The following is a 72,089-nucleotide window of genomic DNA, read 5'->3' on the forward strand; positions in this document are numbered from 1 at the left end:
GCAGAGCAGTTCTGTAGGCCACTTAAGCGCACAAGGCAGCATGGGCATTCCCAGGCTATATTGAGCCCCTTCTAATACATGAATTAACATCAACATTTTTATGAAGACGATATAATGATAATCACCACAAGGTCAGACTTCAAGCCAAATTTTACTGTAAAATCAATCTGAGTTGACATACAGATGACGTGATAGAGCCTATCAGAAGGTCCCGTATCAAAGTATGGCTGTGGAGGGAAACAGTTCTTTTTAAATACAATATTCTTTGCAAGGTTTTGCTGACAATATTGAGATGCAATTCAAATTGTAATTAAGAATTTCAAAAGTACCTGTAATTGAATTACACATTTTTCTCCAGTAACTGTAATATATTACTGTTAAATTTATTTTGTAATTAAATTACGTAACCCAATTACATGTAATGCGTTACTCCACAACACTGATCATAGCATTGATATACAAACTGGAAGCGAATTCCTTATGTATCTGAAGTTAGCTAGGTGGAATTTCAGTGTGTTTCTTAGTTTTTCACATGGTGTTTAAAGCTACAGTAAGAGTTAAGTCAATGGTAACACCCAAAAACTTGAATTGAGCAACATTGTTAATAGATAACCCATTTACTAAGACATTGGGGGTATTCTTTCAGTGTGATCCTGTTGGTAAAAAAACATGGTTACAGTTTTTTCTAAGTTTAGGGTCAGGCAAGAGTTATGTAGCCAAAGAGCAACAGTTTGCATTGCCTATGTTAGTGTCTTAGCAAACTCTGAGCTCTTTCCATGAGTGTAGATGACAGTGTCGTTAGTATACATTATTAAGCTGACATCATCACATATGGAGGTGTAACCAAAGGGGGTGTTTTTCTGAATGAAAATACATCAACCTGCTCAGGCCCACCACCACTGTGTCATCTGCACATTTAATGATGGAGGTGTGAATGCTGCTAGCTCTGCAGTCATAGGTGTAGATGATATACAGTAGAGGACTCAAAACACTGCCCTGGGGTTGTTTGATGAAAGTGTCAGATGTCAGACCATCACCCACCCTGACCACCTGTGATCGAAAATGGAAATGGAATTGCAAATGGTGTTGTTTTAATGCAAGAGCCTTCATCTTTGTGACCTGAGAGTGAGGGACTTCCACTTCCATATTCAATGATGTCCAGGCAAATTTCAGTATTTATTGATTGATTTTATTCATTTAAATCATGTTGGAACAACTTCCAACATATTCTAAAGATATATTCATCTATACAGTTCTTTTAAAACTCCATCATTACATTTGTACTGTAAGTATAAGTTTAAGCATACACCTGGGGTTGGCCCTAGTAGCCTAATACTCTCTTAGTTCTCTTACATTCCATGTTCCATCATTCTTAATGTTACAACTTAAGATATTATTTTAATCTAAAAACTGATTAGTTATTTGTAATTGACATTAGTCTACTCAATTTTCCCATGTTCACCAGTTTGTTTGGCTCATGTGTCTCAATAACAATAACTCGTAAATGTGTTAATCTGCAAATCATGTTAACATTAAATAACAATGTAATGCTGCTTTGGTGGTCTGTTGGGTCAAAGATGTGACTTTTTCTCCCATTGTTTCAGCTTCAGGATCTCACCAAAAAGTCTTGCAGCCTCTTGGGCACAGCCGCGATGAATCGTAAGCCCATAGCCTCCATGGCCATAGTTGTGGATAACCTGTGATAACGGCATTTGGTGGGCCATTTTAACTAATAACTCATAAATGTATAGACAAAATTGTCATGATAAACATTATTGTGCCAACATAAACCATAACCATGGCCTTGATCATCACGTAATAATGGCTATGTTAGCCCAGTAAGTTTGTCACTAAACCACAAATTTGAAATATACCCACGGTCCCAAAGCAGCAAAGCACTTTATAAAACTGCTTTATTCTTAAAACATACACTACTCCAGTGTTATGGCATACATTCAGGCTAATTTTCCAAAAAGTTGTTGTGTTCCTATAACATGCATTAGATTAAACTCTAGGCAAGTTAGGCATACAATTAAATTAAGTAAACCCAGTCATACACAGTAAAATTGAAATGCAGTCAGGTATTGCGCTACCCCGGCAAATTAGATTTGCTGCCGCTAGGGGCGTCTAGATTTCTAGGCTAGGATTGTGCAGGAAGTCGCTCTTGTTTGTGTTTATTACATTTATTAGCAGATGATTTTGTGCAAAAAAACAGTACATTAACCAAGAATCCAACACTTTGTTTGTTTCCAGTTTCCGGAGCCTGGGCTGCCTACAGAAACCAGTTTTTTTACAGTGTACTCGCGGAACTGGCAGCTAGTGAGATGATTACTGAATGTGACAAAAACATTTTATGCACTTTAAGTGGCGTGAATTCCCTGACGGCACCTTTAATATGGTTTCTAAATTCAACAAGAACACTTCAAACTTTACGATGGTGTAATACTTCCATATGATTGTTGATAAGGATGCTATGGAAGCCTCACCTCAAGTGTGCCTGGACCAGACTGAATGGACTCCCTTTCGAGTCGAACGCTGCTGCGCACAGGTCTTAGTCCTGTCCAGTCCTCTACAATTCGTGCATGCTGTAAAGATAGAAAGATTCATCTACACGGCCACACTTCAAAGGATTGAAAATATTTGTCTATATTGTCTCTGTTGCTTGTTGCTGTCGCTTCAGTTAGTTCCACTTTTCCGTTTAGCGTATTCTCCCATTTTTGCTTCTGTCACACCCACAGTGTGCAAGTATGAAATCAAGGCAATCTTGTGAAAGAGGCATTTATGTCAAATAGAACCAGACTGATCCATATGAGGGGCCGTTTAGGACATTGTTCAGAATTACCTCTCGCACACTTTACTGAAACGCTCTCTCACAAACAACTGAAAAGTTTTGCTCTCATACACACATATGAAACCTCTCACACACTATACCAAGGGTCTTCAACCTTTTTCAGCCCAAGGACCCCTTGGCTGTGAGAGAGACTGAGCACGGACCCCCACATCTGGCACACCTCAAATCATGCCTATCATTTGAACCGTCAGTCATTAGTGCCTACATGCATGCATGTACGCGCACGCACACACACGAACGCACACATTCTAAACATAAGTTATTATTAACAGGGTAACTGCTTTATACAACTCGTTTCTGATAATTCTTTACATAGTGTTGCATAAACTCGCCCTATAATAGAATGAATGTCACAAGGGTCAACTAAGGTGGGTATGTAAGGGATAATCAACGACGCACCGTGCGTTTCCAGGAAAATAATGCACGTTCGAAGTGTTAATACGTAAGGTCCCGACGCCGCAGGCATTATTGCAGTGCATTATTTTCCTATAAACGCACGGCGCGGAGTTGATTATCCCGTTTATACCACTGCTACTATCATTTTCGTTTATATTGCCGCTGTCTTAGATACAACGTTGCTGTGTTTACCGTTACATTCACATTGGCGAATTAATATTCAAGTGTGAGAAGCTCCGCTTTAACCCTCTCTGGTGGTATAAATTCAGCTAAATTAAGTCAACGCTTCATTTGCTCAACCTGATACAGACAGAGAGCCTCTTCATCTTGTGTAAATATAACTTGTCTTACACAAGGCAACACAAACACACAAGATTATCGTTATCGTTTCATTTTGATGGTATGACATCGCGGAGAACGTTGGATTAATGAATTCACGCAGAACGCCTTGACGTGCAAAGACCGCAGACTCTCATTTAAAAAAAAAAAACAAAGCAAAACATCACACAGAACAAATAGGCTACCCCGCAAAGTTCAGGGTCCATCAGTCCCGACATTAAGCAAACGAATCAAACAGTCGAAACGTAATTTATCTCCCAGAATGAAAAGAACGAGTTTGTTAATGGTCAGATGCCGCTGAAAACGAAGCTATTTAACTAAAACGCACGGGGGGGAAAGTATTCCATTGGGTAACACAATGTTACAGGGATCACATTATCACATGCATGATTCATGGGTAGCCTACAATGTGTTATTTAAAAACAAATATGAAGCGATTTTCATTGAACATTATGTTAACTTTGACAAATGTTATTTTTTGGAAGAGAAAAAAATGCTTCAGACGAAATATTTTCGCGGACCCCCTGCAGTACCTCCGCGGACCCCCGGTTGAAGACCCATGCACTATACTGAAACCTCTCACACACCATACTGAAACCTCTCACGCACAAGTGAAACGCTCTCATATACACAACTGAAACGCTTTCATACACACATGTGAAACCTCTCACACATTATACTGAAAACCTCTCATACACACTAGTGAACTGCTTACATATGTGTATGTGTGAGCGTTTAAGTTGATTGTATGAGAGCATTTCAGTAGAGTGTGTGAGAACATTTCATATGTGTGTGTGAGAGGATTTCATATGTGTGTGGTACGGATCTGCAATACGGGTCCCATATTGCATATGACTTAAATGGATAATCTGGAGTGAAATGCACTTTAGATCAATTTTTCGGAGTCCGTACCTTTCCGGAAATGTTAATAAAGTGTTGTTAAAGCGTTGTCAGCTGCAGCTGCGACATTTCCGGAAAGGTACTGACTCGATTAACCTGTTGAGGAGTGAATTATTTTCCAAGTTCCTTCTAGAATTCAATGCAAACGATCTATAGTTTCAGTGTTCTGTATACTGTCTGTGGGGAAAATCTCGGAGGGTAATTGTCTCATCATAATGCGGACCTCTCAGTTCACCGAACATTCTAATCACATATTTGTGACCGTACCCCTCAACAGGTTAAATTTATTCTGGACTCTCTATCCGACCACATAAAAGACGTGGGGATACTTCGGTTTGGCTTTAGGGACCCTCTACTCACTACCACGGAAGTGTAGTGTTGTTTGGAACAGTAGAAGAGGTATAAAAATAGCGTTTTGTAGCGGCGAAAGACATGCCCGCGTCACTTCCAGGCTAACGAGTTTTGGCTAAAAACGGTGAGCTCGAACTTTCTCAAAATACATCCGAATGACATGATTTTGGTGTCAACTCAACGTATGTACTCCCAATAGTCCGAAAAATTGATCTAAAGTGCATTTCACTCCGGATTATCCCTTTAAGGATACTGCTTATCACAATTTTGTGACTTTATAAACGCCATGGTTTAGATATAAAATATAACCTAGACATTCTCTGATAACTTTAATTATATTTTGTGTAGGCTACTTTGTTGAGGTTTGCTTCCTAGCATGCATTGCAAATATTAGTTTTGAAATTCGAAACAATGTGGTTGGGACATTTTAGCTTATAGGCTAACCTACTCCACTGTTTTGAACAATAAAATGACCAGATATGACCATTGACTATTAGGGGAAAAAGACACCGTAGTCGTGAAAGTATTAGACCTAAACGGGTATAAATATCCAGCTAACTTTAGCATTAATCATTCTTCTGGGTGTGATCATTGATCTACAAATCGTCAATCACCGGTAAGATAAATAAATACGTGCTCATATGTATGTAATTGTACTGCTGTACGTGCTCATATGTAATTGTACTACTGTAGGCTAATTACTACTTAGCAATGATGACAGGTGTTTCACTCCTATAACCTAGTAACCAAACGTCACACGATTCGTGATAGAGTAGGGTAAATGTCGTGGAAATTCGATTTTTCCTCTTTTAACGTAACGGTGACAAAAGACGATCTTTAAAATGCTCTGAATCATCGCCGGGACGTTATCTTGTTTGCTGGGAGCAGATCTGGCAGACATCAGTCAGTAACGAGAGTATCATACGGAACTGGGCCAGTCTTAGCCCTTATTGGCACCAGATCAGTAAAACGGATACAAAACAATTTTTGACCAATGTGCGTTTGGATGCCGGATCAGGTCCATTATTCAGAATCAGCTCCGTGCCGGATGTCGTGGTAGGTGTATTTTGCTATCTGGGACGGACCTGGACAAGTGCAAGTCCATATCTGCCGCAGATCCGTCAAGCGGATCCAAAGCAATTTTGGACCGATGTGCGTTTGGAAGCCGGATCAGGTCCATTAGGCAGATCCGTGCCGAATGTTGTGGTAGATGTGGCCCAGTTCCGTCCCAGTGTAGTTTTGCTATCTGGGAACTGAACGTATGTACTCCCAATCATCTGTAAATTGATCTAAAGTGCATTTTACTCCAGATAATTCCTTTCAGATGTTTCATCATGAAAACAAGCAAATTTGGCTGTTAGGAGGGGTTATGGGCTAGGTTGATGCGGACCCTTGAGATCAGTAAACCAAACATTTCGTCCTCTTCGGTTATTTAGCGAAAACTAAATTTTTCAGCTTGCAAGGGGCCCAGCGCCAGCGCCAAGTCTAGTGGGGCTACACACCCACTAAGTTTCATGTGCCCCACCGTTACACTGTGTTTTCCGTAAAATACCTTTGGCAACTCCTACATGACCGCCTAGCCCTAGTGCCCTCTTGGTAGTCATAATGAATATACAGCAATAGACATTACATTTTTTAAGAAATTGGTTTCACATTAAAATGTACTCACATTAAGACTGGGCTCCAGCTGGCAAGCCTCCTCCCATATCTTCTTGTGATCAATGGAGTTATTTGCCTCACTCCAATTCCCCAACTGGAAGATTCCTCCCACAGTCACCAAACGACTCCTATAATCCATTTTACAGAGAGTTAGGTTCTGAATTTAAAATTTAAATCTGTTAATATTACTATGAATTGATGGAAAATGAATGCCTCCAGTATTCTTCAACTTCAGTTCCATTTTTAGATGTTTTTAGGTCCAAAAACAAGGGGCAAAACAATCAGAATAGGTTCACCTTGATGTTCATCAAATTTCAAAGTAAATGGCCTTTTCTATAATGGACTAAGCTCAAACATGTCATCATAAGTGTTGGTCAACATGGACAGATCCCTATGGTGATACTAATTGTCCTCCTCATTGAAACGTCCAACCTAGGCACATTCTAAAAAATATCCATTGCAAAACAAAAAGAGTCTGACCTCAAATTCCTGTAATTTTATCCTCCCTTGAATTTAAGAATAATGATACTTAGGGCTGTCAATCGATTACATTTTTTTAATCTAATGAATTACATACTCTGTGATTAATAATCTAAATTAATCACATATAAAATGTAATTGCAAAATCGCAATGTCAACACTATTTCTTTGCAGTAATGTGGTACTTAAGAGTTGACGAACTCCAGTGATATGCAAATTCTGTGCTGCAGACATTGCAGAGGACTTGTTTTAATCAACACATTCTTTTTAACACCGTCAGGCCGTTTTTTAAAAGTAAATGTTCCAATCAATGATCCAGGCAGCACATTCTCGTCTCCCCATTTTACGATCTAATGGTTACTGACTAGAATGGCTCTGGGTCAAAGGTCATCGATTAATCTGCGTTAATTTTTTTTAATCAGTTATTTTATCTCAAATTAATGAATCTAAATTAATCAGTTATTTTGACAGCCCTAATGATATTATTCTATTAAATGAATCCTGCCGTTTTCAAAACATTAAAATGAAATTGAAAGTAGGCTGTAGATCAGTGAAAATAATATTTTGCTACAAACTATTTGATCTCTTGCCTTACTACAATACACCAATAAATGGTAGGATGTTTTGACAAAGCAACTAAACAGAACACCTTTACTGTGCGTTCAGACCAAAACCGTCAAAAGCGTCAAAGTCGCTGGTGAAGCTCATAGCCCGACGCTCAACCCAGTTCGGCGCATTCGGTGCCGAAAGCGTCAAAGCCATGACGTGAAACATTTGAACAAACCACAAGCAGCAATCCTGCGAGTTTGACATTCTGATTAGTTGACGCCGAACCGTGTCATAGCTCATTACCATAAAGTTAACTGAGGTTCAACTTTTTTTTGACGCCCGTGAAGCTCATGAAGCCACGCTCACGCCCAGAACGCTTTTGACGCCGGTAACGCCGACTCTCCATAGAAAATGAATGATTTCCGGCGCTCTTGACGCTTTTGACGGTCTTGGTCTGAACGCACAGTTAGTGTCCTACCTTTGTCTTGCAATGAGCCAAATTCTATGGCAATGTAGGTACAGTTACACAAGTAGTTTTTGTTTCTAAATTAGTGTTCCACATGACCATAGCCCAATTACCTGCCCTAAAATACTGCTACGCATCTAAACACTTAACCTTCACCTCTTGTATTATGGAGATGGAAATAAAATAATTTGATGTCATTATAGACATAACACCGCAGGCTGGGGATGTCACACATCATATGGAACAGAGTAGAATAAAAGTCGATAAAAACCTTGTTGAGTTCCTATTGAAATCTGGTTCATGACAAAAAATCACTGAAAGGAATGTAGTCGCATCGCAGTCTTGTAAATAGTGGTCGTGCAAGATTCCCAGTCTTGGCAAAATCAAAGTCACTGACCATAAAATACATGAGTTGTCTTTAGATGTAACAGGTTCTAATATTGTCGTCTTTCAAACGTCTTTTCCAAATCTTCTTACCAAAGCACAAGTCATTGTCGATGTTGGTGCACTAGTTCTTTACTGAACCAATTTTTGTCCCTTGTAAATGTAATTACCTAAAACATCTAAGATTAAGTTAAAGAATACCATAGTTTTTCTTTAAGAACACTGAGAAATATATTAGTGTTACCCTGGTATTATGTAGGGTGTGTTATAAGTGCCTTTTGTGAAGTTGTGTGTGAGAATCCAATGTTTAAGCCAAGGAGCATCCACCTGCATGGTGACAATAGTACATGGTTATCAAAATGACAGTAGTTATTTCACATTGCAGAGGAATTTAGAAATACGTTTTCAGCTCTAACCTTAAGGATCTGACCTCGCCCTGGCTGGAGCTGTGGATCAGGCTGCAGCTCTCCAGATCGCATTCCGGTACAATTAATAATGACTTGAAAACCACTGTCAGCCAACTGGAAAAATGTGGAGAAAGGTTCAGAGTATTATTTACCTGAACATATATTCAGCTGTTTTAAACATTGATCAGTATAATGCAGTTTGAAGTGGCACAATAACACAAGATTATATTTCATCTTGGATGAGATATGACCTTCAACTCAATCTTTCCAAAACTGAGCTCCAGCTAATCCCAATTTTCATCCCAATTTTCAACCCCAGCTAAAACGGCACATAACTTGGGTGTCATAATGTTGACCAGAGTTAAATTCTCTGATCATGACAAAGTCTTGTTGGTTCTGTATAATATTAATGTTTTAAAGAGAAACTATGCAGGATTGGCGATTTCATCTCCGGTTTCGGTTTCGTTTTTCATTTTCACTCGTTTTATGCTTGCATATTTCTCTGCAGAGCTTCCCGACAGGTTTAGTACATAATATATTATACATACAGTGAGGAGAAAATGTATTTGATACCATGCTAAAGTTGCCTAAAAAGAGGAATATAAAATCATCATTTGACAATTGATCTTAATGTCTTAATTAAAAAAAAATTATAAAAATAACACCGCTAAGTACACCAATTTTCTTTGTGATTGAAGAATGTATCGTAAATAAATAAATGTTCTTCCTAAATGCTAAGGGGAAGGAAGTATTTGACCCCCAATGTAACCCTATGGGAATTTAACCCATAGGGTTACAGTTTTTCTCAAATGCTAAAACACATTTCACAAACGTTTCCTCCATGTTCCCCAATGTCTAAACACAATACCCTTTTCTAAAGCTATATATGCACAACCACACCTTCTCACTTAAAAACTCAAACTTTCACACCAAAAGAGCAGCTCGAAGCTTTCAAAAACACTATACACATCATTACACACTTCAGCAAAACAATTGAAAACACAATGCTCAATTTGTGAGAAGGTTCTTTCTTTCATAACCGCCAATGCAACCGCCAATCTTCTTAGATCTCTGCAGAGGATTAGGCATTTGAAGAGTTCTTTTCCAAAATGCTATATCCACCATTTTACTAATGAATTTTCATCAATATATTTTTTTAAATTTTGTTTTTCAAGTAACCTCAGTGAAACTGTATTGGGTTATGTTTAGTTACTGTAATTTATCTTTACGCAATAAAAATATGTTATTGATATTACCTGAAACACACAATTACTGTAAGTAACATGTTTTGTTACAGCACAGTAATGTTTTCAAAAATGGATTTATAGTGTTTTGGAAAAGAGCTCTTCATTTAGAGTTGTGAGTTGAAGGCACAGAAAATTCCGCAAGTACACTACTGTAACACAACTCAGTGCAAAAAACAGAATCTATTCAGAAACAGTACTCTTGAAAACATGATCAGGGTGTGAAGTTCTTTTATTTTCTTCATTCACACCACACACACACACACACACACACACACACACACACACACACACACACACCACAGTCACTGTGCGCATTAGCAACAAGTGTCTTCAATTTTGAGTCGTTGTGTGTAATAAATGACACCAGGTGTGTTTATTGTGTTTAGTTATTGCTGACTGTGGCAAGCATTTTGCATCACATGAGCTTTCATTTGAGAATATGTTTTGCAACATGTGTTTTAGCAAGGAAAAATGTGCTTAGATTTATGAGAACGGAGGATCGTGTTTTGTGAATTGTGTCTTCATGTGAAATGTGTTTATGGTATTGAAAAATTGTGGCTAGATTTAGTAAATGTGTTTAGACAACTGGTCATTTGGTTTAGACTTGGATTGGCTTTTGTGTTTTAGCATTTGAGAAAAACTGTAACATAGGGGCAGGCAGTTTTTTATTTTTTAAGGCCAGCTATGTCATGGATCCAGGATATTATGCATCCTGATAAAGTAGTCCCACATCATCACATACCCTTCACCATAGCTAGAGATTGGCATGGTGCTTTTCCAGTGGGCCTATTAGCCTGTTTGATGCTCATTGAGCTCAATGCAAATCAAACAGGCTAATAGGATCTCTAGATATGGTGAAGGGTATGTGATGATGTGGGGCTATTTTAATTCCAACGGCCAAGGGAACTTTATCGGGATGCATAATATCCTGGATCCATGAAATAGCTGGCCTTTAAAAATATAAAAATATGCCTGCCCCTATGTTAACCCTATGTGTTAAATTCCCATAGGGTTACATAGGGGGTCAAATACTTCCTTCCCCTAGCATTTAAGGAAAACTCACAAAGAAAATTGGTGTCCTTGGCGGTTTGATTTTTACTCATTTTTTTTAATTAAGGCATTAAGATCAATTGTCAAATGATGATTTTATATACCTGTTTTAACATGATATCAAATACATGTGCTCCACACTATAGGCTATATATAAATATATAAATTGCAAGTGTGGTTCTTCTTGTTCCTTACGCGTCTCAGACTTCCAGATGTAAACAAGGAGCGATCGCCTCCTGAACAAACTGCAAGGTTGCAATAGCGGATAGGGACACTGGGGGCGGCAGGAAATATTACTGTTTTCGATCAAACTGGTCAGTCAAGCAAAACAACGATTTCTAAGCGATTTTATGACTATGAAAAAGGTGCATAGGGTCTCTTTAAATGGCATACGCCTCAATAGAGATGCAAGCAAAACAGGAGTATAGGTGTTACTGGACTTTAGTGCGGTCTTTAACATTGTTGATATTACCACTATAATTTGTGCTTGTTTACATGCACAGGACAGTGCTGTTGTGATTTCTTATTCTTCTTATTCTTATTTGTATGTCAGGGGAGTTCACTGGCACACACTTGCGTGCAGCGGTGTTTAGTGTGCCACAGTGGCTGCTCTAAATCTACAAAAAAAATGTTGTTATAAATTTACTACAATTCTGTAAAGATTGTAGATATTTTGACCCGGAGTTACAACCATATCAGACCCCTCTCCTCTTTCATTAAAGGTAAAATAATAATTTTAAAAAATCTTGTGATGTAAACTCAATGCATATTGGTAACATAAACAAACCTCCTGAAATGAATTTATCTTCCTGTGGTAAAACTTCACGCCTCTCTGCTTTAGCCTAAAAATAAAAAGTATGTTAGTATCATAACAACCCAAAGTTTCATTATGTCAAATAAGGAGGCCTCAAATGAAATCACAAATTGCACAGTGATGCAGTGATTAAGGAAAATTAAGAGATTTCTAAAAGATGGACTCACCAGTCCATAAGCCATGGTAAGTAGGTCTTTCCCTCAACCATAAGTGCAGTGTTGAACCATCCATAACTGTAAAAAATTCAGCATTATCATTATGACATTATGGGATTAAAATGAAATGACTGTGACGGGGCGAGTCGCCACCGTCATGGCAGCGAGACGCTGCCTACTATCAGACATTTAAAATGTGCTTACTTTTGTATGTGTTTGTTGAAGGTGTGTGATGACTGGTTTAAGTTGATGTACTTTATTAGGCCTATGCCAAGTTCAGAATAATGCTCTAATGTTTATGTCTAGATGTGTAGACTCATTGTTGGCTGTTTGAGCTTTGTATTAGTCTTTGGGCATTGGAACACCCCTGTGCTGTTTTACATTGGTATGATCCAATTAACAGGGGTGCAATCAGGCCCTATTTAAAACCCATGCCTGTAGTTGCTGGGAGAGGAGAGAGTTGAATGTGATGAGACATAAGTCTTAGTAAGCTCTGCTCGGTTTCTGACTAGTTGTGTAGTCTATTATATTTTAACTGTTTTTGCTATCGTCTTGACTTAGTCTTATGTCTTAGTTTTCTTTGACTAGCAAGTCATTTGTTTTCCCATTTTTCTCCTTTGTTTCGTTAAACATTCTAAATGGATATACAGATGGTACGGGTTGAGAATGCTCCTTTCTTTCCCGCACATCAGGACTCCCGAAGCATCGGGAAAACTGCAACCGCAAGGGGGCAACATAGACCGCCCTAATAATATGAAGGTTCGGCTCATGGAAAAACCCGAGGACACCGCGCTGGTGACAAGCGGAGAAAAGAGACATGACGCTCGGCATGTTAGATTGCAGTTGCAGAGTTTTCGAATGTTTACAGCCTACCTCACAGCTCTCTCACTCGACGTAGCCTATAACTCAGTCAGTCCAGCAGAGATGCCAGAGCAACGTTTTGGTCAATGGAGGGGGAGAGAAATGCTCCGCATATCCGTCTCATTTAATCATTAAAATGAAAGTGATGACTGGCGGAATTAATCAAAGGAAGGAAATAGCCTTCAATTCAACCTGAAATACTCGAAAGGCAACCTTAGATTAATTCATGAATTCATTACGGTTAGCCTACAAGACCGCATTTCCGTGTATAGGCTATTTTAAAACGGAGGCATGTTCATTTTAACCGGCGACGCTGCACCCAGCACTTGTTATCACAGATTTTGTCCCCACCACTTTTGACGACTGAAAATAAAATGTATTTAACAGAAATCTCTTTAATAGCCTACATGCCTATGCTTGTCACTTTACTTATAACCGTAGGCTACATGCATGGAGAAGATCGCGCATTTTGTAACATTGTAACAATGGATGGTCAGATATGCGATAGGGCAGTGAGGGTGATTCATTGTAACCATCGACTAGGAGGCCTAGCTCCGCAATATAAGTTTCTAGCAACGTATGTATCGTATGCATGTTCATGTTGATTCAGAGATAGGCATAGACTACCATAGGCTGCTGGGCGTCAAGCTATATGACAGCATTTTATCATGTGGTGAATTAATAACTAACGTCAGTTTAACATGTCAGAACTTTTGATCGGCGTTTCAAGTCCATGGCGCGAATAAAGCATAATGATGTTAAAAATCGAGCTGTGGCGCAACTGGTTGGTGCATGTGCAAGGTACGCCAGCGATCGGGGTTCGGAACCCACTCGAAGAATCTCTTCGGAAGTTTTCGTTTTATTAAAAAATGAAAGATTTTCTGTTTTGCAATTTTTTTTATGTTTGCGATGTCTGCTGAAAAGAAAAGTTAATAGCCTATGTGAATTCGTGGTTCAGCGCACACTCACGCACATTTTTACATTGACGAATCGGGCTCAGGTGTCTGTCGAGAGAGAAGAGGGAGAGGCAGTCGTCCTCAGTGCCACATATAGGTAGGCTATAATGTAGTGAACTGGTTAGACGAGTGTGGGGGAGGGGGCATGATCGCACAAGACAATTGCTCTTCATGAAATGGATCTCACATACGGCTGTCGATTTTTAAATGTAGCCTAGGCCTACTACACCACTTGCGAAATCGGACGTGGCACATAGCCTAATTATTAGGCTACTGGATTTAATATAGCAAATCCATGGACTTTGTTCATCCTATATATACAATAAGTAGCCTATAAAATCCGACAATCCAAAACGATAACGAGATCTCCCAGAAACGAAAAACAAGTTTGTTGAGTAGCCTAGTCCTTCCAACAATCTCAGCTTTTGCGTTTGATAGACAAAAGGCATCCTGTCCTGCTGTATTCCAATGAGAAAAAAAAACATCCAAGGTATAGGGTCACGGTAATGCAGAATGCATGAATCTCTCTCTCTCTCTTTCTCTCTCTCTCTTTCTCTCTCTCTCTATATATATAGACCTGGCTTTTTACCAAATGGCGAACCTCGAAAATTATTTAGGATATAGAGCCGTGTCCATTACGCACTACAGTTATTTTTTAGGCTATTGTTTTATTTGAGTGTTTTTGTCTACCATGGCAAACATAGTTGAAACGTTCGCTCTAAACTTATGTATTGTTTTAAGAGAATATGCCAATGATAATGGCACTTTGTAAAAACAACAAATTCTTAGGATTTGTCCTCTCACCTGCAGCAGGCCCATTCAAAAGCCCATCCACCTCATTTGCATTTCAAAGAGCCAATCACTAAAGTGACACATTTAGTCTGGAAAAAGTAGCAGGCTAGCCTACTTTATGAGTTTTTTTGACCCCTCTAATAAATTGCCTATAGGCCTACTACGATATGGAGGAAGGGCTGCCTAACTGTTCCCCCTAGTGTTTTTTCATAAGATAAAATGTTTACGCTATTTAAGTTTAGGATTTGGTAGACAAGACAACCTCGGAAAAGTTCTTCAGATAATTTTTTTTTTATTGAATTAAAGGAAAGAAAATGTATCACCGGGGTTTCGGGGCTTGCGAAGGCATTCGTTGATCTTATCGATGCAGTCCTTGCGGCCACTTCTCCCCATCGTAGGAAACTTTCTGTTTAGTGTTGACAACACAAAGGCCTTCACGTTGTGTGGCAGTGCTTGCTTGCCCTTCGATCCATCCCAGTTGGTGGTTTTGCACCTGTCCCTGAGTTATAGTCTATATCATGGGTCTTCAACCGGGAGTCAAGGCGTTCTGCGTGAATTCATTAATCCAACGTTCTCCGCGATGTCATACCATCAAAATGAAACGATAACGATAATCTTGTGTGTTTGTGTTTCCTTGTGTAAGACAAGTTATATTTACACAAGATGCAGAGGCTCTCTGTCTGTATCAGGTTGAGCAAATGAAGCTTTGCCTGAATTTAGCTGAATTTATACCACCAGAGAGGGTTAAAGCGGAGCTTCTCACACTTGAATATTAATTCGCCAATGTGAATGTAACGGTAAACACAGCAACGTTGTATCTAAGACAGCGGCAATATAAACGAAAATGATAGTAGCAGTGGTATAAACGGGATAATCAACTCCGCGCCGTGCGTTTATAGGAAAATAATGCACTGCAATAATGCCTGCGGCGTCGGGACCTTATTAACACTTAAAACGTGCATTATTTTCCTAGAAACGCACGGTGCGTCGTTGATTATCCCTTACATATCCACCTTAGTTGACCCTTGTGACATTCATTCTATTATAGGGCGAGTTTATGCAACACTATGTAAAGAATTATCAGAAACGAGTTGTATAAAGCAGTTACCCCCCTGTTAATAATAACTTATGTTTAGAATGTGTGCGTTCGTGTGTGTGCGTGCGCGTACGTGCATGCATGTAGGCACTAATGACTGACGGTTCAAATGATAGGCATGATTTGAGGTGTGCCAGGTGTGGGGGTCCGTGCTCAGTCTCTCTCACAGCCAAGGGGTCCTTGGGCTGAAAAAGGTTGAAGACCCCTGGTCTATATGAGTAAGCGCTTATGCTCTAACCGCATAATAAAAGAAGCACCTGCATTCCACAGCAGTGCTTATGGCAAGGCTATTAACACCTGTCACTGAGCTATGGACAAGCAGTTATGCTCGAAAATTATCATAATAACAGACACACCTAATTGTATGGCTCTATGTTTAAACACATAAAATTAGCAAGCATTTCCTCCCGATAGCAGCAACGTTTGCTTTCTTTTTCTGTCGGTCCGCGGTTGCTTGGTCAATTGCGCAGCAAATTATCAGATCACCGGACCTAATTTCACTCCATGTCTCGCGGACCAGCAGCAGTCTCCACGTTTCGCGGCCCATAGTTTGAGAAACGCTGCATTAAAGTGTCATTTGGTTGTAGGCTATATGTTTAGCGATTTCTTTGTGTGTTTTTCATTGTAGTGTGTGTGCATTGAGTAGTTCCTTAAAATACGGAACAAAGAGCGTCCCGTAGCCTATCTGTTCAATACGGAAGAAGACTAACTATTACCTATATATTTCTTATAACGAAACGCGAAGAAAAAACACGAGGACTGACCGTCTCGTTTCTCCGCGTTTCCCCCAATACCATGGCGACAAAGAGAAATAAATATGATTTGACATTTAAGCTGATTGCTGACAAATTTGCCACACAATTCGGGAGAAGCAGCGGACAGGAGCGCCACCACAAGCAAGCACTTCTAGCCCAAATTAACATGGCAACGTTGCCTATGACTAAAGTGTCTAAGTAGGCTAGTCCTACTAATATTACATTTGATTGGTAACATGTTTGTAGCGCGCCAGTTTACCCATCCCCTACATCAAAACAGCTTAATCAATCAAAGAATCAGCTGTGTCGGCGTTAGGCTGTAGGCGATTTTCTATAACCATTTTCATTCATTTCAACAATGGTTCATTGAAACGTCGTTTGAATAATTTCGCCAGTCATCACCTTCATTGTAATGATTAAATGAGATTAAGGAGTCGACTATTGACGGATATGCGGTCTTCATCATTTTGAAATGCGGGATGAAACTTTCTGCCACCTGGTGGTTGTTTGGGTACATTGCCTTAGCCTCGAAAAAAATCGGCTTGACGGCCTGCGGGATCTCTTCGGGAGTCCCGCGGGAGAAGGTGCATTCTCAACCCGTACCCACTGTAGCCTTCTTCTGGCCTTATTTGGGAAATGTAATAAAATCCCATCTTCAACCTTAATTTTTGAGTGCTGTTCCATCTACCTCACAACCGCCCGACACATCTACCTTTAACATTTGGTGGCAGCGGTGGGATGACCAGGGTCTGTGAGAGGCACTCAATTTTATGGTTGATTACAATGGAGGCTCGGTTGGGAGATGTGACGATCCCTACAGATGGTGCGAAGAACTTGCAGATGGACTGTCTTTTTGAAAGGTTGGTGTCTGACTCTGGAGCCAGCGGTGACCATTGGCCACCTTCTCCGCTTTTCTACAGTGGAGAGGGCTCCCCTTAACATCCTCCGAAAGTGCTGGGAGGAGGACGCTCCTCGCCAGCCTTCCAACATGATCACCTATGTCTGGAGGATATGGGAGGAAGTGGGCCACTTGTGCTCCATGGTGCTTGGAAACCTTGCCCTGGTACAGACTCAATCGAGGACATGGTCCAACCGGACTGCACGCAGCCAGGTCTTCATGTCCGGACGTAAGGTGCTGGTGCTGCATCCGATCATAGTCCTGCAAACTGTCTTTCGTGTCACAAAATGGACGCTCTCTCTTAAGGAGGGGGGTGTGTGACGGGGCGAGTTGCCACCGTCACGGCAGCGAGACGCTGCCTACTATCAGACATTTAAAATGTGCTTACTTTTGTATGTGTTTGTTGAAGGTGTGTGATGACTGGTTTAAGTTGATGTACTTTATTAGGCCTATGCCAAGTTCAGAATAATGCTCTAATGTTTATGTCTAGATGTGTAGACTCATTGTTGGCTGTTTGAGCTTTGTATTAGTCTTTGGGCATTGGAACACCCCTGTGCTGTTTTACATTGGTATGATCCAATTAACAGGGGTGCAATCAGGCCCTATTTAAAACCCATGCCTGTAGTTGCTGGGAGAGGAGAGAGTTGAATGTGATGAGACGTAAGTCTTAGTAAGCTCTGCTCGGTTTCTGACTAGTTGTGTAGTCTATTATATTGTAATTGTTTTTGCTATCGTCTTGACTTAGTCTTATGTCTTAGTTTTCTTTGACTGGCAAGTCATTTGTTTTCCCATTTTTCTTCTTTGTTTCGTTAAACATTCTAAATGGATATAGCCTTCTTCTGGCCTTATTTGGGAAATGTAATAAAATCCCATCTTCAACCTTAATTTTTGAGTGCTGTTCCATCTACCTCACAACCGCCCGACACATCTACCTTAAACAATGACACATTGTGGATATGCATTTGGAGAGGATTTTCAAAGACTATATCAACAACTCTATTTTGCATCATTACATAGAACTGGTCCTCCTGATTCAAATATGTATATTCCATTGATTATGCAACATACTCAAGAAATATGTCTCTTTTGTATGAGGTCATCCAGCACCAAAAGTGGAATGTTTAGAATGGGGACGAAAGGGTTAAGTGGTGGACAATATGTCAGTCATTTAACGTCAACATTTAACGTTGCTTAACAGTTTGGTTTTTAAGTGATGTAATAATGGGATAATAAATAGTTTTCCGGGTCCAACGGCTTTCAAACTCACATGTTATTCTCCAAAGACAGTAAAATAAATTATTATTTTCCGCTATTCTGACTAGCCTTTAACCCTTTGTGGACGGCCCATTGAAATATGGTTCGATTTCGAACCATGACGTGTTCGCCGTGTTTGAATCACGCATTTAACCTCACCGATGAAAAAAACTATGTAGATACGTTGTCAACAGCTAGCCAATCACTGTCAAGTAGTTTAGTTCGTTTTGATAGCCTATTGGCTTAGTTTTATGTCATTTTACATCTTGTGATTGCCCCGCCTCCGATACTTCCGCGTTCCGCTCATTCGCGGCTGTTCAATGAATAAACATGTCGGACAATACATATCGACAAGTCCGTTTTTCAGCTGCTGAGGTGGCAGAAATGTGTTGTCAACACATAAATGATGACAATAGCAGTGAAGACAGTGAAATAAGTGGCTTATCTAGTGGAAAAGAGGACAAGTTGGACCGTGAACTGGATGAAGACTTTCGTGACTCTGACTCCGACGACGACTAGCTGCTACGGCGACGACAACAACGTGAGTAAACAATAAAGTTATTGAAACTCAATATTGTATTTTACTACTACTTGCACTACTTACAGCTTCATAAAACATTATATTTTCGTGTGATAACACTCTGAGTAGACTGTGCCTTTTGTATGGTGTGTTTTTTGTCTGTCACAACTGAAATAAATCGCGCCTCGTGTTTGTTTATTTTTGATCGCGCTTTATCTCTCGCGGGTAAATTATTCGCTCTTTGCCAATATTGTAGTGTTGCTAGCATATTCTATGGGCATGTCTGGATGAAGAGCTGAATATAGGATGGAAGGAATAAATAAATATCAGTGTTACTCGTTCTGTTTAGTTCCAGAAATGTCTATTTGTGCTCCCTATAAGAAAGTAATTGCATATAAGAAAGACATGCCTAGTAGGCCTAAGTAGCAACCTTCTCTGACTGAAAGTAGCCTTGACCTAGGTGTTGAACATTGAACTTGTTTTTTTTTTTTTCTCAACTTCTAGACAGAAAGCCTAATGACATTTAGTAAGTAAGCAACCTTTCTGCTACAACCTTTTCTGACTGAATCTAGCTTTGACCTAGGTTGTAAACAACTTATTTTTTTTCATCGCAACTTTTCTGCTACAATCTTTTCTGACTGAAATTAGCCTTGACCTAGGTTGTGAACAACTTGTCTTGTTTTTTTATTTTATCTCAACTTTTAGAACTCAACATTCTCCTGGTTCTGCCACGACTCAGAGGAGGATGACCCTGACCCTTGAACCTGAAAGGACCAGAAGGAATGCCAGAGCGACCGTGCCCAGGGAGAGCTGCACATCCAGTGAATCAACCTGTTGTCCAGACATATAGCTATGATGATCCAGACATGCTCAACCAGTTGCCATCTGTCCGTCCTGTACGCCAGCCTGGCGTTCACCTAGATGTACAAGTAACACGAGGTACCATGACCAAAGCCATAGATTTTTAAAAACTTTTTTCTACAGATGCCCTCCTGCTACAAATGCACCTACACAAATGCTTATGCCTGGGAGGAAATCCTCAGAAAGCCCTATTATGGTGGCACAGATGGTACAAGGAAAGAAACCAGTCCAGATGAATTGGCACGACTGATGGCCCTTGTAATGTTTTGTGGCCTTGTCCCAGTCAGTTCTTTTTACAGATACTGGAGCCCCAAAACCATGTACCATGGCCTGTGGGCACGCAGCATAATGTCAAGAGACCGGTTCAAAGCAGTGATGCCAATGCTCCATGTTGTAGATACTGGTGCTGAAGATGAGCGTGATAAACTGTGCAAAATCACTGGCCTGTTAGAGACTTTCAAGGTGACGTGTAGTAGTAAAGCACTTTACCAACCATTCCAGCATGTTGCTGTGGAATGGTGAAATCAAAACATAGTTTATGCTTCTATACAAAACCCTGGGGAATTTGTCACTGATCATATTCCTTGGGTACTGTTTATAGTGATTGACAAGAGATTATTGTTTATTGCACATGAAAGCAGGAGGCACTTTCCATTACCATTGATCTGACATTGAGTGTTCATTCACTATTGATTGTTTATTGGAAATGCACTTACCAATGAATTTACATTTATTGTTGACCATAAATAAGACATTTTTTTAGATTTTATTGATTGACTGTTCATAACATGCTTTTTCATCCTAAATAAGAAGCACTTTTTTAGTTGATGGTTGACTTTTTGTCCATTGCTGCTTATGTTTATTGATTGTTATTTTTCGTGATTTGATAAGTGCACTTCTTTATTGAGTTACCACATCTAAAAAAAAAATTACTGAAGCAATATGATTTGTAATAATTTATGTTTGCAAATAAATCAACTAAATACAATCAAAATAGATGTTGGGTGTTGTGGTGGTTTCCAAAAAAAAAGTTAAAATGTACATATTTGGGTTATTTAGGTGCAACTTTTCGTGGGTCACTAAAAGGTTAACACTTTCTTTTCCATAAGGATTTGTATTACCTGTCCTAAAGTATAGTGAAACATACCATATATAGCTCTGTCTCATGGATATATGGCCAAAATAACTTATTTTGACCATTCTGTCTGGATTTTGAGGTCAAATGTCAAATCGGGCAGTGAAGACATTCTACTCTGTAAAGATTCTAAAATTTTCTGCAAACGTACAGGACATAATGAATTGACCATAACTTTTGAGCAGAAAGTGATAAATTGATTCTGTTTTTTTCCTTGAGTAGGGGACAACATTGCTAGTCTGTCATATACTCTAAGTTTTTGTCTATCTACAACAGAAATTAGAGAAAAATAAGATTTATGTTGAAAAACTGTAATTTTCTCTTTTTTTCGGATTAATTTTGAGCATATTTATACAAATAATTATGCTACCCTCACACATAATTACTTATGTTTTATACCATTTTAAAGTGCTCTTTCTTCTGATTACAATGGTGTGTATATTTTATCTCTGCCATGTAGTATGGCCACACTGTAAGCTTTTTTGTGCCCCGAGGTCATCATTCTACTATTTTCTGCAAACGTACAGGACATAATGAATTGACCATAACTTTTGAGCAGAAAGTGATAAATTGATTCTGTTTTTTTCCTTGAGTAGGGGACAACATTGCTAGTCTGTCATATACTCTAAGTTTTTCTCTATCTACAACAGAAATTAGAGAAAAATAAGATTTATGTTGAAAAACTGTATTTTTTTTCATTTTTTCGGATTAATTATGAGCATATTTTTAGACATAATTATGTTACCCTCACACATAGTTATTTATGTTTTATACCATTTTGAAGTGCTCTTTCTTCTGATTACAATGGTGTGTATATTTTATCTCTGCCATGTAGTATGGCCACACAGCAAGCTTTTTTGTGCCACGAGGTCATCAAGTGTGGAAAAAATGGAATGTTCGGGCAGTCAACAAAGGGTTAAGAAAATTGTCATCTTATACGGACTTGTTGCCTCAACCTAATCAAATCTATATTTTTCGCGGAAGCCTGGACGTTACCCATTCATATATCATCTGGCTGCATAGCTACAGTGACTACTTTGTTAAAGTTTAGCGATTTTGTTTTAAAACCGCTAAAACGAAGGTGGTGATGACAAAGTTTACAAGTAGCAAAACCCATCTGGCTGCGCTAATAAACGTCTTTTCACAAAATAGCTGCTGGGTCCGTGACGTTAACAACCGAGTTGCTTAACGGTTGTAACCGATTATGATGTCATAAAGGCCCACGTTAAGTCTATGGGGAAAATTGTAATAGTTTCTAATAACTTAAAGTATAAAAGTTACAAAGTTGAAAAATAAATCGCAGCTCTTTCCATTAGAAGATCTATATTACAAAGTTTGAACAAAGTTTCTACGTTAAACGGTTCAAGCTGAATTTCGCACAGAAAAAGTGGTAAGCGGAATAATAAAAAGAAGCAGAAGAAGATGCCTAGGAAGAACAGTACAGCGCATTTTCATGCACTGTAATACTGTAAGAAGAAGTTGCCTAGGAAGAACAATACAGTGCATTTTTCATTTCACTCAGTTGTTTTGGCTAAGTAAGGCTTCATAAACATACAAGTAGTTTTTGAGAAAAACAATTGTTTGAGGACATTGGGTTTCTATTACCATAAAACACAATGAGATTGCCAGTCCAGAAAGAATGTGAATATCCATGTGTGCACTACAAGTGCCTAAGATTAAACTATTCAGAAAACAGTTTGGTTTTATTGCACAGAAATGACCTGTTATTAATTTGGTTAAGTTTAGTGTTTATTTGTAAATGTTAGTTGTGTGTATCACTATGTCACACCCATGTGGAAAGAAGTCTATCCACAATGAATTGAAGCTAAGCAGTTTTGCTCTGAATGTTTCTTATTACAGTGCATGAAAATTTCTCTTCAACCGTTTAACTTAGAAACTTCATTCAAACTCTGTAACGTAGGTCTTCTAATGGAACAGGTTGGTATGACTTTTCAACTTTGTAACTTTTATATTTTTTAAACTATAAATTAAAAACTATTAAACATTTCCCCATAGACTTAACATTGGCCTTTATGGCATCAGAATACGTAGAGTCGTTAAGCAATTAGAATCGTATGCCAGCTGGCCAGGCCACCTGCAGCAGCTCTCTCTCTCTCAGGCTTTAAGCATACAAGGGCCGTGTCCAAAAGTCAAGGGCGCACACTGGATAGTACCGCTCTTTCCAGTAGCGTCTCAGTTAGCTTGCTCCTCAGTATGCGTCCCTACATTTGGACAGCACAAACTAGTTGGCGTCACCTGACACGGGGAGGGGGTGTGTTGCTTGACGATTTGCATGACGTGTGGAGCTTTACCTGCACTGCGCAATGGATTATGGGATATCTGAGGTCAAAAAAGATGCATCGATGCACGCTTGGAAATCACGCCAAACGAAGTACCCATCTAGTGAGAGCGCTTGATGATTTCTAGCAGTTATGCTAAAAGTGCTAATTATGCTAACAATGCTAACCAGGTTGATTAGCTAACTTAGCTTATGATTTCTAGCAGTTATGCTTAACATGCTAACTATGCTAACAATGTTAACTATGCTAACTTGCTAGTGAGGACTTTTTATTTTGAAACATGTGTTGCTAGGGTATCCATGATGGCCACTATCAGGAATAAAGAAGTTACTGTGGTATAATCATGTTGGTTGCTATGGAAACTGTCATAAACACTTAATTTTAATGATTGCTAAGTTGGTTGCTAGGTACGTGGAGGTTTCATATAGTTGACTGGAGGCATAGTTGATGATATTTGACAGTTGGAATGGTTGAACAGTTAAAGTGTAACTGCACCCTAAAATATGTTTTTTGAGCTGTTGATTGATTGAATTTAAATTACTCATAAGTGGTGACCTACACTGTTACCAGGGTTAATATTGACAAAAATCGTGTTTCTCGACAAAAGTAACATTTCGTATGATTTTGTATTGGAGATATTGCTCTCCGCGCCTTCTACAGGTTGAAACATGCCATGGCATGTTGGTCCAAAATACTATTGGAATCAGGGGGTCAGGATTTGACTGATTAGCTTCGCCGATTAGCAAGGCACTTCCTCGTCGCCATTTTCCAGAAATACATCATGCCCGGTGCCGTTTTCCCATAGTTTTCCTCATGCTGATTGGTGGCTGTTCCACTCTCAGCTCATGCACGAGCTTAGTGTGGGCACGAGCTCTCCTTCTGTACCTTACGTCAATCAGCAACCTGGCACTTAATTGGCTAAGTAAAACGGCACCGGAAACAAGCCCCTTGAAACGCCATGTTGAAACCTGAAAAAATCGTTCAATTTTGGCACTTTTCACTAGCCTAGCATTCCCATTGAAATGAATGGGGGCGGGACTTGTTCACTTTCTCCAGTTCTTATAATACCTCCATGATTGGAATGCTGACGTTGTCCTGCACTTCTCGTCCAACACTACGTCACCGGGTCGTTACAAATTAGGAATGAAACGCCCCAACACCTGCTGCCCTGATTAGCCTACCTGTGATAAGCCATGTCTGTAGTACTCATTCCCAGATTGACACGAAATCTCCATGGTTGATTGGCTGCAGCAGGGCTGCACTCCCTTCCAAATTTCAGAACGTCCTGCCCATTTTGAAAGCCTTTTTGTGTGGGTGGAGTTATGGGGTGAAATGACACTTTAAATAGTTGAGTAGTTTCAATGGTTAAATTATTTAATAGTGTATTATTGCAGTGAGGACTTCTATTTTGAAACAGTTGTGGACAGAGGAAACAGTTTAAAAGAGAATGTATCGATGGCACTTTGTAAAACCAATAAAAGATAATCCTAGGATTTCAGTCCTCTCACCTGCAGCAGGCCCATTCAAAAAGCCCACTCAACTTAATTTGCATTTGAATGAGACACATTTAGTCTGACTTTTCTCCAATTTGTAGTAAAACTACATAACATTTTTTAATGTTCTTTTTACTTATATGGAGGCGACACCATTGTTCAAGGTACAAACTTCAAAAGTCTTAAGCCTACCTTACATTGACAGACTTTGCAAAGATTTGGAAAAGATTTTTGAAAGACTAGTCTCAGACCCCCATCTAAAGACAATTCATTGAGTTTCTAGTCACAGTCTAGTCACAGGCCAGTCTCAGATTAGGATTTTGCAAAGACTGTGGGTCACTATACAAGACTGCTAGATTCCTTCAAATTATTTCCACCGTGCACTAGGCTACACGTCATCATCAACAGGTTTCTTCCTATATGTATCTCCAATTCTAGGGAGTTTTTCCTTGCCCCTGTTACTCATGGGCTCTCTTTGAATGTCTAACACTCTGTAAAGCGCCATGAGACATGTGTAATGTTATGGCGCTCTATAAGCGAAATTAAATTGAAATTGAAAAAATATGATAGCCTACTCATATCAGTCATTTTTTCGCGTTTCTGCAGCATTGTTTCATGTGTGACATCCCTAACAGATATAGAGCTGTTCTGTCACGTAGAATAATTAGACCAATAATTTATAAGAAATGAAATAACAAATAATCATATAAGCTCCAGCTGTTGCCTATTTTGCCCCTTCCTGTTTCGTGTTGGAGCGAGGTCACTATTGGTTGTTAATGTTCACGTCACTATTTGCATGAGCCACAACTGAAAAGACTTCCGATAATATCAAACATGTTCGATATTGTCGTAACGGCAAAACTAAAAAGACTGACTCCGACGGACCGCTAGCACTAAACGATTTCGTTGACGGGAGCGCGACGCGATTTTGGAAATTTAGTCGCCGACTGTTAAAACAGACCAAAATCGTACAATGTAAGCCAGCCTTTAGCTAGATAGTGTGTATTTTTACAAGGCTTGAGGACCTTTGAAAATATTTTTTTTACATTGAATTACAATAAAAACGAATTTCATTACGTCCACTTTACTCTCATATAATTATTGTGGAGGACCTCTAAAATATAACCATATGTGCCACTTTTGCATAGGTGTTTTAGATAGTTAGATGAAAAACTTAAACATCTCAAGATATAGCAGACTGCCTCAAAGTGCCTGGAAGGGCCCCCAACCTTCAAGTATTAAAAAGTATGAAAGTTACAAAGTTGAAAAGTCATACCAATCTAGTCCATAAGAAGACATACATTACAAAGTTTGAATGAAGTTTCTAAGTTAAACAGGGTGCGAAAAATAGCGTACAGAAAAAGTGGTAAGTGGAATAAGAAGAAGATGAAGCCTAGGAAGAACAGTACAGTACATTTTCATACACTGTAATAATAAGAAGCCTAGGAAGAACAGTATAGTGCATTTCAATGCACTGTAATGACAAAGACTGAGGGGAGAAATAGGGTTTAAATGCACAGGGGTAAAAAGGATAACAGGGCACAGGTGGACAAGGAACAAGGTAAACCAAGGGGCAGGTGAAAACTATAATTAAACTAACAGACAAGTGACGGGGCGGAGACTAGGGCTGTCATTTTATGTTCGAGAATCGATTGTACAATCAATAGACCTCTGAAGTTCGCCTACAAAAAAGCTTTGCCCATAAGGAGATACGGTGTCTGGCGATTTTTCCAATAGAGATTGAGAACGTGATGTAAAACGCAACGCATTTTGGGAATCAGTGGCCCAAAACTTAAGTTGTTTTACCGACGTGCAGGAACAACGAAGTGCAGTTGTCAAAATACCATTTACCTGCTGTGTTATAAAATTCAATAGAGTATCTTTTATCGTTTTCCATTGTGGAAAAATAATAGTAGGCTACATGCCATGTTTCAGAGGTGAAAAAAAGGCGAGGAATGACATGGATAGCAGCAGTAAGGAAGCGCAAGATTATGTTCTGTTTTTCACACTATTTTTTCACGCTTAGTATTCATTATTATCATGCCAGATCATAGACCCAGAACACTAGTTTACATGGGCTGGCATCAGGCGAGCCAAACATACCCATAATTCTTTGTGTTTTGATGTCTTAACGATCTCAATTTAAACATGGGGATTTGGAATTATCACACCTGTTAAAGGTATACTATGCAACGTTTTTCAGTTAATCAATTCGTTCCATACTGTTATAAATGAGTCATTACCGGTCGAACGGTGTTTTTTTTGCCCGCTCTAGTGGTCTGTAGCGGTAGAACCACGCTTGCAACTTCAAGAGACACCGGGCACGCACCCATGCTCTACTCAAGGAAGTGTCATGCAAAATCTCATGAAAAGGCACGGCAGACTGACCAATTGAAGAGTTTTGTCAAATATACACGCTAAAGCTGTAGGGGAAGCTCTGCAGAGAAATATGCAAGCATAAAACGAGTGAAAATGAAAAGTGAAAACGAAACCGGCGATGAAATCGTCAATCCTGCATAGTATACCTTTAAACTCTGGCGGGGATGACAAAATCGGAAATTCAGGTGTTTTCCTGAACACACTTTTGTCCTCTGCCTTCGAGAGGATACTGTGATCACCGGTACGCGAAGGCAGACTTTGATTTTTGCTACCCCAGAGCTAACTTGCGATGCAACTTCCCAGTTAGTTAGCCAGTTAGCTCTGGCCCTGGGGTAGAAAAAATAAAAGTGTGCTGACTTCACGTACTGGAGATCACAGTATGCACAAGAAGGTAGCGGACAAAAGTGTGTTCAGGAAGACTTCATTTAAGACTTTATCGTCCCCGCGAGAGTTTAAATTAGGGTTCAGACCAAAGATTCCCGACGAGACGAGACGAGCCGAGCCGCGACGTTCTAAAACCTTGCGACTGCGACTCAACGTGTTTAATGCTCTGCAACGGCTTGTGACGGCTTGCAACTATGTGCAACTTCTAATTCACACCGCTGCAACTCCGTCTCGTCACGTCGGGAATCTCTGGTGTGAATTGGGCTTAACAGGTGCGATAATTCAAAATCCCCACGTTATTTTCCCATAGGAAAAATCGCCAGATACCGAATCTCAAAGATGGCAGCTTATTAGTTGGCAAACCAGGTGTGGCCCACACACAATAAGCGGACCCGTATTGCAGATCCGTACAACACAGAATAAGCGGACCCGTGTCACACACAATAAACGGACCCGTATTGCAGATCCGTACCACACACAAGAAGCGGACCCGTACCACACACAAGAGGCGGACCTGTATTGCAGATCCGTACAACACAGAATAAGAGGACCCGTGCCACACACACACAATAAAAGGACCCGTATTGCAGATCCGTACCACACACAAGAAGCAGACCCGTACCACACACAAGAGGCAGACCCGTATTCATGGGTTTCATCAGGTCCCTTTGCACAGGTGTATCAAGCACCATGCAGTCTGCATTGATAATCAAGGTGCTTCATTTTATACACCTGTGGAAAGGGACCTGATGAAACCCATGAATTGCAGATCCGTACCACACACAAGAAGCAGACCCGTACCACACACAATAAGCGGACCCGTATTGCAAATCCGTAGGCCTACCAAACACAATAATCGGACCCGTATTGCAGATCCGTACCACACACAAGAAGCGGACCTGTACGGGTTCGCTTACTGTGTGTGGTACGGATCTGCAATACAGTTCCGCCTCTTATGTGTGGTACGGGTCCGCTTATAGGGCTCGGGATCATGACGTGAAAACTTTGCGGGCACAGCCATATTGGCAGCCTCACTCCTTAGTTTACTATGGATTACTGTGGATTTACTCCCGCCTATTAGTGTGTTCCTAGTTTTTGCCCTCTTGGTTGTATGTTGCTATGTAGTGGGGTGTAACAGCGCAACCCAGGACCGCAAGAGGAAAATAATCGCTTATACTATATTTCTGCTTCTTGTCTTCTGCATCTGAATGAATGGACATCACGTTCGGTGCGCTACCAACATGGCGCCAATATTCCTAGAATGCAAGTCGTGTGCCCGAGCCCTATTAGCCCTTTTCACGTGATGTCAGATGAAGCGTTGCTGGGTATCCTCCGGCATGTCCAGCCGCCAAATACTACAGAAGAAGAAGAAGAAGAAGTATTCATGGGTTTCATCAGGTCCCTTTCCACAGGTGTATACAATCAAGCACCTTGATTATCAATGCAGACTGCATGGTGCTTGATTGTATACACCTGTGGAAAGGGACCTGATGAAACCCATGAATACTTCTTCTTCTTCTTCTGTAGTATTTGGCGGCTGGACATGCCGGAGGATACCCAGCGACGCTTCGTCTGACATCACCGTGAAAAGGGCTAATTGTGTGTGGTACGGATCTGCAATACGGTTCCGCCTCTTGTGTGTGGTACGGGTCCGCTTCTTGTGTGTGGTACGGATCTGCAATAGACCTCTGAAGTTCGCCTACAAAAAAGCTGCCGTCTTTGAGATTCAGTATCTGGCGATTTTTCCTATGGGAAAATAACATGGGGATTTTGAATTATCGGTCTGTTAAACTCTCGCGGGGACGATATGGTCTTAAATAAAGACGTTTTCCTGAACACACTTTTGTCCTCTGCCTTCTTGTGCATACTTTGATCTCCGGTACGTGAAGTCGGCACACTTTCATTTTTGCTACCCCAGAGCTAACTGGCTAACTAACTTAATGCAAGTTAGCTCTGGGGTAGCAAAAATCAAAGTCTGCCGCCTTCGCGTACCGGAGATCACAGATTCCTCTCGAAGGCAGAGGACAAAAATGTGTTCAGGAAAACACCTGAATTTCCGATTTTGTCATCCCCGCGAGAGTTTAACAGGTGTGATAATTCCAAATCCCCATGTTAATTTCCCATAGGAAAAATTGTCAGATACCGTAACTCCTTATATGGGCAAAGATGGTAGCTTTTTTGTAGGCGAACTTCAGAGGTCTATACAGGTCCCATATTGCATATGACTTTAACCCTTTCATGCGCAACGTCCACATGCGTGGACAGTAACTTTAACTCTGTTTTCTACGTATTTATCATGTTGATATACACCAATCCACTTCAGGGCAGTTTTAGTAGGTCCTTGGCAATATATTAACAATATGTATCATCTTATATTTGGAATATTGACTGCTTGATGACATCATCAATTCAACATGAGTGACAGTAATGGCCATATGCTGAATGCTCCAGGCATATCTGTAAAAAGCTAGTACTCAAGAAGGCAAAATCATGTAAAAAAAAATATTATGCTATACAGGAGAGTGTGTTGAACAACTCTATGTTTTCAGAAATTAAATCGGATGTAAAATAGAGTTTGTAGACCCTAAAAAGCAACTGTCCACGTATGTGGACGTTGCGCAACAGAGGAGTTAAATGGCCAAAAATTAGATTTTGTAACTAGGACTTTTTTTTTTTTTTTTTTTTCAAATATGATTTTAATTGCTTTAAATTACAAAGAAACAAACATTTGGTAAACATATTTATAAATAATGACCTAATTACATGTGGTAATGCCAAGGTGGTATGGTAATATGGGGGTAGTAGAGGGGTGGGTGGGTAGTAGAGGGGTGGGTATGAGAGTACTAGAGGGGTGGGTGGGTTAGTAGTAGAGGGGTGGGTAGTAGGGATGTAGTAGAGGGGTGGTTGGGTAGTGGTGGTAGTAGAGGTGGGTAATATGGGGGTAGTAGAGGGGTGGGTGAGGGTCGGTGAGCAATAATGGGGGTAGTAGAGGGGTTGGGCGGGTAGTATGGAGGTAGTAGAGAGGTGGGTGGGTAGTATGGGGGTAGTAGAGGGGTGGGTGAGGGTCGGTGAGCAATAATGGGGGTAGTAGAGGGGTTGGGCGGGTAGTATGGAGGTAGTAGAGAGGTGGGTGGGTAGTATGGGGGTAGTAGAGGGCTGGGTGGGTAGTATGGAGGAAGTAGAGGGCCATAGTTTCCACATTTTCTGTCATTACATTTTATTCTTTTTTACCCCTTTGTTGCGCACTGTCCACATACGTGGACAATAACATAACTTCTATATAAAAGCATATTTTTTAAAAATTCCAACTGATTTTCAATATTGGGCTCATATAGAGTAATAAAATCAATACTAAAAAAATCTAGACACTTTTTTTCATAATGCGTGCATGAAAGGGTTAAGCAGACATTCATAACATCCCCAACTGGTCACCACTATAAAAACTTTGCAGAAGAATTAAGGATACTGCTTATCACAATTGTATGACTTTATAAACCTCATGGTTTAGATATAAAATATAACCTAGACCTTCTCTGATAACTTTAATTATATTTTGTGTAGGCCTACTTTGTTGAGGTTTGCTTCCCAGCATGCATTGCAAATATTAGTTTGAATTTTGAAACAATGTGGTTGGGACATTTTAGCTTATAGGCTAACCTACTCCACTGATGTTTTGAACAATAACATTACAAGATATGACCATTGACTTAGTAATTTATTAGGGGGGAAATACACCGTAGTCGTGAAAGTATTAGACCTAACTGGGTATAAATATCCAGCTAATTCAATTATTAATCATCTGGACGTGATCATCAATCTCCAAGCTGCATCCACAGGTAAGATAAATGAGTGTATGTACTTAAATACTAGACGTAATTGCAAATCATTGCTGTTGGCTAATTACTGCTTAACAATGTTGACAGGTGTTTCACTCCCATAAATAGTAACTTAACGCCACAAGATTCGTGACAGAATGATTTGGGGTAAAAGCTAAACGGCGCAAAAGCTAAACGGTGAACAGCTAGTTGAGTGAAACTCGTGGATATTCGATTTTTCCTCTTTTTACGTTGCGGTGACAAAATACGTTTTTAAAAATGCTCTGAATCATCGCCAGGACGTTATCTTGTTTGTTGGGAGCAGTCTTAGCCCTTATTGGCACCAGATCAGTAAAACGGATCCAAAACAATTTTGGACCGATGTGCGTTTGGACGCCGGATCAGGTCCACTATTCAGATCCGTGCCGAATGTTGTGGTAGATGTGGCCCAGATGTGGCCCAAATCGATCGTGATTTTTTTCAAAAAGTGACAAAAAGTGACAAAAAGATGTGGCATAGGGAACAGAGACACATAGCAAAACAAACAATGGAACACATGGAACAGGACACAGGAAGTAAACAAGAGAAGCAGACTTGAAATAGAATCACTGAACAGGGAAAACAGAACATGACAATCCTTACAATCACAATAGGGCCCTACATATCTTAAATTCTATTTATTTTTTACTTGAGAGAACGTGTAATGGCCTGGTCAGATTACACGATTTCAGCCCGATTTTGGCCCAAATTTGTCGTGACCGGCAAGTTTACAGCGTCGTAACCGATTTCAAATGGTCGGGCACGACATCGAACGCGGAGTGAATCTTATAATGTGACACGCTTCACGACTTGCGATTTGTCTTGAATTTCCCCTTGGGGATCAATAAAGTATCTATCTATCTATCTATCTATCTATCTATCTTGTCGTTCACGACGTTCTAAAACAGCCCGACAAAAAGTCTGGCTTGTCAGAAATTTGACGGGAGTCGTATGACGCGACCGATGCTTTCGGTGTATGTGGCCACTCTCCCGACCAAGATGCAAAGAGCTTTTCATGGTTCTAAAATCGTATAGTGTGACATGGTAGATCGTAAACGACAATCGTGAGCGACAAAAAAAACGTATAGTCTGACCAGGCCATAAGGGATATACATCAATATTGCTAGTTACGACTTTAATGCCATAATTTACCTTTGGGGATGAATAAAGAATTCATCTATCTAAAAGCAGCAACGAGTCAGGTGAGCAACCAACAGAAATAATAGTTGCAATTGTAAAAACAGATGAATATGATAATACCTACCTATAACCAGGGAACATCTCCAACTCCCGCTCTGTTAACTGGCGAAAACCCAGCACAATGTCTTTAAATGAAGGCTCCTAAAAACACAATATAAATATTCCATTAGAGTAAGTTGATTCAGTATTCAGTAATAGCATATCAGCTTTACCTGTTGTCATCAATATAGTTCATATCAATATTATTGGATTACTAACGCTTAGCCAGTAAAGAGTACTCCAGATCAGCGGTTCTCAAACTTTTCACAATGAGAACCTCAGAGAACAATTGACTCTCCAAGTACCACCATTATGACCAGCATTAAAATACAGTAGCCTAGCTTAGGCCAATTGAAATATATTTTACATTGTACGTACAATTTTTTTGCATTGTTATTTTCAAGAAAGATAAAAACTAGTTTAAATTGATACATTTTTCATTACATATATTTTTATATCATTTGAAGTGATTATTTTGTCTTCATGAAATAAAACATCTATGATCGGGAATCAGTCCGCAAATCTTGAAATCACAACCTTATTGGGCTTGCAATGCTTTCAGGAAACAGGCTCAGATCTGTAGGATTCACAGATGTTCAAGCAGCACTGACAATTAGATTGGATATATATAGGATCACAGAAACTGGGTGGTTGCAGCACTTACAGGGGCTGACTCTGTGCACAAATTGTAGCCAGACTGAAGGAAGATACCCATTTGTATAGCATCTGGTGAACGCAGGAAACTTAGCAGATAATCAAAGGTCTCCTTGTTCCATTTCCTAGACAGTATTTACAAAAAAAAAAAAATTAAAAAAATCATTGAGATGGCTCATGGATAAACAATGCAGTACTTACATCAGCATTTGCGTCATGGGGGGGGGGGGGGGGGGGCTTAGGGGGCCAGGCCCCTCCAAACGGGTCACAACGGTAAGGGTGACGAGGTATTTGCGCCGCGGCTACGCATAAGAAGTTGGAAAATATCAAAATAAATCCACTTTCATCCATGAAGACTTGGTTGTGTACTACTCTACCTAATGAATCCAGGTGTGTGTAAGTTATATCGGATCTGAGCATTGCTCGCCAAGATCGGATGTGATCGGATGTGATCACTTGCAATATGCAATGAGAACAGTCAGTCAGAAAGATCAGGTTTTGATCGGATATGCAAGACATCCGATTTCGACTGCCAGTGTGAACTAAGCCTTAGAAAAAGCGTCACGTCTTATTTTGTCTCACCATACTTGGACATGTAACTACTCGTGTAACTGTATTTTAAGGGAAAACGTGGAGGTTTTTCGTCACTCCTAACTTCATCTCTGTTTGGATCCGAGTGAATGAACTGGGCTAGCTAAGTGCTATCAAAGTAGCGCCACACCCCAGAGCCTTAGAGTGCATGCATTGAAACGCGAGAGGTATGTATCAACTTGTCTTAGTTAAAGGAATAATGTAGTTCAATATGAAAAAACGGTGGAGTTATTAAACTTTACATTTTCTGGCCAGTGACATAACTCAGCCCTCCATACCTGTCCAAATTTCCCCAAAATGGTCTCAATAGTTTGTGCTATGTTTGTGCTGATTTGTGCCATTAAAATAAACATTTGTGTTACTATATTTTGTTATTATGGTTTATTTATTACTCGCGTGACATCACCTGTCCACCCCCCCCAATGTCCAAAACTCCCCAATCATTTCTGCTGATTTGTGCCATTAAAAATAACATTTGTGCAGCTATGTTTTGTAAGTTAGCACGCTTTGTTACAGGCGTGACGTCATTCAGCCCCTCATCAGTGTCTAAATCTCCTCAAAATAAGATACTTGCGATGGTTTTTATTACGTGCATGCTGATCCATTTAAAGAAATGTCTGTGTAGCCTACTAGAAGTTGCCAAGGGGCCTTGTCCAACAGTTGTAGATTATGCTAGACATTACCCAGCTCCTCATTCAATACACACTTCATTACCCACGAATCCCTTGTCCAAAATAAATAAACGTGACGGTTTATTAATTTCGGCCAGTAATCTCAATTCACCTGACCTGAACAAAGGCTGCAACGAAGTTAATGTTTGGAAAGCTATCAGAAGTTGAGCAGACACAGAGGAGGGAAGGTGAGAGGTTCACCAATGAGATGCTAACCTGTAATGAAAATGTGATGTTGAAATCACTTTTAGAGGGTTACATTTTTAGAGGATTCATCTAAATATTTCAAGCTATCATTTCATAGCCAGTAGTAACAATTCCATTGATTATAGTGAACGCTTCAGTGATATGCTATTGTAGGCTACTCAATTTTGTTTATGTTAAAGTAACCTACAGTTTCCCAATGACCATATAGTTTCAAAGATTGACTTGTGTTCTTAAATATATGGTGATTTTTCTGTCAAATAACAAATTTAGTTTGTTACGCCCAGCCTGCTATCCTCTGTTGGCTATAGTGTCAGAGTTTCTGCATTTATGTTGTTTATGTTAAAGCCCATGTTTGCGTTTTCCATATTGTTTCATTTTCCCAAAAAGATTGAATGATGATCTTTATTCTATGCCTTTTTTTGTAGCACAACAAATTACAATAAAAATGAGGACCAAACCAAGCCAAAGGTCCCATATGGAAAACATCAGTAAAACGCATACATTTTCATATAAATGTTACATCATTTATGTTTTTACGTGATATAATAGTTCATAATAACACACATAATTATGCCTCCTTTTGAATATAGTACCATAGCAATATAATATACCGTACACTAGAATATAATATAATAAAATATATACTTTTTTCATCCCGTGAGGGAAATTCGTTTCTCTGCATTTAACCCAATTTAACCGAATTAGTGAACACACACAGCACACAGTGAACACACAGTGAGGTGAATCACACACTAACCCAGAGCAGTGAGCTGCCTGCCCAACCAGCCAGTTACAAGCCCCAAGCCCTAACCAGTAGGCCACGGCTGCCCCAAATATACACTATATTGCCAAAAGTATTTATTTGGGTCACCAGCCTTGACCCCCAATATGAACTTCAGTCAGATTCTTAATCCAGGGTATAATATGACGTCGGTCCACCCTTTGCAGCTAGAACAGCTTCAACTCTTCTGGGAAGGCTTTCCATAAAGTTTAGGAGTGTGTTTATGGGCATTTTTTACCATTCTTTCAGAAGCGCATTTGTGAGGTCTACACCAAACTCTGTCATCCATGTTTTTATGGACCTTGCTTTGTGCACTGGTCCGCAGTCATGTTGAAACAGTCAGGGGCCATCCCCGAGCTGGGCTTGGCCTCTTAATTCCAGTGAAAGGAACACTGACATTTTGGTTAAATATTTGAATCTTTGACAATCTTATCAGCAGAAAATGTACTGAATTTCTGAATATTTTGGTAAAATACTCACGTCTCCTGATTGTTGCCCTTGTCATAGAGGTATGGCTGCCAAAACCCAGCTGCTCCATCACTTGTTGTAAGAGGGGTGAAATGGTCTGCATACACCTCTATGGTCAGTGGACTAGCTCGGTCATGGTACTGCTCATAAATGCTCTGAGCAGTTGAGAGGCCAATGACTCCAGCGCCAATAACTGCTACACGCATGTCTGAAAATGATAAAGAAATACATGCCATTATCAGCACACAGCCTGAATTTCGAGAATGTTTTGTGCTTTGTAAAAAGTTGAATGAGTTATATGTATTTCATTCAAAAATGAGTTCTGCTCATATTCAAGCAGTATTTCTTCATAGAGGAAGAAAACGACCTGTCTGCATTCCAGACCTGTCTATTTGGGTGCACCATGGAATGAAAACCATGATTAAAAAGTCCCCAGATTGTTGAGAAACTGAAATCCTATAACAGGCAGAAATGGGACCACATTTAATTCTCAAAACTCTAACAATTGGTCTCTGCAGTTCCTAAACATTTACAGAATGTTGTTAAATGAAAATGTGAAGCAACAAATTGGTGCAAATGTCTTTTTTTTTTAGACGTGTTGCGGTCACTTAATTAAAAAGAGTTTGATCTACCCACACTCTAGGCTACCCAGATCTGTCACAATGTCATGTATTAAAGCAACACTAAAGCACTTTTCCTCTGTCGCACACACGCTATTTGTTTATCCAGCAAATAACAGACAATATGTTGCATGATTTTATGAAAGTATGATGTATTGCGACATCGAAGCAAGTCAAATTTGTAGTTTCTGATGTCTCATTTCATCGAACTACAGATACACTACCCCACCTCGTAATGTTACATAGTGCGGTTATAGCCGATAGAGGGCCGCGAAGTGAAAGCAGTTACGAGTTGATGAACCGCTGAAATGATTTTGGAAACATTATTTTAAGGTACGAAAAGCTCTTTAGTGTTGCTTTAGTACTAGCATTGTTTTAATTTTGATTTTTAAATAATAAAAATACATATTTACAGTATACTATAAGCAATTCTTATATTTTGACGTGTAACGGCAAGCTGGGCTAATCCATGATTACATGAAGTTAGCTAATGTCAACCGATGTCAACTCATAAATTAATTTGCGTAAAAACGTGGCTTTTTCTGTAAAACAATCATCTGCCATAGGATTTCACATTGTGAATTTGGTTTCTCTCTCTTCTTTTCACAAAGAACACGCGGCCATTCAAATTCTAAAGCTAACTACCCTACCATGCACACTGATTCAGCACATCACATTACCATTATCATTACATCACACATCACTATATTTATATTTAATCTTAAAGCCTATACTGATACTGCACTACTCCCACCCTCTCTTCAATTGTATATTGCATCCTGTGTCTTGCCTGTGCCTGTTGGGGTGTCCACGACCTTGACAGGGACAACAAGGCCATACTCCCCCTCCGGACAATTGTATTACCCTATACCACCCATAGCATCTATTTATTTGTAAATGTACATACTGTATTCCTTTATTCTTATACATAGCTTACTGCCCTTTTATTTGACTGTTTTTTATTGTTGAGTGTGTACTTGATTTCAAAGATTAACCAGTCACACAGTTTTACAATTAGCTTTTAGCACACAGTAGTAGTAAAGGCAGAGCCAGAGCCAGAGGAGTGAGAGTAAGAGGAGGAGGATGTGGAGGACGAGGACGAGAAAGGTCAAGGACCGTAATCTCTGATGAGATCTGAACCACTAGAAAATTGCAGTGCTGCATATCAATACAATGAGTACAGTAGTACAGTATTGCATGTGAACTGTTCTGTAGGACTGTAAAAATAAAGTATGTTTCAAGTATTTGTATTCCTACTTTGTATTCCTACACAGTAGGCCTATTTACAGTATTTTACTATTTGTTAGTCAGCTGAAAGATTACGACACTTCCTCTCCTGAACAGGGAACTGCAATAATGAACATACAGTAGTCCTAGAAAAAAAAAACGGCATAACATTATGGCAAATACAAAGAAAAACTAGAAAAACACTCAGAGAGCGCAGACCTCTGCCTGCATTGTTCTTCCTTGTCATAGCCTACATGAACCTAAACTATTCAGATCGCCACCACGTGGCCATATGCCATTACACCACTAAGCGAAATACATAAACCCCTCCGGAATCCCGACGGTGATACGGATCACTCCCAAACTTTAATTGCTTTCATCGAAATCCATCCATTACTTTTTGAATTATCTTGCTAACAGACAGACAGACAAACAGACAGAGAAACGCCGGTCCCTGATTAAAACATAACCTCCTTGCCGGAGGTAATAATACTAGAAAACAATGAGATATTTCAAAATATTGATAGGGTAAGCTCAACACTGATGATGATGGACACTGACTGGACCATGTCTTGCACAGAAATAATCTGAGAATGAAGCATAGGTTTTACTGCAACTCTATACAGTACATTCTTCCATTGTTTTGAGAACAAAAGACCATTTTGAAGAGGAATGACATTGTTTTGAATGTAAAGTTTCATTTTGCAGGAGAATTGAGGGCTTTTGCCCATTGTGTATGTCTTTTTGTATTTGTGTGTAGAGCTCTGAGAGGATGAGGCATGCTTACAGAAAATGTGTAAACAATTGAGAAAAACATTAAAGATAGAAAACGTAACAAAAACCCTGTTACCCAGTCACACCTCGTAAAAGTTTTTGGGATTGCATCTGTCTGAGAATATTCACAGGGATAGGGTTTGGTCTATTTAATAAATATGTAATAGAAAATCCAAGACATTTTAAGATAATCTGCTTACTTTACCCCACTAGGCCTAACTCTCTGCTCAAAATATACAGAGATGATATATCTGACATGTGTCTTTTGATGTGTGACTTTTGTGTTTGTGTGACTGTCATCTATTTTATGAATGTATACTCAAGGTTTTTTGGGGGGGGTATAACTAGAAAACATGTGTGGTGCTTTTTATTTGTGGTCTTGCAACTTTACGAAAAAGAATCCTTGGGAAACAAGAGAAACCTTGTTTTATGAACACAGACCCTATTTGTAGTAGAAGTTTGGTAGGCCTACCATTCCACCATTATTAATGGGGTATTTTACAAGAACAATGTTGGTTCCATTAGCGCCTGCACTCAGCCATTCTGATAGTGCTGACGCTTGAGGTCATGGTACAAAGGGCCCTATAGGGTGAAATTATCCCATTAATGCACCTTGCAATTTGATTTCTTATTGGGTGTTTTATCTTGGTTTTGGAAATCCCTTTTTCATTTAGAAGCATTTCATGATGGATGAATTTGTCATTTACAAGTTTCTTTCATAATTTCAATTAATTTATCGCAAATTAATGAAATCTGTTACTGTTTCAGTGACACCAGCGGTTCTCCGTAATAGGCACATAAAAATGAGGAGATATACGGGCATTCAGTCTACAAATGGGGCTTTTCCACTGCATGGTATCAGCTCAACTCGACTCTACTCGACTTCAGTACCGGGTGTTCATTTTCCACTGCAACAAAGTACCCCCATAAGCTATAGCAGCTTGAACATATTCCGGTATACTGTAAGCACATCTAAATTAAATCTATGTTAAATAAATATACTACCGGTATGCTAAATAAATATATTTCCATGTATTTATGAATATATTAAAAATATGAGTAAATATTCAATATTGGCCACTTTCTTATATTTTCTGCATAGGCATAATTAAATATAGCCTATTTAGCATGAACTTTCATGCAAGATGTCCATTTTGAGTCCCACATATAGGTCTACAGTACTTTAGGGTGACCAGATGTCCCCAGTTTCAGGTTGCCTGCCCCCCGGGAAAATACAGAAAAACTTGCATTCTGTATTCTATGTAGGCTACACTTATTATTGTAGCCATCTATTCAAATAAGTTGGATGCAGCAGTACATGTGAATATATTTTTACCTTGATTTCTGTATGGGAATGTTGTAGGCCTACCATAGATAAATAAATCATTGTTTTACTTCACGGACGAGTCAAAATCATTGTTTTACTTCAGGGACAAGAATGACACAAGAAGCAAAAGCACTGTGCTTGCGGATTTGTCTTGTATAGTCCTTCAACCAATCAGACCAACGATCCGGTTGCGCCTGGTGGATAGCCAGTTTGAGATTGGACCCAGCAAACGTGAACAGGAAGCAGGAGAGATATTGAAGATTTCCAGCCTAAACGGCAGGGCGAAATCCAAGTTTACCCAGCCACTTGTGGACATCAATCACGTATATTCAGTCCCTCTGTTTCAAGATAACTTGAGTGCCATTTCATACAATCACAGCAAATGCAAGGAAATTAAAAACAAGGAAAAAAAAAAAAAAAAAAACATGATCTGTGCGGGCTGCAACAACCGTCTCCATATGGCAAAATAATTGCGCATGTGCTAGAAGTGTGTTTGAAGTGATTGAAGTCCACAAGCATAACTTTCACGAAACAAACTTAAACACAGTTGTGGTTTTTAAAAATGCGATGCTTGAATTTTGCACGTTTTGCCTCATTTACAGACCATTTGGACTGTAACCTAGATAGGCTAGACCTACTTCATCTATTTACTTTTCAATATGTAGGTTATTGAGAATAAAACACCTTTACAATTGTAGGTCTACCCGTTCTCCCTACTTACCGGTGTGTTGTGAAGACAAGTGAAAAGCACGATCAATTGAAGAGGTCAAGTTAGGTAGGTTTGTTATAAAGTTAGCCTCCTAAGGCAAAGTTCACTCAGGAGAAAGTCCAGCTCTAAAAGTGAGATAATCCCTATGGAGAAAAAAAAAGTCTTCAAGGACACAAAAGCAACAGTAGCCCGATTTAGGGTACAACTGAGTCCGCGATGGTCCTAAACATCTTTAGTTCGGATAGTAGGCTACTGTGGCACCGCTGTCACGTTAACCGGAGAAATATTGAGGTCACTGCTATAGGCTACCGAATTACTGCTCACAGACTTCCATTCAACGCATCAAAACAATTAGGCGCCTATAGCTTAGGCTACTTCAATTGGCTATGTGCTCAAACTAACGCCGCTGACTTATGCCAACAACCATTTAACTTTGTAAATAAACCTTATAGGCCTACAACAAGAATGACAGAATTTGGCTGCAATGTGGAGAAATCTTGTAGCCTAGGCTATAAAGTCTCAGCCCTCAAGACTGTGCCCATTGCTGAAATGTATGTTCTTCTATGTCACATATCAGAGTCGCTAATTAGGCCTACATTCAAAATCATTAATGATACACCACAATTTATAAAAGAACGACGTTTAAAAGGAAAGCACAATCAGATGGACTAGCAGTCATCATGCCACTCTCTACCACCACGCGCATCACGCATAAAGAACCAAGGGCTTTCTGTGGCACCAACATTTAGCCCTAAATTTATGTAGCTTTCCTGTAAACTGCTTTCAATTTTTACGAACGTTTACAATGCAGAAACAACATGCTACATGATGATACGGGTCCTCTCAATCTCCACTGAGGGGCAGATTTCAAGGTTATGCTTCCCCATTTAATTAGGCTGGGCATGAGAAGCTGCCTTGTGCGCAATTTCATTCATGCTTCTAGGCAGCTTGGATTCATGGACCCAATTTTGGTGTCAGTGAAGGAACCAATCACAGAACGGGGGTGGGGGGGACAGCAAGACGATGACGACGACTATAGGCGCGTTCAAGATGGCTGCGCAGCACAAAAACTGCGCAGCATGCACGTGGTTAAAAATCTGTCCACGTTGGTCTAGATGGGTGTGTTTTCGACTCGGCAGTCGGTATCACATGGCCTCAACTTATCGCGGGAGCAAGGCGGCTGCTCCGCAGCAGAGCAGCAACTTTAGAGGTACTGCGGAGAGCAGCGGAGCCTAGACCCTGCCTTCATGACGTCAGGTCTTTGCCCTAATTGGCTTTTACATACCTGACGTATGTGCAGGTGTTTAGATGCCCCCTCATATCCACAAGGGTCCGTGCGGGTCCGTGCCTCGTGATTCGTCACATGGTCAAGTCTAGAGCACGGGAAGTAGAGAGTAGGTGCATTCGAGTTCGGAAACGGCTGACTTCGGCTGGCTGCACACGTCAACGAGAGCTTAGTGTCACCGGGAGGGGCGAAAGTTTTAGATGCAGATGGTCCCGAACACGATTTTGCAAAGTTCACAGACGTGATTCGCGTGAGACCTCGCGGGAGATATCGCGGAATTTGTGTGCATTACAGTATTTAACTTTCATTCTTACTCATTAAAATGAGCATGATGACTGATGAAATAAATTGATATGATGTAGTTTAAATAAACCACTGTTGTCATGCAGTGAACAGGCCTGCATTGTAGCACATTAATTAAATATCAAGTGTTTTCCGTGTGTATATGTAACCAAGAGCATAAAATAGCAGAATATCACAACCTTTTCAGTAGGCTAGCCTACCGCTGTTCCAGAAATCACAAATAAGGTATCCCTTCCATATCTGTTCATTTTAGTACATTCTAACGTAAGGGGCAAAGATTCTACAACAGAACAAGATGGATCACTTTTGACAAGCTCAGGTGTCATCCCAGACGCTGCTACGGTGCGGATCCTAAAATGTTAACAGATCCATCTTGCTCCGCTATAGAATCTTTGGTAAGCAGGCAGAACGAGACCCCTGTCATAATCGTCATGGGGAGATTCCTTCCAAACCTGTTCCAAACGGACCTATCAAGTCCTTGAACTGACGTTGAAGTAAGAAAATTAAGTATCATGCAGACAAAGGCAGTTTCAGAGATTATAAAGCATGGTAAGGCATTTATTAACAACAGTTCAAGACTATACGGCCGGAGACCTAGCGCAGCACACCACTTAGGGCGGTGGCCTACTAGGTCTCACGATAAGTGTGTTCTCTCTGCATTTAAAGGCCTTGCCTCCTCTTGATTGAATCAAGAAGAAAGGCCTCATCAACACTGGTCAGTCACATGGTCACAAGGCAGTTGCATCATAGACATACAGTATGTTCAAAAGGTCACAAGGGTAGTTTACAAGTTTTGGTTTGGTCAAAAGCTGATGACGTTCATATCTAAAGTGAATTATAAAATATTTCTACTACAACGTCATGGGGCGGGATACAGCCGGTTGCATGCGGGAAAAGGCACATGCAGAATTTGACTGCAGGGGTCTTCATATGTCTTCATCCCGCGAGTTTTGAGTGACGTGACATGGTCGCATTTTTGTGACATGATCACAACTTTTCTTCAAGTCGAACAACACGTCTAACCAGCATGCACTGCATATGACTCAAATTACGTTTCTGTTTGCATTCGACTGCATGCGTTTGCAGCCGACTTGACATGTCGAGTGCACCTAGTGTACAACTTCATAGCAGCGTTTGTATCCCTGCCCCTGCTGCCGCCGGCAAATCTCGCTGCTGCAAGAGGTCAACTTGAACGCGCCTTATGACACACCAAAGGGTCATAGACCTCTGAAGTTCGCCTACAAAAAAGCCACCATCTTTGCCCAAATAAGGAGATCCGGTATCTTGAGATTTTTTCTATGGGAAAATAACATGGGGATTTTCAATTATCGCACCTGTTAAACTCTCGCGGGGATAATGACATTGGAAATGCAGACGTTTTTCACTACACAGTTTTGTCCACTGCCGTCATGGATACTGTGATCTTCGGTAGGTGAAGACGGCACACTTTGATCTTTGCTACCCCAGAGCTAACTTACCATGCAACTTGCCATAGGCAGTTAGCTTCAATTAACTCCCGGATCTCCTTATATGGGCAAAGATGGCAGCTTTGGATCCTTTTTGTAGGCGAACTTCAGAGGTCTATTCCGTGTCAAATCACCCAGTGCCGGAAAGTGATCCTCTCCGAAAAAATATGAAATAAATCACAGGTGTTTGTAGACTAAACCTATGCATAAAACTTAAATAGTATACCTGGATCACTCAAAGTTTAAAAACTACAGCCCTTTGAAGCTTCAAGTCATTTTAAGCATGATGGTGAACAATCCTTTTTGGTCAACTCGCAACATTATTGGCTCTTTTGGTATTTCACACACATCAGTGAAACTATGTGAATGGAATCACATTTTCCTGTTGAATTAAAGAATCCAATCAGATCAGACGTATCTTGTGTAATTTCCCCCCTGCAAAGCTCTGAAAATGGCTATACATTTTTTTGAAAAGACGTCATCTCACCTTTGAGGGCTTCTCACTCAAAAAGTGTGTGACACAAATTCATCAGTCTTTTTTCCCCACACATATAGACTATAAGGCCATGTCTATGTATTAACTTTGGTTGATATCATTACTATATTGTCAGAACATTTTTTTTTAAAATTGGGCTTGATTTTCCAAAAGCCAGTTTTCATCATCATTTCACCATGTGGACAGTTAAAGGGATATTCCGCCATTTTTGGAAATACGCTTATTTTCCACCTCCCCTCGAGCAAAACAATCGATATTTACCTTGTTCCCGTTCATCCAGCCATTCTGTGAGTCTGGCGATACAACTTTTAGCTTCAGCCTAGCATAGATCATTGAATCGGATTAGACCATTAGCTTCTCGCCTGCTAGCTTCATGTTTAAAAGTGACTAAGATTTCTGGTAATTGTCCCATTTAAAACGTGTCTCCTCTCAAGTTAGAAAGTGCAATAAGACCAACTGAAAATGAAACCTGCCGTTTTTCTAGGCTGATTTGACATGGAACTACACTCTCATCTGGCGTAATAATCAAGGCAACTTGCAAACTACTGGCACTACTACTGCTTGTTGTCTATGGGGACTATGTTCAGATGCTGCGTACGATATCACTGCGCCTATGTTACGTTTGCAAGTTGCCTTGATTATTACGCCAGATGAGAGTGTAGTTCCATGTCAAATCAGCCTAGAAAAACGCCAAGTTTCATTTTCAGTTGGTCTTATTGCACTTTCTAACTTGAGAGGAGACACGTTTTAAATGGGAAAATGACCAGACCAGGCGAGAAGCTAATGGTCTAATCCGATTCAATGATCTATGCTAGACTGGAGCTAAAAGTTGTATCGCCAGACTCACAGAATGGCTGGATGAACGGGAACAAGGTAAATATCGATTGTTTTGCTCGAGGGGAGGTGGAAAATGAGCGTATTTCCAAAAATGGCGGAATATCCCTTTAACAGGATTTAAAAAAAAAAAAAAAAAAAAATACCATACATCATTCTGTATGTGAGGATCATCTGTCCAACGTTTGGGCTTGTTCCTGAGTTTCTTTATATGAGATATGATTTAAAAATGTCAATAAATCCACTGAAGGTGGATTGGATCTGCAGTACCACTTTGCACCACATGTGGTGCTCTTTTAATACAATGGAAGTCAATAGAGTAAGAAGAAGAAGTAAGAGTAAGAAGTAAGAAGAGTAAGAGAATAGCTTGTTTGCTGTGCATATCCAATCTAAACATATATTTTATTGTTAGTTGAATGGCTCCAAGTCATTATTGCAACATGAACAACATACTACTCATAAATAAATCTTATTTAGAGAAAAACTGATCAAGTAAATTCTACACTAAAGACTGACTGGTCATCATTCATGCGGCATCATTCAGGATTTAGCATAATGCCCATTTTAACAAGCTTGTTACACCAGCTTCAACCCATCAGTGCCTATATGCAACTAATTCAATAATTCCTTGCCAGCTGATTAGGCAGTCTTTATACTGTATGGCATTCAGTCCTCTGAGACAGACAAAGAGCATCAAGATGGAGATCAGTGCTTTGTCTCCATGTGATCTGGGAAATAAGTTGGAAAATGAATGTCATAAAGAAACATATTCAAGAAAAAAAGGGTTTCTACAATTCAGTGCATTGTCGGATGCAGAAAGCATTACTTCAATTGAGATCAGGTATTTCACTTGATGAAGATGACCGTGTGTGTCTCCATCACATGAAAGTGTTCATCACAAGGTATGAGGGCTTTCAACGCTACTGTGTGGATCCAAGAGGCATTCATAAAAAGAAGATAACTCGTAAGTACCCATTACCATTAGATCCAAAAGCATACTGATTTATTTCTGTTTGAATTAATTAAATCAATACACAGCAGCAAATATTTGGCAAATTTCACTGATTTGTTACTCATTTTACAGGATCCCTCCACTGTTTAACTCAGGACAAAGCTAAAATACTCGGCCTGGTACCAGGACAAAAACTCTGTTCATCTTGTTGGAAAGAGCTTATCAAAGCTCACCAACCAAGCAGTGACTGTCAACCACCTGCTGAAGATGGACCAAGCAGCCTTCCAACCTGCAGGTGATGTTAGAAAAGAACTGAACACTTCTCTCACCTCTCTCGGCTGCTCCCCAATCAGGTATGTGGGCGCAGTGAAAAAAAAAAGTAATGTCAAAAGAAAGGTCCAAAAAATGAAAACTGTTGCTGAAGACAAGTTATGTGATGTGATGAACATACTGTACCACAAATTGTTGTTGAGACTGATCTGGATGACTGTAGTGGTTGTGAGGATTTTAGAGAGCTTGTGGAATGTCTTGTACAAAAATGTAGTGTCATCAAGGAAAGAAAAGATTAAAATATTAACTCTAGTTCCTGACAGCTGGAGTAAACACAAAATCCAGACCACTTTTGGAGTAAGCGAATATTTGGTGAGACGTAGCAGGCTGTTGAAGAGGGAGGAAGGTGTTTTAGCTGAGCCAGAGAGGAAGTTAGGCCATGCAATATCAGAAGAGACAAAACAAAAGGTTCAGCAGTTTTTTGAATCAGATGAATTTTCCAGATTATGTCCTGGAAAGAAAGAATATTGTCTGTCACTACAGATGCAGGCAAAATTCACAAGCATAAGCGTTTGTTATTGGCCAATCTAAGTGAGCTGTATGCAGCTTTCAAAGATGGCCATCCTGACAAAATTGTTTTTTCCACATTCTGCGAATTGAGACCAAAATGGTGTGTAGCTGTAGGTCCAAAAGGCACACATTCTGTGTGTGTCTGTCAATACCACCAAAATGCAAAACTGTTGGTGGCAGCATTACCAGCAACTATGCATTATAAGGATTTGTTTTCCAAACTTGTGTGCAGTCTGCAGAACTGTATGCTACATGCTTGTGATACTTGTCCTGGCAAAGAGGCATTACAAGAGTACCTAAGCTGCCTATTTGATTCCCATGCCATGACTTTGACGGTAGTGATGCAATAAAATACAAGCAGTGGGTACATACAGATAGAACAACACTTGTGTCACTTGAAAGTGCAGTGGAAGAATTAATTGACAATATATGTGAATCCCTCAGCAATCTTACACAGCACCACTTCATTGCTAAAGCTCAGACTGATGCTTACATTGATACATTCAAAAACAAACTTGACTCAGGCGAAGCAATAATCCTGCTTGATTTTGCTGAAAATTATAGATGAATGATTATAGATCATTCAAGATGCAGTTCAGGGACATCATTGGGATAACTCACAGGCAACTTTGCATCCTTTTGTAATGTACCTCAGGGATTCACCAGATTCAGACTTGAAATGCTTGAACATGTGTGTGATGTCAGACTGTTTAAAACATGATGCTGTTGCCGGTCATGCAATCATACAGAAGTGTTAACTGCAGTTAAACACAAGAAAAACCTGAAGAAAGTCATTTACCTCAGTGATGGGGCTGCTAGTCAGTACAAGAATTTCAAAAATCTTGCCAACCTTTGCAACCATTTTGATGACCATAGTCTACATGCTGAATGGCATTTCTTTGCAACCAGCCATGAGAAGAGCCCCTGTGATGGTTTAGGTGGCACAGTTAAAAGACTCGTAGCTAGGGCAAGCCTTCAAGCTACTGTAGACAACCAGATCCTTACACCAAATGACATGTATAGCTGGGCACAGGAACACTGGCATTGATTATTTCTTTGTCTCAACATCAAATACAAGAAAGTGCTCAAAAATTAAAATTGGCTGAGCGTTTTGAGTCATGCAAAACAATAGCTGGTATAAGGTTACATCACAGCTTCATCCCATGTGCTGAAAGAAAGCTAGAAATGAGAAGAGTTTCCCTTGATGAAGCCTACACTACCGTGAACATGGGTAAAGGGAGACATATTCAGGATTCGGGCCAGTTCCAGCCAGGGAAATATGTTGCATGTATTTATGATGGCAACTGGTATGTGGGAAATGTCAAAGACCGCTCAGATGAGCATTGTGATGTTCTTGTTTCCTTTATGAAACGTTCAGAGAGTGATGTACTGTCCTGGCCCAAATCTCGAGAAGATGAATGTTGGGTGCCCTTTCAACATGTCCTATGTGTCATCAGTGCACCTAGTGCTCAAGGCATTAGGGCTCGTAATTACACCATCAGGTCTACTGACCTGGAAAGAATTAACACATTGTTCCTCAGATTTGTGCAAAACTGATTATAGGACAATTTATGCTCTATAACGTCCTGTAGAAATCAATAGAATATGCCATTTTTTTTACTTTCATGTTCTCATTTCTTGAAGTTTGTGTACTGCTGAGGTTTATGATCTCGAACTGCATTCCTGTTCTTATTGTGTTTGTATTTTACTGCAGTTTCCTCAGTTTTGTCCTGCTTTGTGCCTTTTTCCTTGTGTTGTAAAGTAAAACCCTCCTGAAACCGATCTTGACTGGCTTGTTTAAATATAACACATTGTTTCACATCTTTTCCTGTGCATTACTCAATTTCACTGTGGTCAATATAGCATCATCACTAGTGGTAGAAAGATGTATTGCTACAGTGGATTTACTGACATTTAAAAAAAAAAAAAAAATCATATCTCAGATAAAGAAACTCAGCAACAAGCCCAAATTGTGGACAGATGATCCTCACATACAGTGCCTATAGAAAGTCATCATACCCTTTTGAAATAGTTACTTTTTTTGTCTTACAGCCTGAAATCAAAACCCATTTTTAAAAATATCTTTTCCAGTTTTCTTAACAAATTTAGCTGTACAACATCAAAATAATGGAAAAAAAAGTCAGCAGTTCTGAAAATTAATAAAAAATTAAAAACTAGAATAACAGGGTTGGAAAAGTCATCATACCCCTGACTTAATACTTTGTAAAGCTTCCTTTTGCTTTCATTACAGCCATCAATCTGTTTGGATATGTCTCTATTATAGCTTTGCACACCTAGATAGGGGAATATTTGCTCAATTTTCCGTGCAGAAATGTTAAAATTTAGTCAAATTCTGTAGGGAATGGCGATGGACTGCTCTCTTCAAGTCAATCCACAGATTTTCTATAGGATTTAAGTCAGGGCTCTGACTTTGCCACTCAAGGATATTCACCATCCTATCCTTAGGCCACTGCTTTGTTCTTTTGGCAGTATGTTTAGGATTATTGTCGTGTTGGAAGGCGAATGACCTCCCCATTCTCAGCTGTCTAGGAGAGGGACGCAGGTTTTCCTCAAGAATTTGGGTGTACTTGGCAGCATCCATTTTCCCTTCTATCCTGACCAATTGCCCAGTTCCCGCTGAAGAGAAACATCCCCAAAACATAATGTTGCCCCCACCATGCTTCACAGTAGGTATGGTTTGTTTTGGGTGTGTTTGGGTGTGTATACTGTGTTTGGTTAGCGCCTGGAGCTCAGTCCAAAAACTTCAATCTTGGTCTCCAAAAAGTTCGATCTTAGTCTCATCTGACCATAAAAGCTTTTTCCACATGGTAGCAGAATATTCCAGATGTGTTTTTGCACTGAACTCCAAGCGCAATGTTTGGCGAAAACCAACGCAGTACACCACCCAAAACACACCATACCTAGTGTGAAGCATGGTGGGGGCAACATTATGTTGTGGGGATGTTTCTTTTCAGCGGGAACTGGGCAATTGGTCAGGATAGAAGGGAAAGTGGATGCTGCCACGTACACCCACATTCTTAAGGAAAACCTGCATCCCTCTCCTAGACAGCTGAAGATGGGCAGGTCATTCGCCTTCCAACACAACAATGATCCTAAACATACTGCCAAAAGAACAAAGCAGTGGCTTAAGGATAGAATGGTGAATATCCTTGAGTGGCAAAGTCAGAGCCCGGACTTAAATCCTATAGAAAATCTGTGGATTGACTTGAAGAGAGCAGTCCATCGCCATTCCCTACAGTATTTGACTAAATTTTAACATTTCTGCACGGAAAATTGGGCAAATATTCCCCTATCTAGGTGTGCAAAGCTATAATAGAGACATATCCAAACAGATTGATGGCTGTAATGAAAGCAAAAGGAAGCTTTACAAAGTTAAGTCAGGGGTATGATGACTTTTCCAACCCTGTTATTCTAGTTTTTATTTTTTTATTAATTTTCAGAACTGTTGAATTTTTTTTCATTATTTTGATGTTGTACAGCTAAATTTGTTAATAAAACTGGAAAAGTTATTTTTTAAAATGGGTTTTGATTTCAGGCTGTAAGACAAAAAAAGTAACTATTTCAAAAGGGTATGATGACTTTCTATAGGCACTGTACATGATGATGTATGGTAAAATTTTTAAAAATCCTGTAAAATGTTCTGACAATATAGTAATGATATCAACCAAAGTTAATACATAGACATGGCCTTATAGTCCATATATGTGTGGGAAAAAAAGACTGATGAATTTGTGTCACACACTTTTTGAGTGAGAAGCCCTCAAAGGTGATGACGTCTTTTCAAATACTGAATTTATAGCCATTTTCAGAGCTTTGCAGGGGGGAAATTACACAAGATACGTCTGATCTGATTGGATTCTTTAATTCAACAGGAAAATGTGCTTCCATTCACATAGTTTCACTGATGTGTGTGAAATACCAAAAGAGCCAATAATGTTGCGAGTTGACCAAAAAGGATTGTTCACCATCATGCTTAAAATGACTTGAAGCTTCAAAGGGCTGTTTTTAAACCATGAGTGATCCAGGTATACTATTTAAGATTTAAACAAAGGTTTAGTCTACAAACACCTGTGATTTATTTCAGATTTTTTCGGAGAGGGTCACTTTCCAAATGTAGGTGAAATTGGGTGATTTGACACGGAATGACCCCAAAGCTTGTATTTTGGTTAACCAGCTTTTGTTCAAATCTCATCTATCACTACTGAAAAAAATTAGGTCTGGCGTCAGCCAGTCTGGAATGCATCTTTAAAGGAACACTTCACCGTTTTTTCATATTAAAGTATGTTATTCCCTTAACTAAGACGAGTTGATACATACCTCTCACGTTTCAATGTGTGCACTCACTGGCTCTGGTGTGCGGTGCTACTTTGATAGCATTCTGCTAGCCCAGTTCATTCATTCGGATCCAAACAGAGATGAAGTTAGAAGCGACCAAACACCTCCATGTTTTTTCTCTATTAAAATACTTAACACGAGTAGTCACACGACCAAGTAGGGTGAGACAAAATAAAACGTGGTGCATTTCTAAGCAGGTAAGAGGGATAACTATATTGTGTGGCGGAATAACATGGGCAGCACTTATAGACTCTGCTTAGTAATATCCTCACTGAAAGTGCAAGAGTGAGGATATTACTGTGCCACACAATATAGTTCAGACGCTGTAACCAGCTGTTTGTATGTTACGGGGCTGCCACAAAGGGTAAAGCCCTATCTAAGGACAGGCTTGTCCACTGGATAGTAGAGGCCATTGAAATTGCCTACTACAAGAGCCTTGATATGGAGCCGCCGGCAGGGTTACATGCACACTCAACAAGGGGTGTGTCATCGTCGTGGGCTCTTCACAGAGGCCTAGTGACTAGTGTCACGATTCTCCAAATCCTCGATTCGATGTAATTTTCGATTTTAAAACCACAATCTTTTTTATTCATGCATTCCTTATGTCATTATTAAATATAGACTAAACATGTGTGAACATAGTGAAATTAAGCAACACAGAATTATATTTTGAATGTTTGTGCACACTCTGAAGAGACCCAAGGTTAGTGTTCATGGAATAAGTACTTTTTAATGCGCATTTCAAGCCTTAAAGTCATTTTAGACTGTAGGCCAGAGATGGGAGTAAGTCACACATATGCAAGTCTCAAGTAAGTCTCAAGTCTTAACCTTCAAGTCTCAAGCAAGTCCCGAGTCGTTTTTGTGAGGGTCGAGTCAAGTCAAGTCAAGTCATAGCTTAGGTCGAGTCAAGTCAAGTCAAGTCATAGCTTAGGTCAAGCAAGTCACAAGTCAAGTCATATACTGTAATAAGCTGGAAGACAACCGTCTTAAAACTTGAAGAGACGGCAGCCTAAGTTTTATGTAGCCCTCCTTTGCACAAAAGGGCTAACAAATAGAAGAAGGGGATATAAGGCTAAAGAATAATTTTAAATACTCACTAGGACCAGCATGATCAGAATTACTAGGAACGACTACAGGGCCTGGTGTAGCCTACCAAACAATAATTACCAGACAGAGTACTCAACACGGTAGTTTATCATGGGAAGAGCAGCAAACCACTTCCTTTTATTTACAACCATTTTTTCGATATGTTGCAAAAGACAGTCCTTTTTTTATGTACGTTGCAAAAGACAAAAGACAAAGAAGTGCAAGAAGGAATGAACTTGAACAAATACAACAGCTAGCGCTAACAAACTAACAGCTACATTGATGTGGTAGACCAGGGATGGGCAACTTTCATGACTAAGAGGGCCACAATTTTTTATCATCACCATCAGAGGGCCAAATGTGGCTGCGCACTATCGCACATCTGACATGAGAGAAGCTACAAAATAATTCTGAATAAGAATTAAATGTATAACATACAGTATATACATTTCATTTTTTCATGCTCAAATGCATTTTTAATAGGCCTATACATTCCCTAACTACAAATACAAATATTTTACAGCCACATGAGTGAAAAGTATTAATTTCAGTGCAAAGGGCTCACATAAATCACCATTCAATGATAGCACAAAACTGAAAACCAGTTAGTGCAACATAGCCTCAATGCATTTATGCTCCCACTCCATTTAAGAATAGACATTTCCTAACGTCCATGGTGAGAGTAGATGTGATGTAACATCCATCACATCTGTAGCCTATCCAACGCAAAGAAGTAGCCTACTTGTAGTCATGCATGATTTGTCTCAGCTTGCCCTCGACATTATCGAGAATGTCAACAATTATGTGCGTCGGGACAAAGACCGTTTCGAAGTTTTTATCTCCACCAAGGAGGTTAGGCTATGTTTTTATCGGGGTTTGTTGGTTTGTCTGTATATATTTGTTTGTTCGCAAGATAACTCAAAAAGTTATGGATGGATGCAAGAGGAGGTGATGTATTCGCTTGGAGGAGGTTATTTGCGCACTCTGAGTGATTTTCTAGTAGACTTTGGACTAGCAACTAGCGCTAGCTAGACCTGATATGCCAAGTGAATCAATCTGCCAATTTCAGATAGGCTACCGTATTTCAGTCAAATTGTCTGTTATTTGATAGGCGGGATCAATGTGAAACTAAGTCAATATGATAAAACTTACTGTGATGCAAACAGTGCTCTTGTCACGTTTTACTGATGGAGATGGGATGTTAGCTGCCAGCTAACGTTAGATTAAAAATAATGTGAAATCAGCTAGAGACATTTCTTACTTTTCTTTGTGTAGTCGGAAATGGCGGATAACATTTGACGTGGTGCTGGATGTGTCGGATATTTTTGCGCTGTACACCTTGCACTCGGCGAATCGTTTGTTTTGTTGAGTTGAATAGTCTTTAAATCCAAATGTTATGATTTTGGGAACACTGGCTGCTGCAGTAGCAGTAGAACTGGTAACAACTTCTAAACCCCGACTGCTCCACTGTAGATAGCGGGCGCGTCACCTAGCGCCTAGTAGAGAGGTTGCCAGGTTCGCCCACATGCAACAGGAAATATCCAATCGAAAATAGTTTTATTATTATTATTCACCAATTAACCAAGACAGCAATGACTTGTCGAGTCATTGCATGCAAGTCTAAGTCAAGTCTCAAGTCATGAGTAGCAAGTCCAAGTCAAGTCAAGTCTTTTCTCACTGTTGATCAAGCAAGTCACAAGTCCTCAATCTGGCGACTTAAGTCAGACTCGAGTCAAGTCACTAGACTCGAGTCCCCCATCTCTGCTGTAGGCTAACTAGATCATCTTTTTACTTGCTAAGTTGAGAAGTGTTGGTGTTAGGCTAGGCCTAACTGATGTGAATGAACGAAAAAAATACTTCCACACCTGTGATTTCAGAGTAACAAGAGGGCCTTAGGTTTCGGTCAGTTGATGCGCATTTTTTAACTGGCTGCAGCCTAAAATTAGAGAAGTGTTGATGCTGAAGTTTAACACGAGTGTGTTTTTGCGTCTTATGCTGGACATGACATTGGGGGTGTGGCTGCATCGTCGATTCTACTCTTCTGGTTCTGGCACCCAAATGGCTAGCAGCCTGTAGAAAACCTGAAGTCAAATTAGCTTATATGCCTGCAGGTATGCCTGCTTTAAAAATAGGATGATAGGGAAAACATCATTCCAACTATTTCCAACATACCCTATTTTTAAGGGTATTAATCTGCTGTATATGAGGCTCAAAATGTCCCAATGTGAAGGCCTCCAAGGCAAGATAAAAGCACGTCTTTGTATTCTTTTACTGACCACTTAAAGAGCACATAGAATGGATGAATGGAGTATTACACTGTGTTCTCTCATGTTAAAATAGTGTATATTCAACTTTGATTTATAAAAAACAAACTCAATTTCAATTTTACAAGCCCAATTAAAACCGTATATTTAGGCTGGGTATTGAAATGGTCCGTTTGACTAAATGGCGCCCTCTTTGGCAACCACAATTGAACTTCAATGGCTTTGCGATATATGACATCACAGGCTTTATTCTAATTTGCCAATTTTTTTGTGGCTATTTCGAAGTTCAAGAATTTCATATGAAGGAGGGCACAACCACGCCTCATGTTCATGATAGCTCTTTGGTTATGCACAACCACTCCTAATTCATGAAAACCAAGACAAAGATGGTTTCCATTGTATATCACCTTTAAGTTATAGCAACTTCGGATAAAGTGCCGTCCTGTGACCAGTAGGGGGTGCTGTTTGGCCCAATTAACATCTACCCCGAGGAGCAACCACACCCGCCAAGAAAACCCACTGAGAGGCAGCATTATTAAAATACAACAGCTTTATTTGTATTAAAAAGGGAATAATAAAAGTGGAGTCTCGCCGGAGGGAGCCTATATCGCAGCCTGCGGGTTTGGAAGGGTCACTCACTGCGACCGTGAGGGGGGTGCCACCACACACACTGCTCACACTCTGCACCGTGAAAGGCGGTCGCTCTGTGTCACTGCACACTGGTCACACTGGTCACGCTGGTCACATCTAGGTAAGGCAGGCTGGCTTCGGTCTCCCAGGTTGCGATGCTCGGGCTATCGGCACATGGGGATGGTTTCTCTTTGGACAGGCTAGGGCGGAGGGATGGAGTGGTCGAGGCACTGGGGCTGGCTCATGAGGGCTCTCGGTGTGGCACCGGCGGTCGTGGATCAAGGTGAGAGAGAGCGGGGACAGGCTATCGCTTCCACAGGGACCGCGATAGCTTAAATCCAGAAGAGGACAATGGATGGAGAGAGAGAACAGACAAACAGTAGACAATTAACTGGCTCGGGCAAGCATCAATAGGGAGGGGGGGGGGGGGGGGGGGGGACAGGCTAGCGCTTCCAAGGGGGACAGCGTTGGCTTAAATCCAGGTACACAATCACGCATACAGTGCCCTCTTGCCTGAAACTGAGTCAAACACATTAAAAACATTCCCCAATTGCCCCATCCTCCAATCGCAAAGCTACTCTTGATTTGCGAACACCTGTAGCTCGTGATTATCAACTAGTCAACCATCGGCAGCTGTAGAAGTCCGCCTCTTAGGCTGCGTTTAGACTGCCAGTTTGAAGTGACCCAAATCCGATTTTTTGCTCTCATGTGGCACGTATCCGATCTGTGCCACGACAGTGTAAACAGAAAAAAAACACAGGCCCCAGGCCCCTTTCGTATGTGGTTTTAAATCAGATATGGATCGGATTTGTGTGCATGTGTCTACAGTCTAAACAGACAAATCGGATATTCCAGTGCAATGCGTCCCACACGTCATTAATCTGTGACAATTTTGCGCCTGGTAATGATGTTAGGTTACAATTCCGAGTGGGCGCGCTGGCGGAGCGTGTTGAATGTTGCCCTATTGATAGATTATTACGTTTCCGTAGACCATGTATTGAGAATAAAACATTTGTAGCCTACCTAATTATCTACAATCGTAGGCCTATAGCCATCCAAATATGAATGGTCTACTGTAAATAGCCTACAACCAGAGATATTAAGCAAAGAAGTGCCAGATTCAAGCATCGCGATTTGTATTAGCCTATTTTTAAAACTGCAACCGCAGTTCTGTTTGTTTACTTCGTGAAATTTGAATATCACATGTCATTCATTTCGTCAGTCCCTCTGTTTCAAGTTAACATGAGTGCCATTTGATTTATATAGTCACAGCAAATGCAATTAAATGAAAATAAAAGACATGACCTAGACCTGTGCAGGTTAGTTGCATAGACAGTAAAAGAGTTAGTTGTAACACCCGTCTCTGGCAAAATGAACTGATTTTATAGCGCATGCACGAGCAATTATGATTGCGAGTTATGGATTATGTTTATGTGCCGCGATCACACCCAATTAAAGTTAACACAGCAACTTCAAATATCAGTGTTGGACCAAAGGCTTCAGACATGTAAAAAATGAGCAGTTCACAACTATATTAACAGGTTTTATCAAGTCGATATGACCAAAATAAGCCTATTTTAAAAGGTTATTGTGAGCTAGCATAATACCGTATCATGGTCTGCAATGGCTCATACAACCAGGCTATCTTTAACAGTCATACATTTGGACCTTTTTTTGTTGATTATATATGAAAACAGATGTTCTTTGTTTAAGCCAGCAGTGTTTTGTGTTAAAATATGTTATAGGATTCACGATTTTAGCACTGTTACAACCATGACGCTATACTGTTACAACTGTAGCCTACCGCACTTTTTCATGGCTGCGTAGGTTGTAACAAAGGTAGCCTACATCTCACTGTTAAGTTATTAACAAACTACAACACATTTGTTAAATTCTGTTTCAACTTTCATGGAGTAGAGATGTCTGACTCTGTTCTGGTCAAGTTTCACTGCTCTCAAGTCTATCGTCTTTGTGTAAAGCTAGTTTGAACTGAGAAAATAAAAAAGTGTTACGATTGTGCTGGGTCTCCCCTACAATGTTTTCCAAGAAACTTTTAGCCCATGCGCATGCGGGCCATTTCAAGTGTCTGGCAAATGTAAACTCACATGATCGGATTTGGGTCACTGGCGAAAGTAGATGTAAACATGCAATCAAAAAAATCGGATATGAGCACAAAATCGGAATTGAGCATATCCGATCTGCAGTCTAAACGCAGCCTTAGACTGTGTTCAGACTGCCAGCCAAAATCCGATTTTTAGCCCATTCGGATTTGAATCGGATGTCACTTTTGAAGTCTGAACAGTGACAGGTCACATGAAATCCGATTTATGCAAACCACATCCAGGAGGTAGTTTCATATCGCATTCGTATCGGATATGGACAGATGCGTCTCAGTCTGAACAGCTCCAAACACTCAGATCGGATTTGACTGTCCGTGGCGTGACTTTACGTGCGTCACCGCCCACCTATTTCGAGTTGTGGGCCAACGTTACGGCTATGTCTTTTGACCATGTTATATTAAACGTGACTTAACAATACTCAATGCTAAATAGTGCATTATACAGTCTCTGCTCTGTTTCTGTGGAAATTGCAAGAATCCACGTTGTTCTATTAAATGCCATTAAATAATTAAATAGCCTTCCAACAGTTTGAAGCGGAGCTTGCCACCGATTAGTTTCGGTTTCTGTCGCGCAAATGCACACACGCATGCATGCATTCAATGAACACTCACCTAGTTGTATTGTTCCAGTGGCGGAACAACTGCACACAGGGCCCTGGGGCAGAGATGGTTGATGGGCCCCCCCCTCCCCATACGCGCACCCCCCCCCCCCCCCCCCCCCCCCCCCATACGCGCACCCCCCCCCCCCCCCCCCCCAACACGCATCATAAGATTTGAATGATAACAAAAATGTGACACAAGCAACTAAAGTAATGCAAATTGCTTACGTATTATTTGATATTTTGATCAATTGTGATATTGATATTGATAAATGGTGCAGTCACTTTAAGAAACCTGCGTGAAGCTGGCCCCCCATGTTATTAAAAAATGATTAAAAACACTGTTATTCGTTTGTGCTACGTTTGTGCCGGTTTGTGCCGTAAAAATTATCGTTTGTGCCGTTAAGGGTTTTTAAGTAATTCAACTTTACATTTTCTGGCCAGTGACGTCACTCAGCCCCCCATACATGTCCAAATTTCCCCAAAATGGTCTCAATCGTTTGTGCTACGTTTGTGCTGGTTTGTGCCGTTAAAAGTAACATTTGTGTTGCTATGTTTTTTAAGCTATTCCACTTAATTTGTTACACGCGTGACGTCACCCAGCCCCCCATCAATGTCCAAATCTTCCAAAAATGGTCTCAATCGTTTGTGCTACATGTGTGCTGATTTGTGCCGTTAAAAGAAACATTTGTGACCCTGTAAAGCGGAACCAGTCGTTTCAGTAAAATTTAGTAAATTAAGTTATTGTGCTCACGTGAACGGCCATAAACTAAGCTTTCCAACGAATCGAGGGTATTACACAAACTATCGCTAAGATAACCGCATCCAAAGTTGACATGGTTCTCCTGTCAGGACATGCCAGAAGAGGAGAAATCACCTGTTTAAGCGGCGCGTGCACAACGGGAATGACAGCAAATGTGTTGAATCTTCGCCGGGTTTAACAGTCAAAACGTAGGTTTTTCAGTGAAATGCGTTCACGATATGAAACTGTAGACTGTATACAGCCGAATTATGCGAAAACGTGAAATTCAACATTTTAACCCGGAAGTTTGTTATTGTTGATTTTCTCAAAATAACGATGTGCGCAAAACGACTGATTTCGCTGTGAATGGTCACATTTGTGCTACTATGTTTTCCACGTTATTATGGTTTATTTATTACTCGCGTGACGTCACCAGCCCCCCATCAATGTCCAAAACTCCCAAAAATGGTCTCAATCGTTTGTGCTGCGTTTGTGCTGATTTGTGCCGTAAAAAAATAACATTTGTTCAGCTATGCTTTTTAAGTAATCACGCTTTGTTACAGGCGTGACGTCATTCAGTCCCATTCAGCGTCCAAATCTCCTCAAAATAGTTGCGCTCGTTTGTGCTACGTGCGTGCGGATCTATTTCATTAAATGTTTGTGTTGCCTACTATGTAGAGGTTAGCCAGGGGGCTTGTCCAGCAGTTTTAGCTTATGTTAGACATCACCCAGCCCCATCAATGTCCTTATCGATTTACGGTGCTACCCTCTTTACTTGGCTGTTTCTGCTGCCCAGAATGTTATACACCAGTTGCTGGTGCGTAACCGCAGAATTGCTATCGCTACTGTGGATTACTGCTACCTGAACTCTGTGAGCTAACTGTGGCTACTTGTGGACTCTATCGCTACTGTGGATTACTGCTACCTGAACTCTGTGAGCTAACTGTGGCTACTTGTGGACTCTATCGCTACTGTGGATTACCTGAACTCTGTGGGCTAGCTGTGGCAACTGGGACTCCCCGAACTAACAGGCCTGTGTGTGTGTGTGTGTGTGTGTGTGTGTGTGTGTGTGTGTGTGTGTGTGTGTGTGTGTGTGTGTGTGTGTGTGTGTGTGTGTGTGTGTGTGTGTGTGCGAGCATAGTTAGCCCCAAGCCGGGGTTAATGGCTAGTCCCTTCCCCTAGCATAACTCCGCCATAGAGAGGGCTGTTTTAGGTGGGTTGTGTGTGGATGAATGCAGGGTGGGTGCATTGGGAGGTTGGGTTGTGTGTGTCAACTTTAAATAAATTGTAAACGTGACTCCCTGTCTGTGTGTGATTTGACTCCTCCTCCGACCACGAAACAAATATTACAATATTCTCTAAAATAAGCAAAAGTTTTTGTTTGGCCTATGCATCAAAATGACAGAGCGTTTTGCGCACTGCCCGCACACAAGCAGCATTTAGGCAGCTACTTGAAGTCGTCTCCAAGGCCAACAGTTAATTCTGGTTACAGCAATTCTGACGTTACTCACCAGCAACTGGTGTATACAATTCTGGGCAGCAGAAACAGCCAAGTGAAGAGGGTAGCACCGTAAATCGATAAGGACATTGATGGGGCTGGGTGATGTCTAGCATAAGCTAACACTGCTGGACAAGCCCCCTGGCTAACCTCTACATAGTAGGCAACACAAACATTTAATGAAATAGATCAGCACGCACGTAGCACAAACAAGCGCAACTATTTTGAGGAGATTTGGACGCTGAATGGGACTGAATGACGTCACGCCTGTAACAAAGCGTGATTACTTAAAAAGCATAGCTGAACAAATGTTATTTTTTTACGGCACAAATCAGCACAAACGTAGCACAAACGATTGAGACCATTTTTGAGAGTTTTGGACATTGATGGGGGGCTGGTGACGTCACGCGAGTAATAAATAAACCATAATAACGTGGAAAACATAGTAGCACAAATGTTTCTTTTAACGGCACAAATCAGCACACATGTAGCACAAACGATTGAGACCATTTTTGGAAGATTTGGACATTGATGGGGGGCTAGGTGACGTCACGCGTGTAACAAATTAAGTGGAATAGCTTAAAAAACATAGCAACACAAATGTTACTTTTAACGGCACAAACCAGCACAAACGTAGCACAAACGATTGAGACCATTTTGGGGAAATTTGGACATGTATGGGGGGCTGAGTGACGTCACTGGCCAGAAAATGTAAAGTTGAATTACTTAAAAACCCTTAACGGCACAAACGATAATTTTTACGGCACAAACCGGCACAAACGTAGCACAAACGAATAACAGTGTTTTTAATCATTTTTGAATAACATGGGGGGCCAGCTTCACGCAGGTCTTTAAGAAGAGTCTGAACGGTTCTCATAATGCCGTTTTGCAGGTCATGCTCAAGGCTGAAGGCTCTACCAGCTGTAGCTTGTTTGATTGCACCATATTGATATCACAATACTTGTATTACAGTATTACAAGCAGCCTTCATTTGTTGCTTTGGAAATGGAGGGTCCCAAGCTTATATTTCTGTTTGCAAGTAAACGTGCATTTTGAACCTGGTAGCCACTTAGCTATCTGAGTGGAATGCATTCACAAGAATAGTCTAATTTGTGACTCCATTCTTCAGATGGTAAATATTAGGCTAGCTAATAAATAAATTGGCTAAGTTACTCATAGTGAGTGCAGCCAATGTAAAATAGTCTTCTTACCAACCTGAGCTTACAAATGGTGAATCACTGGAAACCTGATCTGCCACCTCCTAGCCTCCCCTCGTTTTTGCTGCCATCATCATTAGCCACCTTTCTTAAAACGATTCTTATGGCAGAAGATGTCAACAATGACAAGCTAGGTGGAACCTGCCTAATAGCTGTTTTAAAATGTTCTGCACATTTTGCGATAATTCCTTGCCGAATTTCGGACGGTAACGGACATCACGTGAAGCGGCCACTTGCTGTTCACATCTTATTTCGAATTTCCGTCGTTAGCTGGGCAGATAATGACACCTAAATATAGGCTATGCGGTCTGACAGCGGAAGAGTGAAGCTGGAACCTGCCTCTGTCTCTACTGCATGCTCATAATTTTGTTCCAAATTATGCTTTAGTTTGTAGAAGTCACGAGCATGGAGAGAGCCCACAAAGTATAATGATCTTTCTCGTTTGATCGATTATTGGAATTGTTATTCATAAAAACTCGTTAATTGTGTGAGAATGATCCGGGGCTGATGCTTGGCATAAGAACAAGTTAAACCAGGTATTACCAACTTGCCGTAGCCTAGCCTAGTCCAAGCCTATTATATACGTGTTCACTACAATGGAATTTTGATGATGACGTTCAACAAGTCTTCAGATATCATACCCATCATGCACTGCAGTTGTTAAAAATGTACACAAACATGATTTAAAAAAAATACAAGCCATAACAACATAGCTTATCTTAAAAGAACATGACTAACTATTACATTACAAGACAGCTTTAGGGATTTCACTGGTATTTTTTGAGTCATGACTCCCACCATGATAAAATAGATCTAAAATGCCTGATATATAAATAGGCTAGCCATCTAAGGTGTACTATAATGAGAGATGTGCGCTATAATACAGTCGGTGGGAGAAAAGTTACGGTCCGTGGAAATCAAGTTCGCGTTTTTCGACGAAGTTCAAAGGGCCCTTTGAGCCCTCGGTAGGGGCCCGGGCCCAGGGGCAGCTGCCCCGCCCATAGCTCCGCCCCTGTATTGTTCTATGTTTAATCACACCAAATTGGCAAGTATTTCCTCCTGATGGCAAAAATGTTTGTTTTCGTTGCTACAGCAACCTGTCAGATCTGTTACTGATGTGATCCAGTCTGAACAGAGCCATATCCGATTTGGACACTTGCTAAAGGCAGTGTGAACAGTCAGCCCTAAAAATCGGATATGAGAAGGAATCAGATTAATTTGAATCAGATTCGTCTGCAGTCTGAACACGGCCTTATAGGCCAGTCAATCTAACGTTTGACCCATAACTAATTGCAATAGTAATTATTCCAAGTTTTTTTGTGATCCCTAGGTATATCTAATTAACATATAAAAAATCTACCCATTTATATTTAGTGGAACATGCTTTTTTTCAAGGTCAAAGGTAGCAATTTCCAATGCATTTTGCCATTGGGATTTACTACTGGTGAAATGGGTAACATTTTAAACTAGAAAATGTAATTCCATGGAAGGAATTACCATTGCATGTAAATGCAAAAAGGTTACTGACATAATTGTATTAGGCCTATAGTTAAAAAGACAACTAGGCTACACAGACGAATAGATAAATAACAATAACCCAATTACAATTCCACTGAAATTAGGCTACTTGGAAAGTCACATTTAAAAAGTGATTTATGAAAATGCATCAAAATTGTGGATAGGCCTATTAGGCTATTTTGGAAAATAACTCTTCATTTATTAGAATTTGAAAAGACTGAAATGAAGTTGCCAACTTCAAACGAGTTGCAAGAGCTGACACTTTAGTGGTGAAACGACTGGTAGGATAGCTTATAGCCTTCAAGCAGGTTAAAAGTAGGCATGGAATACGGAATACAATCTCATTCTCAAACAACGCCAATCAACGATGATGCAGCAACAGGTAGGATATCTAGCAAATGTAACGTTAGCTTACAGTAGGCCTAGGATATTTTATGTAGGCTACACATTTTACAGGATGAGCTAGTATGTTCTTCGAAGTGTGTTCAGGTGCGTGATTGTCCTAATAGGAATGTACAATAAGCTTAGGTTTTTAATTTGTGAATGATACCGAAAGCTTTAAATGATTGCCTGGCTGGCAAGTCTAACGACTAGCTTGCTAAACCCTGTTCGCCTTGCAGCCTACCCCGACGTTAAACGTTAGCCTGGAGCAAGTTTGGTTGTCGTTAGCTAAGTAAATACAGTGTTTACATTGACGTTAGGTTAGATTGTCTTTAGGTTAGATTGTCTTTAGCTGTTGATAACGTTACCGAGAGCAAACCGGTTAGGCTAGGCTACTGTAACGATATAAACAAATCAAGTAAGGAGTAGCCTAACAGGAGACAAGACGACAACGCCCTGGATTACAGTGGCAAGGTAGAATGTTTTCACAGCTGTAGACGTAACGTAACATTCACGTTTAGCCTGGTTTAGCGCAGTGGTGATGCCATGGCTTTGGATCAGACTCAGAGATCCTTGATTACTGACAGCTGAGCACTGACGTAACAATTAGTCTTTGCCGCCAAAGGGTCTCAATGTAAACTCTATGGGAATTTTAAACTTTTTTATCGTAAATATCTCAAAAAGTATAAAGTTCACAAATGTGAAAAATACATAGAACAAATCTCCGTTACAAGACCTGTGTATGAGTGTTTGAATGACGTCAAACGGTTCAGTGGTTTTAGAGCCTTTGATCGTTGATTTTGGTCGGAAGCAGAATAATTATCCCGATAAGAAGAACAGTGATAACAGTACATTGCATTTAACATGCAATGTAACTATAGATATCAAATTGAAACTTTCACAGTTGTTTACTCACATTAAGGCAAAGATTTTTTGTATTGCAAGTTTTCTGAAATGTGATGTTTAGATATGCAAATGAGACCAGTTTTACCTAAATATGCAATAATTTGCATATATTTCTAGAAAACTAAATCTGAACAATAGGTACAGTCAGCTTCAAAATAATTGCTGCATTTTGCTTCTAAACTGCTCACAAAAAGTAAGGAAACTTGACTTTGGCCCATTATATCTCCCTTTTAGTAATACCAACCAGTAAAGTGTTTCCTATCATTTTTATCGTTGATTTGTCACCTTTACAATGAGGTATAGCTTGTAAGCATAGGGCAATCATGGAATGAGCAACACAAGCAAACGTGTAAGTAGTGCCAACGAAAAATGTGCCAAAATGGCCTGTTATGCTGTTGGAATTCACCTTTGTTACTTCAAGCATTGACGATTGCACTCTCCTACAGAAATGAGGAAAACAAAACATGTTAGGCATACATTTGTTCATTTTATACTCAGTGTCAGGGTCCTCAGTAGCGTGTAGAGGATCCATATGCAGCCACAACAGCTTGGCACCTTCTTCTCATGCTGGTCACCAACCTGGCTACATTCTGCTGTGGGATGGCATTCCATTCCTCGATAAGGATCTGTTGTAAGTCAGCCAACCTGGTTTTGTTGGTGACTCTGGCACGTACAGCATGCCCAAGCTGATCCCACAAGTGTTCACGGCAGGCCATTAGATCCTCTCCACTCCCAAATTCTGGAGGTACTCTCTGATGATCCCAGCTCTATGGGGGCGAGCGTTGTCATCCTGGAGGATGGCAATTGGTCCCATATTCTGGAGATATGGAATTGCCACTGGCTCCAGAATCTCATCCCAGTATCTAACTGCATGATGATTGCCTTCAATGATAACAAGGTCTGTCTTTCGAGTTAGGGAGATGTCACCCCACAGCAGAATGTAGCCAGGTTGGTGACCTGCATGAGAAGAAGGTGCCAAGCTGTTGTGGCTGCATATGGATCCTCTACACGCTACTGAGGACCCTGACACTGAGTGTAAAATGAACAAATGTATGCCTAACATGTTTTGTTTTCCTCATTTCTGTGGGAGAGTGCAATCGTCAATGCTTGAAGTAACAAAGGTGAATTCCAACAGCATAACAGGCCATTTTGGCACATTTTTCGTTGGCACTACTTACACGTTTACTTGTGTTGCTCATTCCATGATTGCCCTATGCTTACAAGCTATACCTCATTGTAAAGGTGACAAATCAACGATAAAAATGATATGAAACACTTCACTGGTTGGTATTACTAAAGGGGAGATATAATGGGCCAAAGTCAAGTTTTCTTACTTTTTGTGAGCGGTTTATATTGGATACCAAAAGCCTATGCAAAGGGAATATTAGATATTACTTCATATCACCTCAGAAATGAGGAAATCAAGTCAAGTCAAAATCAATGCGTTGCAATGGAAGTACATTATAGAACAAATGATTGTCAATGATATTGTGATACTAGGAATGTAGCTCGACTACGCCACCCAATTGGAGAGCTGGGACTCAATAAATGTTTGTTTGTTCTTTAGCAAGTTCGTTTGTTTGGTGGGAGCAACACAACAGAACAACCCAGAAACCAAAATTATAAAAATATATATTTATTACAATTCCTATTCGGACAGGTCAATGTATATGTCAAGTTTAAAAGCTAATCACACAGCACAGTCAACGTCCGCTCAAGGAAGTCCCGTCCACAAGGGGTTCCCCCAACACAAGTCCATCTCACGCCAAAGTTCAGAGTTCTGCGCAGCAGGCGCCTGTCATTCACTCGCACGCAAACACAACACTCACACAAACAAAGGAAAGCCGCCAGTATCTCCACATAGATGACACACACTGTAGATAACACCTCACTTAAGAGCAATCATGCACACAAAAATAAATCACTGCAATTCGTGGATTATGATACGACTACGTGGACAGTCTAGAGCTTTCCAGTATATGCGGGTCGTGGATCTTGCGCTTGCAGACAGCAAAGGGCGACACTCACCATTAAACCGGGGGCAGACGAATCTGACCCCCAGTCCTGTTGAACAGCGTTTCACAACACAGGCCGGGAGAGGCGGGACTCTGGACAAACCCGACAGCGACCAACAGCAATCCAGCGCAGCAGAAGAGAAGCGGGGAACACGGTAGCCACCAGCGGAGAGGGAAGCGGAGAACCAAGGCAGCCACCAGCAGAGCGAGGAGCAGAGGAGCACAGCAGCCACCAGCAAAGCGAGGAGCAGGAGCACAGCAGACACCAGCAGAGCGAGGAGCAGAGGAGCACAGCAGCCACCAGCAAAGCGAGGAGCAGGAGCACAGCAGACAATAATCCAGCAACGAGTCCAACAATAAAACAATCACGGCCCAAAAGTAAAACGAGGCACCTAAGCTGCAATAGACTATACTGAGTTCACCAGAGTCACCGTTCTCCACTGTTTCAATCTCCTTGCTTTTTGAGTAGTCTCTCATTTGTTGTCCATTACCAACAGCTGTGGATCTCTTAATCAGCTGCGGTCCGGGAACATGGGAGGGGGCGTTGCCCGCCACTCTAATCATGATCAGTCAATTAAAGTCACACGTGAATATTGAAAGCAAATCACAACAAACACCAAATCAAGATTAGACAGAAAACAGTGGCAAACACACACATGAAAAAACAATAACTTGACCATAATTTCCTCCATATGACATTCCCCCACTCTTTAACGTTGGCAGTCCCTTGCAACACAAACTTATGCTTCACCCCACACACACAGACAATCTTTAACAACCATGGGTATCACAAGTGTTTAACCCCGCGTACACACTGTCTCCGTCCGTCAACGGATCTCATTCACTTTGCATGGGGCAGACTCGAAAGGCATTGTGGGTCCGTCCGTCGCTTCAGCTCCGTTGCCTCCGTCAAGAAAGTTGAGAAATGTTCAACTTTTCAGGCAGCGACGGATCCGTCAGCCAATCAGATCACGTGTATGCAAATACACATACGGCAGATCCAACCTCCGTGATCCGTTGACGGACGGAGACAGTGTGAATGCGGGGTAAGTGTCTCTATATCTCACTGGGGGCTGTCCCATATTACTACGGACAGACCTCCTAGGGGCCGCCTGGTTACCTGGGTCATCTGGAGCAAGAGGGTCTACCCATGGTACATACATCAGGGGTTGGGGTTCACAGACAGGAGGTACTGGCAGCTCAGGATGCAATGCAGGGGCACCTTGGGGTGAATTGATACAAGGTTTAAGAGAATTTCTATGCAGAACCCGCTCTTTCCCTGTGCGCTCAGTAGGGGTGCAACGGATCGAAAAAGTCACGGTTCGGATCGATCCTCGGATCAAGCGTCACGGATCGGATCATTTTTCGGATCAGCAAAAAAAAAAAAAAGACAAGACAAGACAAATAAACATAGTTTTGTCTTTGACGGGATGTTGTAACGTGGCTCAAGCACTTTCAGCATGTGTTTAAAGTAGGCTAGTGTTGTCACGATACCAAAATTATTGTTTTGATACCGATACTAAGTCAAGAATGACTTTTTCGATGCTTTTTTACAATTTTAGTTGATTTGGTGTTTAATCACCAGTAGCCTTATATTGAATATTGTGTGATCATGCACACCAGTGGCCATCCAAGATTCTGCTTGACCCTCCACTCACAATCTGCATAATCACTAGTAACTACAAATGTTTAGTCATTTGTGTACTGATTTAGCATATCTTTAATGTGGTGTGTATCAGTAGTGCGCATAGGAGGTGTGTGTAATTGAGTCCCTGTCGCTTTAAGAAATACGTGAGGGTAATTAGCCTAGCCTTCAGTCTCACGGTTTTATTCTTGAGAAAATAAGTTGGACATAGTGCATGATGACAAGGATATGTGGATGCAATTCGTTATGCTTTCTACAGTGGGTACGGGTTGAGAATGCACCTTCTCCCGCGGGACTCCCGAAGAGATCCCGCAGGCCGTCAAGCCGATTTTTTTCGAGGCTAAGGCAATGTACCCAAACAACCACCAGGTGGCAGAAAGTTTCATCCCGCATTTCAAAATGATGAAGACCGCATATCCGTCAATAGTCGACTCCTTAATCTCATTTAATCATAACAATGAAGGTGATGACTGGCGAAATTATTCAAACGACGTTTCAATGAACCATTGTTGAAATGAATGAAAATGGTTATAGAAAATCGCCTACAGCCTAACGCCGACACAGCTGATTCTTTGATTGATTCTAAGCTGTTTTGATGTAGGGGATGGGTAAACTGGCGCGCTACAAACATGCTACCAATCAAATGTAATATTAGTAGGACTAGCCTACTTAGACACTTTAGTCATAGGCAACGTTGCCATGTTAATTTGGGCTAGAAGTGCTTGCTTGTGGTGGCGCTCCTGTCCGCTGCTTCTCCCGAATTGTGTGGCAAATTTGTCAGCAATCAGCTTAAATGTCAAATCATATTTATTTCTCTTTGTCGCCATGGTATTGGGGAAAACGCGGAGAAACGAGATGGTCAGTCCTCGTATTTTTTCTTCGCGTTTCGTTATAAGAAATAGGCTATATAAGTAATGTAATGGTCAATTTGCTGCGCAATTGACCAAGCAACCGCGGACCGACAGAAAAAGAAAGCAAACGTTGCTGCGGAAATGCTTGCTTATTTGATGTGTTTAAACGTAGAGCCATACAATTAGGTGTGTCTGTTATTATGATAATTTTCGAGCATAACTGGTTGTCCATAGCTCAGTGACAGGTGTTAATAGCCTTGCCATAAGCACTGCTGCAGGTGCTTCTTTTATTATGCGGTTAGAGCATAAGCGCTTACTCATATAGACTATAACTCAGGGACAGGTGCAAAACCACCAACTGGGATGGATCGAAGGGCAAGCAAGCACTGCCACACAACGTGAAGGCCTTTGTGTTGTCAACACTAAGCAGAACGTTTCCTACGATGGGGAGAAGTGGCCGCAAGGACTGCATCGATAAGATCAACGAATAGCCTACAGTAATGTTTTACAACCCAGCTGGTATCCGCTGTTCATTCCGACATATCCCCACTCGGCGGTAGGCCTAGGCCTATTTAACTTTTATTTCAAACAACGTGCCATTCCGACATGAGGTCATTAATAGGCTATTAATGTCATAACTATTAGGCTATCATTAGACCTCATCGGTTTTGAGAGCTGGAAATACATGTGTTTGCTAAATATCGGTTGTTGTGCATGTTGCGTTCGCGTCTCGGGGAAGTGAAAGCAGTTCTGTAAAGACATTGCAAGTTTTCATGGCGATCATCTGCGCCGCGCCGCGCAGCTGTAGCTGATTGTGAAAGCCGATTGGAAATACATAAGTTTAGAGCGAACGTTTCAACTATGTTTGCCATGGTAGACAAAAACACTCAAATAAAACAATAGCCTAACAAATAACTGCATGCGTAATGGACACGGCTCTATATCCTAAATAATTTTCGAGGTTCGCCATTTGGTAATATGACCTATCCTTACTGACAATATTTGGATTGGACAATTTAGATTGAGCACAACTAAAGTTGCACGAAGGCAAAATACAGTCCTAAAAGCCTATTCTATATAGCCTGGCCAATATTGTAGATGTGCAAAAGCAGCATTTGCGTGCGTGCTTGCCGGTGAGGTGTAGCCTACAAAAATGAGCATAACATCTGATTATTAAGGTATGGCTATAGGATATAGGCTAGAGAAGAGTTGGTTTAAAATTCAAGTGTAGTAAAAAAGTTTGTGCACATCCCCGGTCAAGGTGCAGAACAAGAGTAGGCTAAATCATAAAAAATGGAAAAAGGTTCGCACACTTGAAATCCTTCTTTTTTGATTTGATTTGATTTTCTTTATCACAAAGGAATGACGTTTCGACCGTGTGGTCTTCTTCAGATTAAAATTCAAGTACGTGCGCTATTTAACCCCTCGAGACCGACTGCAGTCTGCTGACACAGCCAGACGACTCTCCCAACCCATTCATTCGTTTTGGCCGATATAACCCATTCATTCGTTTTGTGCGTATATAGATTCCTGCATGCTGCATTACCGTGACCCTTAGCCTACCTTGTGGATGATTTTTTCTCATTGGAATACAGCAGGACAGAATGCCTTTTATCTAACAAACGCAAAAGCTGAGATTGTTGGAAGGACTAGGCTACTCAACAAACTTGTTTTTCGTTTCTGGGAGATCTCGTTATCGTTTTGGATTGTCGGATTTTTATACTTATAGGTTGGACTTATGGACAATGAACTTTGAGGGGTGGTTGTTAGTGCTTTACAAAGCTTTGTGTTAATAAGTGTCGGTCCTCCTATCCTTCAGCTCACTGCGCGATGCAGTTGCGCATAGTGGCCAGCCACGAAGTCATTAACTGTTTACGACACAATACATGATATTTGTGTTTTTCGTTTCTTAGATTTAATGCATGTTTGACATGTAAACAGGCCTTCAGTCCGTTAACTTAAGGCCTTCTTTTGCATGGGGTTGCTCGCATCCGCCCGTAACCTAGACTATTATGTGCGTAGTGGCTGCATACTCTTGATTATAATAAGAGGCAAATTGTTACAGGACAACTTAAACTGACTTCCCCAATGCTTCCCCGCAGCACATTACATTTTAATATAGGCTAATATAGGATGAACAAAGTCTATGGACTTGCTATATTAAATCCAGTAGCCTAATAATTCTATGCGCCACGTCTTTTCACGATTTCGCAAGTGATGTAGTAGGCTACGTTTAAACATCGACAAACGTCTGTGAGACTACCCATTTCATGAAGAGCAATTGTCTTGTGCGATCATTCCCCCTCCCCCACACTTGTCTAACCAGTTCACTAGACATTATAGCCTACCTATATGAGGCATTGAGGACGATTGCCTCCCTTCCCCCTCTCTCTCGACAGACACTTCCTGACACTAGGGCTCGGGATCAAGACATCAAAACTTCGCGGGCACAGCCACATTGGCAGCTTCACTCCTTAGTTTAGCCTACTATGGATTACTATGGATTTACTCCCGCCTTTTAGTGTGTTCCTGTTACTTAGTGTTTGCCTTCTTGGTAGTAGGCTATGTTGCTGTGTAGTGGGGTGTAACAGTGTAACCCACGATCGCAAGAGGAAAAGAATAAATCGCTACTATATTTCTGCTTCTTGTCTTGTGCATCTGAATGAATGGATATTACGTTCAGTGCTATACCAATGGCGGCGATATTCCTAGAATGCAAGGCGTGTGCCCGAGCCCTATTATGTAAATGTAAAAAATGTGTGTGTGTGTGTGTGTTGCGCTTTTTAATAAAATAATGCCTCTTGTCTTAATGGGTTCCGGAGGTTCGTAGAGTAAGTTTTGAACCCCGATCGCTGACGTATGATTAAGATGCCTCAACCATTTACGCCACAGTTCGAGTGTCAATCTCTTCGCACTTAGCCAAGAAATATAAAGGATTCAGTCAGTCGAGTTAATTTATTCGCGGCATGCACTTGAAACGCCGATCAAAAGTTCTGACATGTTAAACTGACGTTAGTCATTAATTCACCACATGATAAAATGCTGTTATATTGACGCACAGTAGCCCACGGTAGTCTATGTCTATCTCTGAATCAACATGAACATGCATAACGAGATCCATATATTCTAAGTTGCTAGAAACTTCTTTTGCGGAGCTAGGCCTACTAGTCGATGGTTACAATGAATCACCCTCACTGCCCTATCGCATATCTGACCATTCATTGTTACAATG

The 72,089-nt window shown here is 40.5% G+C and overlaps 1 protein-coding gene across 1 annotated transcript; it reads right to left on the bottom strand.

Annotated features, from left to right (window-relative positions):
• Positions 1–1,156: 1,156 nt before the first annotated feature.
• On the bottom strand, positions 1,157–41,400 carry LOC134089314 (D-amino-acid oxidase-like). Its single transcript, XM_062543757.1, has 11 exons — positions 40,867–41,400; positions 36,210–36,405; positions 33,490–33,604; positions 32,851–32,927; positions 12,061–12,126; positions 11,867–11,921; positions 8,792–8,896; positions 8,620–8,702; positions 6,507–6,624; positions 2,487–2,585; positions 1,157–1,697 (listed from the first exon to the last, which is right to left on the bottom strand). The coding sequence occupies exons 2-11, from the start codon at positions 36,401–36,403 to the stop codon at positions 1,572–1,574; spliced, it is 1,038 nt and encodes a 345-aa protein (XP_062399741.1). The 5' UTR covers positions 36,404–36,405; positions 40,867–41,400; the 3' UTR covers positions 1,157–1,571.
• Between the last annotated feature and the right edge of the window lie 30,689 nt (positions 41,401–72,089).

This window comes from Sardina pilchardus, chromosome 8 (genome assembly GCF_963854185.1).
Source record: "Sardina pilchardus chromosome 8, fSarPil1.1, whole genome shotgun sequence".
In the NCBI taxonomy this organism is placed as follows: domain Eukaryota; kingdom Metazoa; phylum Chordata; class Actinopteri; order Clupeiformes; family Clupeidae; genus Sardina; species Sardina pilchardus.

Bases quoted from the DNA above. Each gene is read 5' to 3' on its own strand.
- LOC134089314 (XM_062543757.1), bottom strand. From the start codon at position 36,403: ATGCGTGTAGCAGTTATTGGCGCTGGAGTCATTGGCCTCTCAACTGCT. The intron at 32,928-33,489 runs GTAAGTGCTGCA...TTGTGTTTTTAG, and splicing joins TGTGCACAGAGTCAGCCCCT to GAGCCTTCATTTAAAGACAT. The intron at 8,703-8,791 runs GTTAGAGCTGAA...GTCACCATGCAG, and splicing joins GGCGAGGTCAGATCCTTAAG to GTGGATGCTCCTTGGCTTAA.